This window comes from Coffea arabica, chromosome 10c (assembly GCF_036785885.1).
Source record: "Coffea arabica cultivar ET-39 chromosome 10c, Coffea Arabica ET-39 HiFi, whole genome shotgun sequence".
Taxonomy (NCBI): Eukaryota; Viridiplantae; Streptophyta; class Magnoliopsida; order Gentianales; family Rubiaceae; genus Coffea; species Coffea arabica.
Genome location: NC_092329.1, coordinates 29,194,315 through 29,265,020, shown reverse-complemented (window position 1 = coordinate 29,265,020; position 70,706 = coordinate 29,194,315). Strand labels below are relative to the sequence as shown.

Here is a 70,706-nt window from a genome sequence, read left to right as displayed (position 1 = left end):
CACTTATCACGGACAATGCCAGGAATCTGAACAATGGCATGGTAGATGGATTATGTGAGCAGTTCAAAATCAAACACCGCAATTCTGCCATTTATAGGCCTCAGATGAATGGAGCTGTAGAAGCCGCAAATAAGAATCTGAAGAAAATTATCCGCAAAATGACAGAAAGGTACCGCGATTGGCATGAAAAGTTGCCCTATGCATTAATGGCGTATCGGACTTCTATCCGAACATCAACTGGGGCAACGCCGTATTCACTCATGTATGGAATGGAAGCTGTATTACCAGCTGAGGTTGAAATTCCGTCGCTACGAATCCTTATGGAAGCTAAATTGGAGGAGGCCGATTGGATCAAGCAGCGCCATGAGCAATTGACTTTGATAGATGAAAAACGATTCAATGCTATCTGTCATGGTCAGTGCTATCAGAAGCGTGTGGCCCGGGCTTACAACAAAAAGTCCATCAGCCGGCATTTGAAGAAGGTGATAAAGTACTAAAGCGAATTTTGTCAATGCAAGATGAAGCTAAAGGCAAATTTGCTCCAAATTGGCAAGGGCCATTCATTGTCCAAAAGGTATTACCTGGCGGAGCTCTTATTTTGGCGGAAATGGATGGACGGGTTTTCCCTCAACCCATCAACTCAGATATGTGCAAAAAGTTTTTCATTTGATCAAGCAAATTTTCTTTAAGAAATTCATGCAAATGGCGAAATGCAAGTCAGGCCATCTTCTTTTACACTAAAAACATTTTATCTCTACTTGTCCCCTTTGAGCCATCCGAATTGACAAATTTCGTTTGATCACCCTTGAGAATTGCAAACCCCACACTGGGGCAAATTTATTTCGAAAACGAAAAAAAAGAGACGAAAAAAGAAGAAGAAAAGAGAAGAGAGAACCCTACACTGGGGCAAATTTAGTTTTAAAGAAAAATGCAAAAGTGAGGAAAAATGCAATGAAAGAATGCAAAAGAGAAAATCCAATTAAACTGGGGCAAATTTTCCTCGGTTTCATTTCAAAATGGTGCAATCTCAGTTCATTTCACACCTCTTATCAAAATCTGCTTTTAAGCCTGAACTTTTCTTGAAAACACCCCACCTGACCCCGTTACAAAAGCCCAAAGTCCTGGCTTTCGTCACTTGCTGCATTTCTACTAGAAAATTTGTTAATCAACTGGCAGGTGATGTCCGTAATGCCTTCGCCCAATTTCTCAAGGGAAGTGCATTTTACTGATGCTAGAATCTTTAATGCATATTTCTGAGTCGACTGTGGTCAAGAGATTTCGTTGTTCTTTAGGTGAAAACCCGAAAGGGCGCCTCAAAAAAAAAATAAAAAAAACAAAAAAAAAAGAGAAGAAAGAAGAAAAAAATCAATCAAAAAGGGGTGGGGGCAACCTTGGTGAAAACCCGAAAGGGCGCCAAGGTCGGTTTTTCGCAACGGATGAGCACGAGAAGGGACAGCTGGTGACCTGGTTCATTTAAACTTTTCCTCATGTTTGTGATATTTCTGCCAGTATCGAATTCCGAAACAGATATACCCCAAGTTTCGAATATAATATTGTTTGGCCAAACTTGTACAAACATTCTTTTACAAAATGTACTCTTATAAATCTCTTGGTTCCTCTCAATTATTTGTGTTCGACTGTTTGTGATTGTTTGTATTCTTTTGCATTCTCATTTTTTGCCTGACATAGGAAATTCATTCTGCATATATCATTGTTTTATATGACATTTTCATGCATCATTCTTTCACCATTGAATTCGGACGAACGATAAACCCTAAGGTTTGTTCAAAGATGGGAAATTCGGTCATCTATCGCAGTGGTTAAAAAGTAACACGACTGCTACACGGATTTGGGTGAAGTAGTAAACACGTGCTTATCAGTCTCAGAATCTGAAAGGTTTCAAAGTTGCAAGCTCGACTAAGGTGTATGCCGCAAAACTAGAGGCAAAAGCATCACAAGACTCATGTTTACACGATTCTCAAGGCTAATCGGATCAAATGATGGTGGCGAGTCCATTACCACTTTTTCTTTTCTTGCAGGAACATTGCAAACATTCTATTTCTCGCACTTAAATCAACGTCAGAACTGGCTCCCCAGTAAGCAACGGTGAAGTGATAAAGTTGTTAACGAAGTTTGAGCATAAAGAACGACATCAGTTATCGTTTCAGTCACAGAAATCAAAACTCCCTTTTGCTGCAAAAGTGTGAACTACTGTCAGGTAAAAAACTCAATTTATTGTTTAAACATCCCCAATGAAGTCCCGTTTAAATTCCTGTTCGGGTCAGTCCCGTTTAAATTCTGTTCGGGTCAGTCCCGTTTAAATTCCTGTTCGGGTCAGTCCCGTTTAAATTCTTGTTCGGGTCAGTCCCGTTTTCAGTTCTTGTTCGGGTCAGTCCCGTTTTAAATTCTGTTCGGGTCAGTCCCGTTTAAATTCCTGTTCGGGTCAGTCCCGTTTTAAATCCTGTTCGGGTCAGTCCCGTTTAAATTCTGTTCGGGTCAGTCCCGTTTAAATTCCTGTTCGGGTCAGTCCCGTTTTCAGTTTCTGTTCGGGTCAGTCCCGTTTAAATTCTGTTCGGGTCAGTCCCGTTTAAATTCCTGTTCGGGTCAGTCCCGTTTTCAGTTTTTGTTCGGGTCAGTCCCGTTTTCAGTTCTTGTTCGGGTCAGTCCCGTTTTAAATTCTGTTCGGGTCAGTCCCGTTTTAAATCCTGTTCGGGTCAGTCCCGTTTAAATTCTGTTCGGGTCAGTCCCGTTTAAATTCCTGTTCGGGTCAGTCCCGTTTAAATTCTGTTCGGGTCAGTCCCGTTTAAATTCTTGTTCGGGTCAGTCTCGTTTTAAATTCTGTTCGGGTCAGTCCCGTTTAAATTCCTATTCGGGTCAGTCCCGTTTAAATTCTGTTCGGGTCAGTCCCGTTTAAATTCTGTTCGGGTCAGTCCCGTTTAAATTCCTGTTCGGGTTAGTCCCGTTTTCAGTTTCTGTTCGGGTCAGCCCCGTTTAAATCCTGTTCGGGTCAGTCCCGTTTAAATTCCTGTTCGGGTCAGTCCCGTTTTCAGTTCTTGTTCGGGTCAGTCCCGTTTTCAATTCTGGTTCGGGTCAGTCCCGTTTTATTTTTCATGTTCGGGTCAGTCCCGTGTTATAATTCCTGTTCGTTGGAATCTTTTGCAACCCAATAACACAGGTAAGTATTTGGTGTCTACTTCTTTGTCTCAAGTTTTTTCAAAACTCAGACAAAGAGGGGCAAACTGTAGACACCAAATTTTGAATAATTGTATGTAGCATTTATTTCATGATTTTCATTTTAGATTGCTTGCATTTTAATTCGTTATTGTGTGTTTTGCACTATTAGTTGTTATGATATTTTAGTTTTATTCATTTTCGCCCTTTTAGTTGACCTATTTCATTTGCTATTTATTCTTATTTACTTTTAGTTTTAGTTTTTAGTTTTAGCTTTTAAGTTTAAGATTAGCATAGAGTTTTTTTAGAAAAAGGAAAAAAAAAGAAAAGAAAACATCAAAAATATGTTTTAGTCATTTTGTTTTTATTCAATGTTTTCTCGAAGGAAAAATGAAAATGAAAAATTTTAAAGAGGAGAAAAGAGAAAATTAAAGAAAAAGAGGAAAAAGAAGAAAAATTGAAAAAAATAGGCTTCAGTTGGATTGGAAAAATGAAAAAAAGAAGAAAGAGAAAAAGGGAAAATTTGTTCACAAAAATATGTTTATTTCTTTTAAATTCAGCTTTTTGGCATTTTATTTTATTAAGTTATTTTTTTAAAAAAAGTGAAAAATAAGAAAAGGGAAAAATGGTTTAATGCATACTGGCCAATTTTTGAAAAAAAAAGAAAAGTGAAAAGTTTGAAATTTGAAGAAAAAGTTTTTAGTGTAATAGGCATTATTTACCTTTTGATACATTTTAATTGTTTTTCAAAGAAAAGAAAAAATATATTATTATTTCAGGTTACAAGCATTTGTGTTTTGATTGCATTTTATTATTATTTTTATTTAAGTAAAGAAAAGGAAAAAAAGAAAAAAAAGAAAATGGATAAAAAATGAAGTTGTAATTTGCTGTTTAATATCAATTTCTGTTATTATAAATTTTTGTTATTATCATTTATTTCATTTTTATTGTTATTAATTTCTGTTGTTAAAAAAAAAAGAAAATTGTTGCCGCAGCATGAAAGCTGCGGACTTGCGCCGTTTGCAAAGAAATCTGGGGACGGCTCCTGAAGCTGCAAAATACAGAAAAAAGGACAGAGGTTCTTAGGGTTGAATTGGGATATAAAAACAAAAAGGGAAAGATAGCCGCAAGGGGTCGGAGGGAGAGCAACGGCGCATGAAAATCAAACAGCTAAGTGAAACTGGAAAAGGAGAGGATACGGAAGAAAGGGGAACGGCTGAAAAATCTGGGGAGAAAATAGGGAGAATTCACGGCAAAAGAAAAGGGAAGAAATAGAAATCAGGGAGGAATCGAAACTGAGAGTTGAGAGAGTTGAAACCAAAAGAGGGTAAAGAAGAACAAAAAGGGGAAAGGAGAGCAGGATAGAGTCGAGGAAGAGGGGAATGGTAGAGAATCTGTCTCCAAGGCTGCGACTTTTTCCAGTGAACGGCCGGAAGATTCGAGCTCCCAGAAATTTGGTTCTTACATCTCAACTTCATAGGCTACAAAGGTAGTCCTTTTCTGGTTTCATATCTCCAAATAAACTCAGCATTTTGTGTGTTTTTCCTTTTCCATTAAGACTTTATACATTTTCAACTTTTGGTCTGCGAGTTCACGTTAAAAAATTGCAGGTTTGGACATGGTTTGATATGATGTTTTATTTTGTTTCGATGTTCTGAGTTTTGATGGTTGGACATGGTCCGTAACTCAGCAGTTTGTTTGTCGGGAAATCAGCTTTGTTTGATAGTCATTGATCATGCCTTTTTGTCTTGGGCTATTTCTTCATGTTTGTCTTAGGCTATTTCTTCATGATTGTTCTAATGGTAAAGGTGCCAAAAAAGTTAGAATTTCAGGAAATTTTTTTTTTTTTTTTTTTTGCATATGGAAGTGTTGGAACGTGAAAACATGATGATTGATTGTTGGGATGTGGTTCGATAATAATAAAGGTTTGTGATTTGGGTTCGAAGATTACACAAAAAAAAAATGATGAAGAGTCTTGCGGCAATCTAAGGCAATTTCTTTGCAAAACAGGCTCATTGCAAACCTGCCTGTTTTCATTAAAACTCTGGTTCATTGGCTTTGTTTTCTGGTTTGTTTGAGTCAATTTTTAGCATGAATGTGAGTTATTTCTGAAGTGCTTTGAATCTGAAGTTTGACTCACAGTTGAACGGCAAACAGATTTTCATTTTGGTTGATAATTTCTGGGTAGCTAAGCTTTCTGAAATGGCTGACTTTCCTCTTTGGTTTAATGCACGTAAGTTATGTGTTTGGTTGGAGTTGAAGATGCAATATACGTGCGTGTTTGGGAAGGCTTGAAAACCTTAAATTAGAACCAAATGTTTGCTGAAATTAACCATTGAACCAGTCTTGCGCACATATGCTTAGATTTTTGGCATGGCTTTCCGTTTAATTTTTGTTGTTCTTGATTGGCTTGTTTGTGCAGTTATTTGCTTAGTGTAAAGTTGCAAACCTGGATTTGAAAGTATTTAATCAAAGCTGTGTGTATTTGGGTTCAATAAAGTTTGAAAAACGTTTGATTCTTTATTGGAAAACAGATGAGCAAGTGGCCGAAATTTCTGTGGCATTCTTATGGCTATTTTCTTTTTCATGGCTGTCCAATGAATTTTCGCGCTTAAGCTGCATGCTTAATCTTATGTAGAAGGGAAGGAAGGGGAGTTTAGGTGTTGAGTTTGTACATTTGAATCCTTAAAACGCTTGAGCTATGGTCGAATGTTTGCTGAGAATAAGTAAGTCAAAACTGCCGAACTTTCTGTCCTAGAATTTTCCAGCCGTGACACATGAAGTTTCCCTTATTTGTTCCTTGCTGCATTTTTCATCTAGCCATGAGTTTGCATTTGTAGTTCCCTTGCTGCATTTCTCAGCTTAGCCATGAGCTTGCATTAGTTGTTCCTTTGCTGCACTTTTCATCTAGCCGTGAGTTGACACATGTTGTTCCCTGGCTACAATTCTCCAGTTTAGCCATGAACTTTCATCTTGGATCCTTTGCTGCATTTTTCATAAACCCATGAGCTTGATGAGCTTTATGTGTGTGAAGTTCATGTGAATGGAGTTGTGACATAACAACAGAAATTTTGCCGTGGATGGTTTTCTTTCTTTTGTTGCAGTTCATCTCCATAACTTGCTGTTTTCTTAGCTTCTTGCAACAACACATAAGTTGGTTTTGCCCATTTCCTTTTTGCTAGCTAAATCTATTGTAGAAAAGGGTAGTGTTTGATTGGTTTTGAAGGTGTACGTTTGGCTCTAAATAGTTTGAACAACGTTTAAACATTGCTGGAATTTTGATGAGATTAGGAACATTGAATCTTCTTGGCATAAAATTTCCTAGCACTTGCATGTTTGTTCCTGCTATGTTTTGGTTTGTTTGGGGGAACCAAGTTGGGTGTTATGTTGTTTGACTCAAGGTGGGGATGTTGCTAGATAAAACTTGTCCAAACTTGGCTTTAGTTTTTTGCCAAAATCTGTTTGAAAAAAAAAATGTAAATGCAGCAATCTTTGAGTTGGTGTTGTAACAAAAGTGTAGCAGTTTTTTTGGTTTTGTAAACTTGCAAGAAATTACTTTGATTAAGTATTGTTTAAGCATGCTTTAATTGAAGTTAGTTTAATGCTTTGCTAGCTAAAGATTCATAGATGAATTTGCGGATGAGCTAGCTTAGCCTACCAAGATTTTCTTGTTGCTGCCGAAATTTCCTTGTTGTTTGCCGAAAGTTTCTTGTTTGTTGCAGAAAATTTTGTTCTTCACGTATGCATGCATGCCAATATTTCTGAATTTAGCACTTTGACCCATCAAGTTCCCTTTTATTCCACAAAGGCCCAAATATGTGTTGATTTCTTGCAATTGAGTCCTAAGGTATTTGCAATTTGAACCATTATTTGGCTTTTATTATTTTTGGGACCTTTGAAGTGCTTAAATGTTTCAATTGGATTTGGATGTTTGGTAATAGTTGCAATTGGGTCCTCGATATTTTGCTATTTTAGAAATTTGATCAATTATTCACTTTTGCTTGGGAATTATGCATTATTTGGCCATTTTAAAGTTGCAATTGAAGAAAGTTTGATGTTTTGGTGGGCTCAAATTATTTAGTTTATATCTTATCACTAAATTGGTGCATTAATCTTTTGTTTTTGATGATTTTAGCCTAAGTTAGTCTTTTCTTGGGTGACTCTAGCCAAGTTGACTTTGTTTACTTCCTTAGTATCACCAACGGGGAGGTATAATCTCTTTTACCCCTTTTGTTTCTCTCATATGTGGACTAATGTGCTAATTGAAATTTGCATGTCTACTTGCTTTCCTAGCCTCTCCTTATTTCCTTTCAGTTATTTCATTTACTTTTGATTTTTATTAATGGGGTATGTGTACACCTCTTGGCTTGTAATAGATAGGGCGTAGTAAGTAATTTGGTCCATTTTCCCTTTCCCTTTTGTTTTAGTTAGCAAATGTAATGGTTGCATGCCTATGTGTTATATGTTAAATGCTTTATTAGGATTTTGCATCTAGTCAAGCATGCTAAGTGTTATATGCTACGTGTTTATAAGTGATTCGCATGTCTACTCGCTTTTTATAGTGTAGATGAATGAAATGGATGAATGTACGTCACCACACTAGTCCAACGCTAGTTGTGGCTTCTTTTATCGTTTCCACTAGTCCAACGCTAGTCGGAATTCATAGGATGGGCTAGTCCAATGCTAGACCCAATAGGTTCTTTTTTCCTTTTTCATTAAGTGCATGATCACCACATATCACGCATTTTTCCTTAGTTTATCATTTGGCATGTTCCTCAAACCCTTTCCCCTTCACTTTAGGACTTGCATTTCATGCTAGTTAGGGTTCATTTGCGTGAAAATCCCCTTCCGATAAGGGAAACGAGCGAGTGTGGCTTCAAATAGCCTTAGCACGCTAGTTTTTCCTTCTAGTCAAAGGGAAAATTAAAATCATAAAACTAGAGGTCATCCCCGTACCCGACTTGATGCATTCCTCTAAGTTCATACATTTTCATTTTCTCATTATTCTCCTCATTAAATTTTTTTAATCCATATGCCATATTCACACACCTATTCACTTCTTTATTTTTCACCTCACACATTGCACCTATCTTTTTACTTATATATATTTACTATTTTTGTTCACTTGCACACGAGCACTTATATTTTCATTCATTTGCACACAAACACTTTCAAATTGCACACATGCCCTTCTCTACACTTTGCACACTTACACTCTTATTTGAGTCCTCATTTGCATCATTCACGATTTTTTATGAGGTCTTTCTTATTGGCCTTCACAATTCATGTGAATGGGACCACAAGCCTCATAAGAGACATTTCTTAGATTTAGGATTGCATTTCTCATTCATTAGTCTTTGTCCAAATTGCAAATACATACTTTGGGTAGAAAAATTTAGGAAAATAAGGGTTAAATCACGCAACTAGCCTTGGCTAGGTCGAAGGGGTGGCTTGGATTTTTATCCTTGCCTTCCCCTTCGTCAAATGTGACTCCCGAACCTTTTTCTTTGTTTGCGTGGACTAGGAGTCGTTCAAAAGGGTTTCTTACTTTTTTCCTTAAAAAATTCACTTTTTGGGTGACTTGGTACACCCTAACTCTATACCAAGTGGCGACTCCATTTTTCATATAAAAAACCCTTTTTGAACTATTTTTCTTGGGTCAAATCGTCGCATTTTCAAAAGTCCCATTTAGACCCATTTTTATTTTTATCAAAAAATTCACTTTTTCCAAACCAATAAAATCACAAAAACAATCATTTTATTTTTCCAAAAAAAATGGGGCGCGACAGGGATCACTCAAGCCACCGACCGAAGGTTTTGGGATTGATGACCCTTAACTTTTTAGTCTGAAGGCTTGGGAGCCTGAAACCTTATCGAGTCTAGATGCATTAGTAAGCCAAATCTCATGCATCCATATTAGAAATTACCTATGATAGAGTCAACCTATCCAATTAGGAACACTAAGCACGAGGGGAGGGATTTCACCCCTCTTTCTTTGCTTTATTTACTTTTCATTCTTGTATCATTTATTGTCACATGTGTTATATGTTACTTGTTGAACTAACCTCTCCTTGTTTTCCCTTTTTCTGCATACACAAACTTTAGAAATAAGAGTCCTAACATGGTACTCGTTTAAGATAAGACCGCCTCTTATATCAAGCATGTTTAAATTTTAGTCAATTGCATATGCATATGTATTGCACATCATTTTAGGCTTACCCCGGCATTTAAAGGGGGCACTTTTAGGTCACATTTCAATTATGTCATTGTATATTTAATATGTTTTAATAAATTGTCATCATGCATTAACCATAGAGGGAATGCCGCATAGGGAATCCCACGGTAGGAATAAGTCACCTTTTGTCTCGGATATGTAATCCAATGAGACTTGCATGTTTATGATTTTGTATTGCCTAAGGGGTAAAATCCCGAGGTAAGGTACTAAGAGTGAAATTCCTCCTCAGATGGCTCCGTGCAGAATGCTGAACCAGATACCTCGGGAACTAACGGACTGGAAAAATGATATGACACATGAGGTGAAAAGACTGTTCAAATATGTGGGATATTTACCGAGTCTTCTAAGCATAACCCCAAATGTTGCAATCATTCAAGCTCTACTTGGGTACTGGGATCCAGAAGGTTCTGTTTTTCGATTCGGTGAATGTGAACTAACACCAACTTTAGAAGAAATAGAAGGATTATTGCAGATACCTGGAAAAGGTTATCCTATGATATATCCAACTAATGGAACAAGGGAACAGTTTTATAGGTTTTTGGGATTAAGGCAGGCTAGTATGAACCAACATCCGGATGCGAGATCGTGCCCGTTAGAGTTTCTGTATGAACGATTTGGAGAAAGAGGGTCCTATGAACAGTACCGAACCGATTTTTTTATAAGTAAGGAGCAATGGGTAGAGAAGCGAGTGCAAGCGTTTGGATTAGCTTTGATCAATTTGTTGTTGTTCCCGCAAAAGCATGGAAAGATCACATTTTTCACTATCAACATGGTTCAGAGCCTATTTTCAGGGATTAATGGAATGACCCCTACCTTGGTGCCTGTAATCATTGCCGACATCTTCACGGCCGCTACTGAATGTCAAAAGAAGAGAGGTTTCTTTTATGGGTCAAATTTGATACTCCAAATGTGGGCAATGGAGCATCTAGCGAAGAGAATGCTCAATCCTTTGGGATCTTGTCTCCCCGCAGAGAATTGGATCGAATCACACCGAGAAAGGGTCAAAAAGTATTATCGAATTGCATCTCCGACTCAGTTTATTCAAGAGTTCGATAACCTGGCACCTGAGAAAATACAATGGGTTTTGGATTGGACAAAAGTTAGGGATCCGGCTTTCACGACTACCCAACACAGTTTTATCCCCCTAGCAGGCACCAATGGATTGGTCGCATATGTTCCGCAACGAGTCATGAGGCAATTCGGGTATCCGCAAAGAATTCCGATGATACAAGGGATTGAAAATATCAGACTCAACACAGTTGCTGAAAGTCGGAGCATGGTATTGGAAGCTTGGGGAAATCTTCTTAGTTTAGAGAACTTGCACTTGGATCAAGTCAACAAATTGGAACCTAAGATCATTTCAGAATATAATGAGTGGATCAAACTGACAGTCGAACAAGCAAGAGAGAAAGCACAGTCTGCTTCCGCTAGCCCTGAAGAACAGATAGACAAGCTAAAGAAAGAGCTCGAGGATTATCAATTACAACTTATAGTGGCCGACCATGCCCTGGAAGACGCCCGAGCACAATTAAAGTGGGAGACAAGAAAAATTGAAAAGTTGGAGAGAGCCCTGGATGCATTTGACAAAATTCGAGAAGGAATTCGGAAGCTTAGTATAGGAAGTTCTAGGGAGTCTCAACGTACTAGTTTAGCAAGGCATGAGGATTTTGTAAAAATGGTCAGTCGAACCATCAATGAAGCTGTACAAAATGATTGAACTTGTCAGTGGTTAATGAGAATTTCTACTTGAATTTCTACATTCACTTACAGGTTTGAAATTGGAATTTTACCCCGAAGGTATTGCATCATGTTAGGCCGACCCTTGGCACAAAAAGGGCTCCCCATAGGACATGCATCCGAATTATTTAAATATCTACTAACTCATGTTTTTTTTTTCCTTTCTTTTTTTCTTTTTTCTTGAATAAATTACAACAATTTGACAGAAAATCCAACCCTAAATGAGTTTCTTTTCCCCCCTATCAGGTATTTTTCACAATTGCTATCCAAAGAAGCCCCATCATCACCAGATCCCGAAGTAGAGCCTTGAGACAGTCTGTAAACATGAGTTCAGCGCCTGAAGCTTCGGAAAGATCTGCTATGGTTACATCACCGGACTTCACAGCATTAGGAGCTCAGTTAAATGAGGTACTTGGCAAGTTCAATGAGTTAAGTGCTGAAATGGCCGCACAAAGGCGTGTAATTGATCAGCTGGTCGCTAGCAACAATAGTGGTGGGGTCCCAAACGACCAAGAACCTATCGATAATCACCCACCTGCACAAGACTATCAACCACCCCACACATCCAATACCCAAACTCCTTTCTTTCCTCCTTGCGCTAACCCACTTGAAAATACCTTCACCCGACTAAATTCAGACTTTTCCTATATGCATCCGAATTATGTATTGGTGAACCCAACCAGTAGTCAAATCCCTCAAACCCATCCACAAACCAATCTGAACATTCCCCCCAACCCTCAGGGACCCCACCACCATACTGCAGAGCCTTTTGTACTGGATACTGGATCTCAAGGGAAGGCGGCGATGGAAGAACAACCTACACCCATTGATAAAGATTTGTTAAGAAGGTTGGACCGATTCGATGATTTTATGAGAAAGAATCAAGGGTTGAGCAGGCATGGTGGTTTGGACTATGATGAATTATGTCTTTTCCCAGATATTCAGCTACCGTTGGGATTCAAAACCCCTAAATTCAGCAAGTATGATGGAACTGGAAATCCTAAGATGCACCTCAATATGTTTGCCAACAAGTTAGGTAAACCTGTGGATGATGAGAGTTTGCCTATGCGTCTATTTCCGGAAAGTTTGGAGGGAGATGCTCTAGATTGGTATTCAAATTTGAAGTCTGAAGAGGTCAAAACCTGGTTGGATCTATCAACTGCTTTTGTGAAGCAGTATGAATTTAACTGTGAGTTGGCACCAACACGAACCACACTGGAGGGTACGAAAAGAAAGCCGTCGGAAGATCACAAGACCTACGCAAAACGATGGAGAAAGTTAGCTGCCAAAGTGGAGCCTCCTATGACTGAGGAGGAGATTGTTCGTACTTTCATCAAGGCTCACGATCCACCCTATTTTGAAGAGATCTTTCGCATGACTGGAAGTCCATTTGCTGCTATCATTAACAAATTGGAGGAGTATGATGAATTTGTCAAAGCAGGAAAGATTGTTAATGTGTCTGCATTAAAGTTGCAATTAGATGCTCTACAAAATCAAAGCAACAATGGGAAAAAACCCCCATTCAAGAAGAAAGAAGGAGAAACTGCTTTTATATGGGATCAGGGCCCGTCTTTCAGACCCAGAAACCATCCCACCTATTCTTTTCCTTACCCGTATTACACCAATCCTCAACCAGTCTACCACACCACTACCCAATTCCATCATTCTCGACCAAATCATTTGAATACCTCGCCCTTACCTCCAACTCCACAACCTGTTTTTCAAAATCACTCTCGTCCCATTTACCATTCCAGACCAACCCTGCAAAACAATAACCCTTCTCAAAATCCTTTGCAAACCAGTGGAATTCAAACTCAGAGGCAATTTCGAACCTTCACCAACTTGGGCCGACCTATTGATCAGTTGTATGAGCAATTAAAAGCAGCTGGAAAAATTGGCACTGTTCCTCCCAAAATCTATCCTAGAGGTCCTCCTGCCGGTTATGATCCGCATGTAATCTGTGCTTATCATTCTGGAAGTCCAGGTCATACCACTGGCAATTGTTGGGCTTTAAAACATAAAATTCAGGACATGATTGACTCTGGAGACATCCTTCTCAGAAGAAAGGGAGAGCAGGGACCAAATGTTAGTAAGAATCCTCTTCCTGAGCATGGGAGCACTGTGGGGGTTATCATTGCTGATGAAGATTTTGTCGACCCCAGTCAGTACATTGTAGATGAAACTGAAGTAGTTGGCGTGATGGAGACTGACCATGCGGAGATAAGGAAACTACTATCTGTTAAAGAGTCAATAACTAAGGATAGTGCTGAGGAAAAATTAAAATCTTTTGTGTTTGAGAAAGATGAGCCGTTTATGGTAGAAGGAGGGCCTTCCGAGGTTGACAATTCTGAGGTTCCTTTTATTTTGGATCTTCCTTCTTTTGAATGGGATATATCAGAGCCTGCCATTCTCGAATTTCCAGAGCAAATGCCTGTCAATAACTTGCAAGAGGCACCATGGAACTACGAGGAGCCCAGTCTGTTAATTGGGGGTAAAGATTGGTTGAAGGAAGATATATCTACTATTACTAGATCTGGGAAAATTGTGGGAAACTCCGATATTGATGTTCAATCCAGGGCCAAAGTTAAATCTCCAACACCCAAGCCTCGTGTGTCTGAAAATGAAGCTGTAGATTTTCTGAAAATGCTGAAAAGAAGCGAGTACAAAATAGTGGAGCAGTTGGATAGGATGCCTGCTCAGATTTCTTTTCTGAATCTTCTCTTGACTTCCGAGCTGCACAGAGAAGCATTGCTCAAAATTCTGAACGAAGCTCAAGTCCCTAAAGATATTCCGGTGGATAAATTTTCTAACATTGTGGGGAATGTACTTGCCGCTAATCATATTACCTTCTCCGATGATGATCTGACTGCAGAAGGGATCGGGCATAACAGAGCTTTGTATATATCGGTCCGTTGCAATGGAAAGCTGTTGCCGAGGGTTTTAGTGGATAATGGGTCAGCGTTGAATATCTGTCCATGGAACACTCTCACCAAGCTTGGATTTCTTGATATTAAACTCCGTCCATCTGCAACTGTGGTTCGAGGATTTGATGGTTCAAGGAGGGAATCTATGGGTGAAGCAGATCTCGTATTGGAGATAGGCCCTGCTCAATTCCAAGTTACTTGCCAAGTCATGGATTTCTCCAGTGTTTACAACATTTTACTTGGAAGACCTTGGATACATGCTTCCAATTCAGTGCCATCTTCTCTGCATCAAATGTTGAGGTTTATTACGAATGATCAACTCATTACTGTATTTGCTGAGGATGACTGTACCATGATCATTGATGCAAAATTCAAAGGTGAAGACAGAAAAGGGACTCCAATTTCATCTCATCATGTTGCTGACATAGTCTCTGTAGGATGGGCATCTAGGGATAAGTCGTTCACTCAATCAGATTTGCCAGAGGCCAGTATTATGATGGCTAGGGAGATGATCCGAGGCGGATACGAAATAGGAAAAGGTCTTGGGAGGGAATTGCAAGGAATTTTGGAGCCAATAGAGATCCCGACGCAGAAGGATACATTTGGACTGGGATTTCATCCAACTGCTAAGGATAGAAAGGAAATGCAAGCTCGGAAACAAGCCGAAAAGAAGGGCAAGCAAACTGCCTTATATATCCCTCCGCTATATCACATTTTTCCTCGTCCATCGGAGGTGATTATGCCTGAAACGAAGAATCCTGTGGAGGAGATTGAAGTGGACCTGTCTCAGCTATTTGTCGGGGCTACTTGTGAGGAGGAGCCATCAGAGAATGCAGAATTTTTGCCAATTACCGAAGGAGCTATTCAGAACTGGACTGCTGATTATCTTCCCTCTCGAAGGGAATTTCGGTAAATTTAAGGGGATTGTCTTTTGTCTAGATCACATCCAGATAGGACAGTAGTCTGGATCTTTTGTTAAAAGAAATTGCTTTCATCTTTTAAACCTTTATTCTTGTTTCAGTTAATATAACTTGCTTTGTTCAAGAAAATTGCTGAAACGAAAATAAAGGTTTGGGTTAAATATGTCTTTAAATAGCAATCATGTCTGTATATTTATCTTTTTGTGAAGTCACGATGCTTTTTGAATTTAATGAAATGAAAGGCTTCTCCAGTATTTGCTATTTGTTTATTACTTATGTTCTATTCTATTTTCAGATGGCCACAAATAAAATCTTTTGACCCTTTGGATGTCACCATTTTGGAATTCGATGGCTGCAATCTCGATATCTCTCATGAACTTGAAATCATGCAATCTGAAATTCAAAGCGAGAGCGATATTGAGGAAGAATTTGAGTCTATTTCAAGGGATTTAAAACAGTATGAAGAGAAACCCAAACCCAACTTAGAAGAAACAGAAATCATCAATATTGGCACTGAAGACGGAGGTTAAAGAAGTTAAAGTCAGCATTCATTTGAATAGGAAACAAAAGGAGGAAATGATTGAATTCTTAATGCTTTTTCAAGATGTGTTCGCATGGTCATACGATGATATGCCAGGGATCTCTACAGACATAGTGGTTCACAGGTTGCCAACCGATCCAAATTTTTTACCTGTAAAGCAGAAGCCACGTAAATTCAAACCAGAAATGAGTCTCCAAATAAAGGAACAAATTGTGAAGCAGCTCAATGCTAAGATAATCATGGTGTCTCATTATCCCATCTGGTTGTCGAATCCTGTGCCAGTGCCTAAGAAATCTGGGGAGGTGCGAGTATGTGTTGATTACAGAGATCTGAATAAGGCCAGTCCGAAAGACGATTTTCCTTTGCCAAACATTCATATTCTTTTGGACAATACTGCTGGACACGAAATTGAATCTTTTGGTGATTGTTTTGCTGGGTATCATCAAATTTTAATGGCAGAAGAAGACAGAGAGAAAACCTCTTTTATCACCCCATGGGGAACTTTTTGTTATAGAGTGATGCCTTTCGGGTTGAAGAATGCTGGAGCCACTTATCAGAGGACCATGACTACCCTGTTTCATGACATGATTCACAAAGAGATGGAGGTCTATGTGGATGATATCATAATTAAATCCAAGAAGGTTGAGAACCATTTGGTTGATTTAAAGAAGCTGTTTGAAAGATTGAGGAAGTATAATTTGAAGTTGAACCCTGCAAAATGTGCTTTTGGAGCTCCGGCTGGTAAATTATTGGGTTTTATTGTCAGCAAGAAGGGTATAGAGATAGATCCTGCGAAAATAAAAGCAATTCGAGATATGCCCATTCCAAAAAGTCAAAAAGATGTGAAGAGTTTTCTTGGAAAGATCAATTTCATTGGCCGATTCATTGCACAGTTAACCTCTACCTGTGAGCCTTTGTTCAAACTGTTGAAAAAGAATGCGCCGATGGATTGGAATGAAGATTGTCAGCAAGCTTTTGATAAGATTAAGAATTATTTGTTAAATCCTCCGGTCTTAGTGCCACCTCAGCCAGGGAGACCTCTGATTATGTATTTGTCTGTTCTTGATGAGGCTGTTGGATGTGTTCTGGGACAGCACGACGAGTCTGGGAGAAAGGAACAAGCCATCTACTATCTGAGTAAGAAATTTACAGCATATGAGGCCAACTATTCTTTCCTTGAAAGAAGTTGTTGTGCTTTAGCATGGGCAGCTCAGAAGTTGAGACATTATTTGCTCGGTTATACCACTTACCTGATTTCCCGTTCCGATCCTCTGAAATACCTGTTGGAAAAGTCGATGCCCACGGGACGTATGGCTAAGTGGCAAATGATCCTTTCCGAATTCGATATTGTCTTCACAACACAAAAGGCAGTCAAGGGTCAAGTTATAGCAGATCATTTGGCAGAAAATCCAAGAGATGATGATTACCAACCATTGCATACCTACTTTCCTGATGAAGAAATTCTATTCGTTGGAGCAGTTGAGAACATGAGTGAGCAGCATCCTGGATGGAGGTTATTTTTCGATGGTGCATCAAACTCTTTTGGAGCTGGAATTGGAGCAGTTTTAGTGTCGCCTGAAGGGAAACATTATCCTGCTACTGCCAAATTACAGTTTCCGTGTACTAACAACATGGCTGAGTATGAAGCTTGTATTTTTGGATTGAAAATGGCATTGGACATGGAGATCAAAGATCTGATAGCATTCAGTGATTCCGATTTACTTGTGCACCAGACGCTTAAACAGTGGGTAACTCGGGATTCAAAAATTATGTTGTATCATTGTAACTTGCTTAGTTTGGCTAGCAAATTCAGGAATTTGGAACTCAGACATATTCCCCGCACTCGTAATGCCTTTGCTGATGCTTTAGCTACTCTGTCTTCGATGATCCAACATCCAGATGAGCTGGTGATTGAACCTATACATATCCAACTTCAGAATAGGCCAGCGCATTGTCTGGTTACAGAAAGGGTCACTGATAGTCGCTCCTGGTACAAGGATATTAAGGAATTCATGAAAACGGGATCTTACCCTCCTGATACTGATTCTGTTGCAAAAAGTTTCTTACGCAGGATGTCAGCAAGATTTTTCTTGAATGGAGAAGTGCTGTATAAGAAAACATCTGATTTGGGCCTTTTGAGATGCATCAATGAAGAGGAAGCCGATTATATGATGAAAGAAGTGCATAGTGGGGTTTGTGGGCCACACATGAATGGGCATCTAATAGCTAAGAAGATCATGAGAACAGGATATTTTTGGCTTACCATGGAGCATGACTGTGTAGATTTTGTTAGAAAGTGTGTTAAGTGTCAAATGCATGGTGATGTTATACGTGCTCCTCCTACAGAATTGCATAGTATGACTGCTCCATGGCCATGTTCGATCTGGGGAATGGATGTAATCGGAACTATTGATCCTCCTGCTTCAAATGGGCATCGATTCATTTTAGTGGCAATTGAATATTTCACCAAGTGGGTTGAGGCCGCGTCCTATAAGCACGTGATTAAGAAAGTGGTGTCGGATTTCTTGAGAAATAATATCATCTGTCGTTTTGGGGTACCAGAGACGCTGATCACTGATAATGCCAAAAACCTCAACAATGATATGGTGGATGGATTATGTGAACAGTTCAAGATCAGACATCGAAATTCTGCTATTTATAGGCCTCAGATGAATGGAGCCGTTGAAGCCGCAAATAAAAATTTGAAAAAGATTATCCGTAAGATGACTGAAGCACACCGGGATTGGCATGAGAAGCTGCCTTATGCACTAATGGCATACAGAACTACCATCAGAACTTCTACTGGTGCAACTCCTTACTCTCTTATGTATGGAATGGAAGCAGTCCTGCCTGCAGAAGTTGAAATTCCTTCCTTGCGCATTCTGATGGAAGCTCAGATAAAAGAAGCTGAATGGGTCAGAGAACGTCAGGAGCAGTTGTCTCTGATTGATGAAAAGAGGTTGAATGCCGTGTGTCATGGACAATGTTATCAGCGACGAATGGCTCGGGCTTACAACAAAAAAGTCAAGCCCCGCTTATTTGAAGTTGGAGATAAGGTTTTGAAACGGATTCTTCCAATGCAAGATGAGGCTAAAGGGAAGTTTGCTCCCAATTGGCAAGGACCATTCATTATTAAAAAAGTGCTATCCGGAGGAGCGCTTATTCTTATGGAAATGGACGGTCAAGTTTTTCCCTAACCAATCAATGCAGACATGTGCAAAAAGTTTTTCATTTGAAGAAAAAAAAAAAACACTGCAAGAGACGGATTTCAGGCATACTTCCTCTCATTTTTCCATTTCGATATTCTACCCCTAATTTTTCTTCTTTCCTTTTGACTTTTCATAACCATTTTCCTTTTCGCTTGGTTGTCCCTTAAGATCACTAACCCCATACTGGGGCAATTCGTTTCTTAAAAAAAGAGAAAAAAAATAAAAAAAATAAAAAAAAAGAGAGAGAAAATAGAGATTCTGTCAGAATTAAACTGGGGCAAATTTTATCTCTTTCTCACCCTAGATCGGGGTAAGTTTTGAAAGAATGCTATCTCAAATGATTGCAAACCCATCATATGATCCGCTGTCAAGCCTTTCAAGCCTTAACCTTTCCTTTGCTACTCTATCCGATCCTAATCACAAGAACAAAAATTGCCGAATTTCGTCTTTTGCAGTACTTTGAAAAAAAAAATTTCAACTAGCAAATGATGTAAATACAAACTTTTCTGAAACATGTCAGAGAAGATTGTCTCACTGATGCTACTCATTATCAGAGTATGACTGCAATGATACAGTTGGGATTAAACTTGTCTTGTCTATGTCTCTGGGTGAAAACCTGAAAGGGCACCTTCTAAAAAAAAAAAAAAAAAAAGAAACAAAAAAACATCAAAAACAAAAAAAAGAAAAAAAAATTGAAAATGAAAAGGGTGGGGGTAACCTTAGTGAAAACCCGAAAGGGCGCTGAGGTAGGGTTTTGGAGTACAAGAGAATCAACGGCAGAGAAGAAGATGTTGAGGTCTGAAAGCTGGTGACTATGTTGATTTGGGTCTCGTTTATACTGTTGTTCTTTTGCCGACAATGAATTCCAAAATGGATGACTACGAAAGGGTCAGATGGAACATTTTTCCTCATCAAAGGCCATCCTCTAAATACGAATCCAAATTTTGATCCTTGGGTCTGTATTCAAAAATTCAACAATTTTGTTTTACTATTCTATTTGCAATTTATTTATTCTGTATCATTACTTATTTTACATTAGCATTATTGCATAATATTTTTTTTTATTTTTAATTAATTGTTTAATGTTTCTCATTCTTTGGGTCTTATTCAAAAGACAATCCCTTATAATTTATCCCACGGAAGTCATGAAATCGAAAGTCCTGTGATAATAAAGTACTGTCAGTTGACATTCAACAGTTGCAAGGATTTTGAAGGGGATTACCGACCGAACCTAAGGGAGCGATTTGGCGATACTGAAACTCATGTTTACATGGTTCTCAAGGCGAAGGGATCACATGGTGGCGGCAGTATTTTCATTACCACTGTTTCGTTTCTTCCTTTTTTGCAGGAAATTATGTGACACAATACTGGCTTAATTAAACATGATTCACACTGAGGCAAACGGTAAAAGGACTGAGCTCCAAGTGTTGCTATACATTTCCGAAAAAGAAAAAAAATCATCATTATTCCCTTCCTTTTAAAGTTTGAAAAATCAAAAGAGTTGCAAGTCCGCCAAGTAAGTTTTCTTGGTTTATTACTACTTGAGCAACATGCATTTTAATCTTTCAGTTTGATGGTATTGAACTTGCATTTTCATTTCTTTCAGTGTTTAATTGGGCTCGGGTCAATCCCACCAATCTGTTTAAAAAAAAAAAATCAAATCAGAAGATCATATTTAAATTTCTGTTGGTGAGTCTCAGCGTCCACCACGCACCCTTCTATCTCCCCTTCTTGACAATTTAATTTTCTGCTGGAGCGTAATCGCGTCCCTCCGCGCATCTTTTTTTTTTAAAAAAAAATACAAACTTAAATTTCTGTTGGTGAGTCTCAGCGTCCACCGCGCACCCTTCCATCCCCCTTCTTGACAATTTAATTTTCTGTTGGAGCGTAATCGCGTCCCTCCGCGCATCTTTTTCTAAAAGACAAATTTAATTTGCTGTTGGTGAGTCTGAGCGTCCACCGCGCACCCTTCTATCCCCCTTCTTGACAATTTAATTTCCTGTTGGAGCGTAATCGCGTCCCTCCGCGCATCTTTTTCTAAAAGACAAATTTAATTTGCTGTTGGTGAGTCTCAGCGTCCACCGCGCACCCTTCTATCCCCCTTCTTGACAATTTAATTTCCTGTTGGAGCGTAATCGCGTCCCTCCGCGCATCTTTTTCAAAAAATACAAATTTAATTTTCCTGTTGGTGAGTCTCAGCGTCCACCGCGCACCCTTCTATCCCCCTTCTTGGAGCGTAACCGCGTCCCTCAGCGTATCTTTTTCTAGTTATGATAAGTTACCTTTCTTGACTGTTTTAGTTAATAATTGTGCTTTCTCATTCATTTTGTGTTTCATGCTTAGAAGTTCTAAGAAGCTCAAACTTTTTCAACTTTGCAAAGATCGCAGTTGGTCAATGCACTTGTTTCATTGTGGTTCACTTGCATTCGAACTACGTTTGACCTGATTCCCATGGTGGGATACGTAGGCAACTCTACATGAGTTCGGTCACATGTTTTGCAATTTCATTACATCTTTTGTTCACTAATTTCAGCCAAGTGTTGCTTTTCTTTATTTTAGCTCAGGTGCTGTTAGAAGAAACAGGTAAGTAATTTGATGTCTACGTCTTTGTCTTGAGTTTCTTCAAAACTCTAGACAAAGAGGGGCAAGTTGTAGACACCAAATTTTTATTAAATGTTAATATTCTCTTGAATTTTTTCTATGTAATAATTTATTTATTTTCTTACATTTTTATGTGCATTTTTCTTATTTTTGGTTTGTTTAAAAAAAACAAAAAAAAAGAAAAATGACAAAAACAAAACAAAACAAAAAAAAAAAGAAGAAAGAAAAAAAAGAAAATCTCTCTGCCATATCCCCTTTTTTTGGCTCGTTACACACAACATACAAAAACACGATCCCTCATTTCACTCTCTGGGAGGGGGGACTGACAAGACAAAAAAACGGCACTTTGGGGCTCAAAAATAGATACATCTCTCGGCTCTCTGACAGAACAAGAAGGAGGGAAAACACCCCAATACTTCACTGGGCTCTCCCTCTCACGATACAAGACACACCAAAACACTCCACTCTTTCTCAATTCCAAAAAAAAAAAAAAAAAACTCTCGGCTCTCTCTTAGCTCTCAATTGGGAAAAGAAACAAAAAGGGGGACAAAAGAAGAAAAAGGCTCTCGGCTCTTTCTCTGGTCTCAACCGAAAAGAACAAAAAAGGAAGCATTCTTCACTTTCTCCCTCTCTGGGCTTGGAACGCAGAAGAGAAACACGGAAGAAGAAGAAACTTTCGCTTGGCCTTTCCTCTTTTCCAGTGTTTTTCCAACACACCCACAGGCATCAGAAAAACTTCAGCCAAGGCAATTTCACTTTCATTGAGGTATTTTTCAGTTTTTTTAAGGCATATGAGATACATTTTGGTTTTAATTTATCTTGCTTTTGCTGGTTTTTATTGTTGTTGTTGTATTGCTGAAATTTGGGAAATGGCATGAACTAGATTGAGGAAAAGGAAATGTTTTTTATGTATGCATGTTAACTGTTTGAAAAAATGCCAAAAAGAATTTTAGGGACTGTTTTGATTTAATGCATCCTTTTGTTGTAGTTTACTTGTCAAACTAAGATTATAGTTGTATTGTAGAGGTTATAAGGAGTATTGTAATATTTTTTTTTTTATGATTTTTGGTGAAAGATTTGGGTGTTTTAAAAAATAAAAACTGGACTGTATTTTGACATTTTGGCCACTTTCAGATCATCTTTTGTAAAAACTAACTCCGGAAATGGAACCTATGCGAAAAATCGAGTGAGGGGGTGTATTTTGGTGAATTTTTGTGATCGGAAAAATGGCCGGCGACCGGCGGTGGCGGCGCCGGCAGCCGCCATGTCAGCCATGGTTGGCGGTGGCGAGGAGCTTCAGCCGGCCAGCCAAGGAAAAGAAGAACCGGAAGGATAGAAGAAGAAGGAAAAAAAAAGAAGAAAGAGAAAAGAAAAGAAAAGAAAAGAAAGAAAAAGGGTTTGGGCTAGTGTTTTATTTTTTAGGTGGGCCTGTGGTTATTTTTGTTAGGTTTTAGGGATGGGCTTTGGTTTATTTTTTCTTTTGGGTTTCGGATGGGCTAGGAGGCTGGAGCCCATGTATTTCTGGGTCGGGTTTGAGTGATAAAATGACGGGCTGGCCTGCTCGTTTCTATGGATTTTCGGTTGGGCTTAGGTAGTTTTCGGCCCAAAGAAATAAATAATGGCCCAATGGCCTTTTTCTCCCCAATCAGAAATCGAATTTTGCACTTTAGCCCCTGATCTCTGGAGTAGTTCACTTCGGCCCAGAATATTTTAAATTCCTTTCACTTAGGTACTTAATTTAATTTCACTTTGGTCATTGAATTTTATCTTTCATTTAATTTTGACCCCTAAACTTTGGAAAAATATAATTTCTGTCCCCAAAAGTTTTCAATCTTTGCAATTCAGTCCCTGATGAATTTTGACTCTCTTTATTATGATTGTTTCTTTTCTTTAATAGCTAATTATGTCACTTTTGAATATATTTAACTTGCAATTTTTAGATGTTCTTAAATTTTCTTTGCGTTTGACATGTTAATGTGAATTTAGTGTTTTAACATTGTTATTATTTTCAATTAAAGTGGTGTCATGATTCTTTTGTTCATTGTGAGTATAAATAGGACAATTTGACTCCATTTAGTCACCACTTCAAACGGGAGGTACCCCTATTTTTATTATTTCAATGTCAATTACGTGCTCTTATGTGCTCCTATGTGTTCTTATGTGTTTATATATTTTTATATGTTTTATTTATTGCATTTAAATGTTTATTTAAATTTTCTTATATTATATTTGTTTAGTTAATTTTTATAATGATTCAAGAGGCATTTAAATACCTCGAAAATGTAATAGATAGGATAATTAGATTTGTTTTATTATATTTTTCCCTTCTAGATTGTAGTTAGGCGCTCCCCGATGTAATAGATAGGTTGCGTGTTTATGTGGCTTATGTGTTATGTGTTTTATCCGCTTTTCTTAGGATTTTGGCATCTAGATATTATGTTTACGTGTTATGTGCTACGTGCTCTTATGTGTTTATTTGTTTTAATTTATGTTTTATTTGTTTCACTATGAATTGTTAATGTATGACGTCACCACACTAGTCCAACGCTAGTTGTGGTTTCTCCCTCCGCTTACTTGCTAGTCCAACGCTAGTAAGGATTTTTAGAAATGGGCTAGTCCAACGCTAGACCCTTTAGGTCATCTTGCGCTAGATTCATCTTTGTATGCTATTCACCACATTTTCATGCATATCTTCATTTTTAGGATCTTTTCTCATTTGCATGATATTCCCTATTATATTATCCCCTACCCGCTATAGGTGCTAATCATGTCATTTAGAATTGCATCTCATTTAAATTAGTTCGTTTGCTTGTTCATGTTAGGATAATTATTTTCAAACATGGGAAATGGGTGATTATAACTTTTTAGTTTAAATATCCCATTAATTCTTGTATAAGAAAATTTTATCACGAGTTTTCGTATCCCGTACTCATTATGTTGCATTCCTATTCTTTGGTCACTTATACATATATATATAATTTAACTTTCTTTTTTTTTCATCATTTGCATATTCGTGATACTTTCAAGGAATCATTTTGGCCTTCGCAACTAATGCGATTGGTTCAATTAAACCCTTGAATGAACATTTTGTTCCTTTCGATATTTTTTATAAATTTAGATTTGCATCCATGTAGAAAACATCCAAATGTGATAAAATTAAGGGTTAAATTAGGAAAATTTTGACTAAACCTCGCAACTAGCTTAGACTAGGTTGAAAGGGTACCTTAGGTTTGAGTTAATCGAACATTTGCCTTCCCTTTCTTCAACCGTGACTCCCGAATCCATTTTCTCTTGTTTTTAAAGACCTGGAGTTGTCAAAAAGGGTTTTGATTTATTTTATTTTTGTCAAAAAATATTTTTTGGGTGATTTGGTACACCAAAACTCCATACCAAGTGGCGACTCCTATATTTTTCTTAAAAACCCTTTTGACTAAATTTTGGACCCAAATCGTCGCATTTTTCAAAGTCCCATTCTAGGTCCTTTTTCATTTATTATTAATAAATCACATTTTTTTTATAAACACTTTCTTTTCCATCGCGAAAAAATGGGGCGCGACACTGAGCCTCGACGAGAGTTGGGCAGGCAGTCCGCTGATACCCTAGGATTCGCCCTAGGGAGAGGTGGGGCTGTCACAATAGTTCACCACCTTTTTTTAATCTCTATATGTGGTTTTTCAATGAAAATTCATTTTTGCCCTCAATCAAATGCTTGTGTTTGCCACGCTCTTTGACCACTAATGGCGTTCACGATTCTGTCAATGATTTTCCTCAATTGGGAAGTATTTATAAGTTTAGGGATTTAAATGTCCCATTTTGAAGTTTAGGGACTAAAGTAGGTTATTGTCCAAATTTTGGGGGAACAAAGTGGAATTAATCCAATTTGAAAGTACATTTACTTATGTTTCAGATTCTGAAATAGGGTAAATAAGTATACTAAATTAAATAAATGATGATAAATATAAAACCAAACCCATTCCTGTATGTCACAGCCACTCCAAAAAATGAGCTGACTGTCCAAATTCCCCGTCACCTAGGGCTGTCAACGGTTCGGGTCTGGACCCGGACCCGGCCCGGACCTGCCAATATTTGCCGGGTACGGGCAGGCATATATTTCCGGGACCCGGACCCGGACCCGTTTAACCTAATAGATTTGCGGGCCGGATACGGAATATGCCGTTCCGACCGGTATAGGACCCGAACCCGTTTTTTAATTAATTAATAATTAAAAATATATACCCAATTTTGTTCAACCCTAAATCCCTAATAGTCTAATACCCACGTAAGTCGTAACCCACCGCCGCCGCACTCTCTTTTCCTTTGCTCCTTACCCAGCCCCAGGGACCATTTTTCTCCTCTGCCTCCCAACTCCTGAGTCGCGCACTCGCGCCTCCACCACCACCACTCACCACTGACCAGATCTGCAATTTTTCAGGAAATTGACTGAAGTTTGAGTCTGACCGAAAAGGACTAAACGTCTAAACCGAACGTCATCTAATTTCTAAACCTAATCGTCTAATCTTCAATCTACTCTTCACAGTTCACTCCACTACTCCAGTCTTCGGCTCTTCGCCTCCTTGCCATCTTCAGTCTTCCTGGAGTTCCTGCTCGGCTGCCGCCGCTGCTTTTGCCGACTGCTCGGCTTCTCAGTCAACTACTCCAGTCTTTGGCGTCTTCAGTCTTCCTGCTTGGCTGCTCTTGCAGACTTGCCGATTTGCCGTCGGTGCTCAGCACGAAGTTCTATCTTAACAAGTAAACTTGATCCCTTCGGCCCTCTGTTTATATGTATCATCAATTTCTTTTTCGGCCCTCTGTATATATGTCTCATCAATTTCTTTTTTTTTTAAATTTTGTTAGTATATTTCTGATCTTGCTGTACTTATTTTTTTGGGTTTTTTGAAATTTTTAAATACTACCCAAAAAATAAGTTGCCAGATTATCTTGACGGGAAAATGTTGGAATTTATGGAGGAAAATAGCGGTGGAATTTTTATTAGTTGGGTAGTTTTGTTCTCTGTTTCAGTTTACTAGAATAATCTCGAGACTAGCTATTCAGTTTTGTTCTTTGTTCTCTGTTTCAGTTTCTTTGTTCTCTGGAGCCTGGAGTACAAAGGTTATGTCATTGGATCATTGGATGATTGCACGCATGATTACTTATTTGTTGACCATGATCAGGGTTTATCTTGCTTGATCATGAGGATGTGACAAACTTTATTCAAATAAGAAGTCGATCTTGATGGGGCCTAATAAGGTTGCTGATTTAGTGATCTTGTTGAGCTAAGTTAATCATCTAAAGCAAATGATTAGGTACATAACATTCTACAAAAATAAGACTTGATACCACCAAAGATTAATCTAGCCATAAATTACTTAGGCACTGTATCGTGGATATGATTAATGTGCATGAACCCCCATTTAATTGGCTGCCATCTACTGCTGATAATATGCTTAAGACCTGGGAATTTCCTTCGTATACATATGTTTGTACGAGAGAAATTAGTGGGATATCTTACATCTTGTCATGTAATGGTGGAATTTTATATCAGAATGCAGATCTGGAATTTTATTCCTCAGAATTGGTCTGAGCTTACATTTCAAAGAATGAAGGGATAGAAACACTTTTCGGATCATTTGTCATCTTCTCGGATTGTCAATTAACAAATATAAGAGAAAGGAATTTGTTTCCCCTCTATTAAAACTGCAATTTGGTGTTATCATCAATGGCTTGCTAATGATAAGACTTCGCGTTGAGCTTTGCTGCAATTTATGTGTTATAGTCCTATAAAAACATAATAACAAGGCCAGTTAATATCTTAATGAGCTTTACTCTTCTGATATGGCTGGAATGTTAATAAACTCAAGAATCTGGTGCATCATAAATTCCTGGACAGTACATCTTATACTCGTGCTAAAAGTTTTGCATTCTGCTGTTTAGATTTTTTGCATTCACTGGATTTTGAATGCAACATTCTAAGGAATTTGTCTTGTACCATGTTTATCTAATAAATTATGTTATTCACTAATTGCAGGATGTCATCTTTGCCGAGTAATCCAACAGGACCAAGTAGCACAGCTGATGAGAATGAGGTTGCCATTTTGGATTCGGAAGAGGAGGAGGTGAAGGAAGATGATTCGTGTAAGAAACCTAGGGAAAAGAAATTAACATCTAAGGTATGGTTTGATATGGATAGAGTTAAGACTGCTACTGGTATTGTTGCCGTATGTAAGCATTGTAAAAAAAAAATGGCCGGGGATAGCTCATGCGGGACAAGCCATTTGAAAAAACACATAGATAATTGCATTGCTAGAAGACATAGGAGTGGGGGGCAGCAAGTACTTCAGTTGGCTAAAAATGCTTTGGATGATAAAGTTAAAGCTCAAACTTTCAAGTTTGATCAAGAGAGAAGTAGAATGGATTTGGCTAGAGCTATAATAAAACACAACTATCCTTTTAACATAGTTGAGCATGAGTACTTTGAGATTTTTCTGAATAATTTGGAGCCAAATTTTAAGCTGATTTCTCGAAATACAGCCAGGGCAGATGTGATTAGTGTTTATAAAGAAGAAAAGGCAAAATTGTATAAGTATTTGGATGATTTTGATGGTAAGATAAGTCTAACTACTGATCTTTGGACATCAGATCACCAAAATTTTGCCTATGCCTGTTTGACAGCTCATTATGTCAATGAACATTGGGAATTGAAGAAGAAAATTATTGCTTTTAAATCTGTTCCATATCCTCATGATGGTGAAACATTATTTAGATTTATTTCTGATATCATCTTGGAATGGAACATTGATAAGAAGCTGATCTCTGTTGTTGTTGATAATGCATCTTCAAATGATTCAATGGTTAAATGTTTGAAATCATGGCTGTTGGATAAGTCATTGCTCAATTTAGGAGGTGATCTTTTTCATGTTCGATGTAGTGCACATATTCTTAATTTGATTGTGCAAGATGGGTTAGCTATTGTTGGAAAATTGCTTCATAAGATTCGAGAGACCTTAAAGTACTTGAAAAGGTCTACTTCTTCTTATCAAAAGTTTGAGAATGCAATTAATCAATGCATGCTGAAAAATAAAAAAAAAGTGGGTATGGATGTTCAAAATAGATGGAATTCTACATTCTTGATGCTTGAGACTGCTTTGCCTTTGAAGGAAGCTTTTTGTCGTTTAGAACAAATGGACAGAAATTACAAGCTCAATCCTTCAGAAAATGATTGGAAAGTGGCTAGTGTTGTTCATGGTTGTTTGAAAAAATTTTATGAAGCCACATGTCATTTTAGTGGTTCTAATTTTCCCACAGCAAATGTTTTCTTTCCTGATATATGTAATATTCGTATTAAGATGAGGCGATGGGAAGTTAGTGAGCATGATTTTATTCGAGAAATGGCTATTCCAATGAAAGCAAAATTTGAGAAATATTGGGAAGAATGTTCTTTGGTGCTAGCTATTGCTGTGGTGCTTGATCCTAGATTTAAGTTGGCTTTAGTAGAGTATTATTACAATGAACTTTATGGAGAATGTGGTGAAAGATATGTGGATAGAGTTCGTAATGCTATTGCTGACTTGTTTGTTGAATATGGAGGTGACCTTGCTCCTTTTTTGAGTTATGTTGGAGATAATATAGGAGAAGAGACTTCTAGTTGTGGTAACAAAAATATAGACGTAGAAGATGATGATGATGAGTTGTCTGATTTTGACAAATGGTATCAGCAATCATGTTCTTCTACTATTCTTGCTAGCCAAAAATCTGAATTGCAATCATACTTGGACGAGCCTGTATTTCCAAGAAAAGATGATTTTGACATACTAGGCTGGTGGAAGGCAAACAGTCCAAAATTTCCTATTCTTAGCAAGATGGCTCGTGATATTCTTGCAATTCCAGCTACTACTGTGGCATCGGAATCAGCATTTAGCGTTGGCGGAAGGGTAATTGATGAGACCCGTGCTGCTTTGCTTCCTGATGTGGTCGAAGCTTTGATAACAACTAGAGATTGGTTACCTTTGAAAAAGAAAAGAAGTAAGTCCTTCATGTTTATGTTTCTTTTGTTGTTTTTTCTTTTTAAATCCATATTACAAGTTTGTTTGGTTGAGTTACTCTAGAAAGACTAATCTACTTTCTTTCTTTTTGTTTTCTTAGAAGTATTTGGAGAAGATTTGGGTGATTCTTCTAAAGTTCCCAAGTTAGGGTGATGTATTTGAGTAAGGCCAATTTGATTTCTTTCTTACCTAATTTTTTTTTTGTATTAGTTAGTAATTTGTTTACAAATATGTTGTATCCTTGTTTTTGTTGCAGAAAATTGTGAAACATGAGAGCCATGAAGACTATTGTAATCTACAGGACTTCATTAGTTGGTTGATGTATTTGATATTTATGTTTGATTGGACTTTTTAGAAATTGTAATTTGTTGGATGTCATATTGGCTTTGTTGCTAATATTGGTTTTGTTGAAATTGTAATTTGTTGGATGTTGGACTTTTTAAATCCTTGTGTTTGTTGGATTAGATTATATGAAATAGTTTGCTACATGCTGTTTTCTTCTTGTTGGCTGAAATCTGTTAAGTGTTCAACTCTTGAGCTGTGGTGAGGAGTTACTTGAACAGGTTTTAACGGGTCTGATTGCCGGGTAGACCCGGCCCGAATTCGGGACCCGTCGGGTACGGGTCCGGTGACAGATTAGAAGACCCGTCGGATATTCGGACCGAATCCGGAACTAATCTGGTATAACGGGTCCGGGTCCGGATATATGCATTCCGGCCCGGACCCGGCCCGTTGACAGGCCTACCGTCACCTTCGACTATTCCTGCAAAAACTCGACCTTGGTTAGAAAAGAAGCCATCAGTTTTTACTTTGATGGCTTCTCAAATTCAAGCCAACAATCTCTATCATCGTCGCCATTTTCTTGTTACTTTGTCAAATGCTGATTACCCTTTCGTTACTTGCACTAGCTTATCAATTTCAGCTGCAAAGCCAAGAACCAAACCAAAACTGAAACCTCAGAAGCTCAGTATTTGTAGTTCCCTTCTATCATCGTCATCTTCAGTTTCTGATAAAAACCCACCTGATGCTTGTGAAGAAACTAATGAGGCAGATGCCAGAACTTCAGATTCACAGTCAATTCAGAAGGAGAAAAGGATGAAGAAGAAGAGGGTTTTTTTCTTGGATGTGAATGCTCTTTGTTACCAAGGGAACACTCGCAGTTTACACTCTTTTGCTCATTGGATTTTCCTTTTCTTCTCCCAAGTCAGCCTCTCTGATCCTGTCATTGCTGTAATTTCTATCTCCTTCTCCGTTTCTCTCTGTTTCTTGATGAAGATTAATTCCATATGCATGAATTAATGAATAAATTTGAGTAGGATAATGGAACTTATTTGTGTGTAAATGAGTTCTTTTCATCATTTAGGTTAAAGTAATGCAGTTTATCGAGTCATGGAAAATGGTGGAAATGAAGGAATTTGGAGCCGTGGGAATGTCCCGTTGAAATCAAAATACTACCCGTTAATGTTGCTTCGATGAACTGAATGCCTTAATTGAGAATTTAATTAGAGCTCATTTGATGATTTCCATAATTTTGGTTTTCGGATTTCGTGTTGATTGTAAGGTGAGGGGAATTGTCTACTGAGAGTACGAGGTTAAATGGTGCTTCAGACTGGTCTACGTTCTATTCAGCCTTCTCTTCCTTGCACTATATTTGGAACTTTTGGAGAGAGGAAAAGAGAACTTCTATGAGGCTGGTGAAAATCAGAAAACGAAATAAGAAACTAAAAAAGTTAATGGTTTTTAGGATTCGGGAAATTGGAGGAGCTGACTTTACCATAATACAAATATTTGGGAAGGAAAGAACCGCTTCCTGATTTTACATGTTAAACCTATTTTTGGTTCAAAATAATTGTTTCTATAAGGGGGAACTCCTCTATTATATATGTGTCATTAAGTAGCATTTCTCTTAAAAAAACAAAAGTAGCATTTATCTTTTGTTTTGTTTTCACCCTACATGTGCAGAGAATAAAAAATTGAGCCCTGTAGTTGAAGATGTTCCATTTGTTTTCTTTCTCTTGCTTGATGCAGAACTCCGGAATAAGCAATTTGCATGCTAATCCCCTAACAAACTGCTCATTCACCTGCTGATGAGAAAGAAATGGAGTTCCTACCAATAAACTTCTGACCACATAATTTAGTGGTGTTACCTCTCTCTCTCTCTCTCTCTCTCTCTCTCTCTCGGTTTAATGTTTTTCAGAACTTACTCATGGTAGAAGCTCCAGGGACATATTTCTTAAAGTTAACTTTTCAAAAGTGGGACTGTTTAATGCTGTTGAATGATTTTAGTTTTAATTTGGTATTCATTTTGTTAACTCCATTGATTGAAATTTTTAACAGTTTAGATATCATGAAGTGTATTTATTAGGTTCGTTTCAGCTTCACATGATAGAGTACTCTGTCTGGTTGTTTGCCTGGGAAGTTATCTCTGAGGGACAATGGTTGGAATTTTTGCATAAAAGCAATCAGTTTTTCTTGGAAAGCAATTTGTTAGGAATTACAACAGACAAAATTTAGGCTTTGTGTGGAAAGCAGGAGGCTGTTTGAGGAATGTTGTGTGGAAGGGACAGAGAGCTGGCACTTTGCCATTCGATTTTCTTTCACCTGTTTTCAGTGACCTAGTATTCAGTATTATCTTTGTTGTTTGTTACAAAAGTAGAAAAAATGAAACAGATGGGTTTTTTCTGAGGTCAATCAAGAATTGCAGGTTACTTTTCCTTATTTTGTAAATAATGCCTTGCTTTGTCGTGTTGACATACTCAACTGGTGAAATTGTGGGGGTTTCACCAACCATGATGACATAAACATGGGAATCATGGTCATTCAGCTTACTCTACTTTCTGTTAATGTGGAAATACTGATTTAGTTGCCATGGCATGTAACATGACAATATTCATGCTTAAGAATTGTAATAGTTTTAGCTTTTAATACAGATGTTAAATTTAGGACATGATTTATTTCAAAGGGACAGCACTCAGGGTTATAGTCTGTGTTGCATTGAACATTTTTTCATCTCTCAAGGGTGGAAAGGATGGAGTGGTTGGTGAAGGAGGGTGGAGGTGGCAGTTGAGATTCTCTGTAAATTTTCATATGATTTACCTCCTGAAATTGTGATTCTAGCTTTTGAGAAAAAAAAGTTGCTGTGAACATTGACTCGTCTCTGGTCCTTGAATGAATTTCTTTGCAGGTTGTGGATGGAGAAAGAGGAAATGAGTACCGTAAACAGATCTTGCCTTCGTATAAGGCAAATAGAAGGATATTTTCACAGCATTTTTCTTCATTAGGAAGATTTCCAAGGAATAGAATTGGGAGATCACATAAGCTCGTCTTGAATGTTCTTCACGGTTGCAATGTGCCTGTCAGTTGATCTTCTGATTCTTTCGGACTCCTTGAATTTAAATATCTGAATTTTTAGTCACTTCAGAAAGAGGATATTTGTTTTCAGCATTTGAGGAGTGTGCATTGTTGAACAATTTACTCTTCTAAAACTTAAGCGGTTATACAAGACAGTATTTATCATATCATTAACCTAACATAAAGGTTTTGTACCTAAATTTGAATGTCTATTTCACCTTGTTAATATTCCTTTTGATACTCAAATTCAGTAATCCGATCCAAAATACTATAGATTTATTTAAGAAAAGTATGATCCTTGTGATTTCAGGGAAACAGAACCTTTAACTTACTGATGAAAAACTTGAAAATTAAAAGATTTTTCCTGAAAGAAAATGATCATCCCAAGCTCCTTGCTTGGGAATAAAATGGAAGAACGGAGAATAATACCTTCCACCCTGGGATTCCATATCAGCATTCTGCTCTTCAGTCTGATGCTTTTCCACGTGCTTTCTCCAGGTCAAAGAATGGAAAAGAATTAGATGCCTTCCTGAGCTCTTGGCTCATAGATTGTATCGATAACATTAGAAATATGTTCTTCCATGTTACCATGTCTCACTTTTGCTGATTAAATATCTTTAGATACACACATGTATGCATATCCAGGACCATGATCATTTGTATTTTTGATGATCTGAAGATTTTATACTTCACAATCTAACCACCAGCTGTGCCCATCCCATCCATCTTGCTACTATATTGATTGACAGCAAGATGGAACTATAGAGTTGGTTAACTGATGCTTTGGTCACCTGCCCGTATTTATGCTTTTGCTTGTCTGGGTTTCATATTTCCACTCCACACCTATTTTGATCAGATGATTTTGCAGAATATGGTGTGCCTTAAAAATAAGTCCTTCCAACTTATGAACTTCTGAGACCTATCCGTTCAGCCACATTGACAGCCAAATATCATGAGTTCTGCAATATTGTTTTGTTGCCTATTATTAGATCTTTAACACCTCCAGGCAGTGATAATTTCCTTTATTTATAGAATCTTGACAAGGCTCAGATCAGTTAAATTGCTGCGTCTGCGCTGAGTACTTAGGTTCGTTTAGACATGATATGCAGGTTGTGAAAATTGAGGCTCATGAAGCTGATGATGTTATAGCCACCCTAGTAGAACAAGTTATATCAAGAGGATACCAAGCTGTTGTTGCCTCTCCTGACAAAGATTTCAGGCAACTGTTATCACAAGATGTACAAATTGTACTGCCCATGCCAAAGTGCAATAGATGGTCATTTTATACCCTAAACCACTACATAGCCCAGTACACTTGTGATCCGCAATCTGATTTAAGTCTGAGTAAGTTTTTAATTTTTTTTTGGTTCTCTTGCAAATGCTACTCTTCCATAGGTTCTGTATTGCTGGAGCTTAGGTACTGTCTCTTGCAGTTTGATTCTCGCATCATGTCTTACTCTGGGAACAAAAGCAGGTTGTATCTTTCAAACAGTGGCAAATCAAAGCTATACCTCCTCTTTTTTTTTTTTTTTTTTGTGCAGTAAGCTTCTGTACTTTAACGCAATTCAGAATGAAATATATGCACCGCAAGAGTCTCATTTTTACCTTCAACTTGGTAAACTGTAACTAATTCAGAACCCATTTTCTTATTCAATCAGTAATATATACACTGAAATCATTCCCAAAGCACTTTCTTTTTCCCAAATGCAGGATGTGAGTTTTTTAATGTATCCTATAATTGATAGTTTTTACACTATTTTTTCATGATTAATGTGCTTTTTGTTCTGAATCTAGTGCTAACTCTGTATGCTGGAGTTTTACATCCCCTGTTGTAATTTTTTCGATTCCCTTTCTGATGCTTCTTTAGTGACAAATCTGTCTGTAATGCTTATTGGAAAGCATGTTGAAACATTGGTCTAACTAAACATGGAGATAATAATACTGATCCAGATGTAACAAATGATGATTTTGAGGCTTATGAAGGAAACAGTCTAATTTTGTTGGCGTACTCCTTTCCACAGAGGAGCTTGCTGGTTCTAATTAACCAAATACTTTCACCTTTTGTCTTTTCCTGTTTTGGGAAGTTTGCATGTCATAATCGACTCTTTAACTGATTGATTTCAACAAAAAAAAAACTTGGAAAGGCATCAAACTTGTAATTACTATTCAAGTAAAATTATAAAAGGAAGCATATATGTTTTATTTGACTGTATCATGACAACTTTTTACTTCTGTTTTCCAAACTTATCTCAGTCATATGACCACCCATATTCTGGTCATTATTCATAAGTACCTAATGGATAAACAAAAAGTTATTTTATGTTGAGAAATGAACAGATATTATTAGAGTTGAGCCTCTTCCACAAACAGTATTTCAGTGATCCAGGATATGCAGAACATTACTTGATCATGAAAATACTATTTCTGGAAGAGATTCAACTATTTTTCGTTTTATTTCTCAGCCCAAAGCATGAAGATTTGTTCCTTGACATGTAATGCTTCATCATTTCTTTTTAGTTTTCATTATTTATTTATTTTTAATTGTAACTTCCTGAAGCTACTGTTACACAGGATGCTTCTTGGGTGATGAAGTTGATGGTGTTCCTGGAATTCAACATTTTGTTCCAGGTTTTGGTCGAAAGACTGCTTTAAAGCTCTTGAAAAAGCATGGGTCTCTTGAAAATCTACTAAGTGCTGCAGCTGTAAGAACTGTAGGCAGAGCATATGCCCAAGATGCCCTTATGAAGTATGCTGATCATTTAAGAAAAAACTATCAAGTCCTTTCCCTGAAGAGGTTGCTTGTTTTACTTTTTTGTTTTCAATTATACTCCTTTAGGAATGACTAAGCCCTCTCCCTTCTCCAATCCTGATGTCCTTTCAGTTTATTATTGTTGTCAACTTTAAAACATGGTGCACCTGAATTGTTTTATTTCAGGGATGTTGATGTACAAATCGAGGACAAGTGGCTTTCTGGGAGAAATTGTTGTAATGATTTGGTTGTATTATCCAACTTTATCAACTTATTGAGGGATACTGAGAATCATGATGGGCAAAGTAAATATGATCCAAATGGTTAAGCTTTGAAGTGACTCTTCTGAAGTCTTTAAAAGGTTGGACCATTCCCCTCCTACTACTTGTTTGAGATTCTTCTGTACCCTAAATTAATTTAAATCTTCCATTGCAAAGTTTAAATTTTCCTAGCTCTTATAAGGTAAAATTTTGTCATCCTTCCAGTTTTATTTAGTAAATGCTGATGCTTCTGCTGCTCATAGTTAAGATTATGGGTTGTTGTGTATTCTTAATAGTCAGCTATACTAATTATCTAGTGAGAGTTTTTTGCAGGTGTCATTTGAAGAATCTAATGATAGATTAAACTGATATACTTCTCTAAATGGATCTGTATATGGTTTTGGATCTGCAAGTGTACATATCATTTTAAATCAATTATATTTTTTCTGAACCAAAGAACATCAGTATACATCTGAACCTTCATTTCCATTGTTCTCTGTAGGATCAAAGAGGTGGAATAGAAAGACCGTTATCTATATGCATAGAGGCATGAAAGAGAAATATGCAGTTTATTTGAAGGCAATTGATTTAGAAATCGTATTGTTCTGTTATCAGAAAGAGGAGATTTTTTGGGGGGGGGGGGGGGGGGGGGGGGGGGGGGGCGGGGAGGGAGGGGAGGTGGTTGGGGATGGGGAGCATAGGGTGATATAGCCAGCTTTTGCAATGAATTAACCTAGCTTTAAAGCAGAATAGGTCTTTAAGTATGAATAAAGAGACTGTTGTGCTGTGGTAAGAACATTTCCTATTAAGATTACAAAATAAAATCATGGAACTCTAGCAGCAATCTTTTGATTTATAGATCTTCAATAGTTTGGGAAACTTATGAGGGGAATTAAGAATGAAATATATCGGCCATAAGCAATTGTAAGCTTTTGATTTGAATATTATATTTTCATTAACAATTACATAATAATTATACTAGCTAGCTTCTCCAATTGTTAATTATGACAAATCTGCTCAGCCTTTTTGGTTCTCTACGGACATCTTTTGACTTGTAGCCTCTGCTAATTATCTCACGTTACATTTTTTCTTATGCTTATATTGCAGATGTAAATTTTGTTTCTTCATTTTGTAGAATACCTTTTTTTTTTGTTTATCTTCTTGTAAAACAAAGACGTCACAATCAAAAGAGCTGTCAGTAGCAGATGCGTAAAGTATTAGTGTAATGTGAGGCTCAATTTTATTCATTGATGTTGCTGGTGGTGACATTTTAAGGTATGCCGTCAGCTCTCAGCAGGGGTAATCTCAAGAAATGGTATCATGTCCTGACCCAAGGACAGTAGTTGATTTCAGCAGCATTTGCACCTCAAGGTGAACTTGATCTATGTAGCACACTGTAAGTTCTCATCTCCAATCTTGCTCTCCTGGGGTTATGACTCTGTTTAGTTGTGTAAAATGGTAATTTCATGTCTTTTTCCCCCTTTTTCAGGAAGGATGTATTTCTAGTACTTTAGGCCTACTAGAAGATAATGGAGATTAGATAAATAAACTGCTTGGTGGCTGTTAATGAAACAGTCATTTCATAAACTGTTGCAGTAATCTATGAAGATTTGCTGTTTGCATACCAGTACTTTTTTTTTTTTTTTTGGATAAGTGGGAGGTCTTGAATCTAGAACCATCTACTTACAATCCCTTCACCCTTACCATCCAACCCAACCCTCCTCACCTTGCACACCAATATTGTTTAATCCTTGGGCTGATAAATTATGTGGAACATAGTTGTCGAAATCGCGATCCGGATCGTACGATCGTACGATCCGGATAATCAAAATCGATCCGGATCGTATTCAGAGTCGCAAATCATATTAATCTATGCAGGATCGCGTAGGATCGTAGTAGGATTGGTAGGATCGTATAGGATCGTACGATCCTACAATTTTTTGTAAATTTGTGAACTACGAGGCTCCATTTTGCAAGTAAATGAAAATATTTGTGGTATATTTGTAATTTATCAAAGAATTGCAACCTTTAATTGCAATTAAGAGCTTTTGGTAGGATCTTACGATCCTACGATCCGATTCCGTGAAACTAAAATCGATCCTACGTAGGATCCTGATTTTACAAACCTTGATGTGGAATACTGGAATAGGGTGGTAAACAAATTTTGGAGATCCCCATGAAGCTATTTCTGTTTCGTGTGGTGTTTTGGTCAATTTTGTATTCTAAAACTGCAGCTTCTTCAGTGTCTACAACAGGCAGTATGTACGAGTTACTCGACTTATTATCATGTGTTCACTCTATTCTGACATTCTTTTAAGTATCAGCAGTTGTTCAAATTCCTGAACCATGTTGACTACGGAATATTTATAAGGAAATTTTCGTCATGGTGATAAAGAAACAAATGAAGTATTCAATGCAACTGACAGTCCACGATGCTGTAATGGTGAATACCTTTAGGACGACCTTATCTGAGACAACGTGCTATTGAACTGGTAGCTTAGTTGTTGGATGCTTACTTCATTATAGGTGGTAACAAGTTCCATATCTAAATATCTTTCCCCAATATATTGAACCAAAAAAAGAAAGGGAAATTTGCCAAATTGGTCATTTACACTTTCAAAAAAAAAATTTTTAATCCCTCACATTTAAAATCAATCATAATAGTCCATCGAATATAAAAAAATCCACCCAATTGATCACAAATCTCATTTTCGCTTACTTCTCTCGTCAAAAAGCGCACATCTCTTTCACGTGCCCATAATTTTAAAGGCAAAAATGAAAATATATTTCATTTTCTCTTTTTTTATATAAGAAGGAAATGTAAGCCACCAAACCTTTTTTTCCCCTTCCCTCCATTTCTTCAACTACCAAAAAGCTAATTGTAAGTTACAACCCTCTAATCAAAGAAGCAAATGTCAATATGGTCACCTACGAGTAGTAGAAGAAGAGCAAGAAAAGACATTTAAGAAAAATACACTGAAAATAATCAATGATCAATGTTATTGTGACAAAGAGCTCATGATTATGACTTCTTGGAAACCTACAAATTTAGGAAGGAGATTCTATGGGTGTCGAAACTATGAAGTAAGCCTAAGCACATTTCATTTTGGTTGTCTTGAAAAAAATTGGTTTTTAATATGAGGTGAAAATTGATTCTTAATACCTGATGTTCTTGCAATTTAGGTGAATTGTGCTTATCATTATTTCAAGTGGCATGATTCCTCAATGTGCAGTAGATCAATATCAATAATACCTACCTTGTTAAAGACTATCAATCGGCTGGAAACTGAGCAAAAAAAAGAATTTGAAAAGAAAATTTATTTTGGGCTACTTTGCTTGTTTCTTGGATGTGCATTTTACTGATTATGTTGAACAAGAGTTTAACTGTAGTCTAAAGAGGAAATGAAGCATATAAGGTAAAAGTAATATGATCTTTGCACTTTCGTCGCTTACACAGTTGTTTGTGTGATATTGAAGAATGAAGAAGTTAAAATTTTCCTTATTTAATTGAGGTTTATATTTAGGATTTTGATAGTTGATGTGTTTCTTATAAGAAAATGAAATATGTTTTCATTCTTAAAAGGAAACAATGTATTTTTTACAAGCACATGAGAGAGGTGTGCACTTTTTAGATAGAAAAGTGAGCAACAATGAGTTTGGGACCAATTAAGAGGACATTTCTATATTTGAGGAACTATTGTAATTGATTTTAAATGTGAGGGACCAAAAATTTTTTTATTTAAATGTGAGGGATCAATTTGGTAAATTTCACAAAAAGAATTTATTAACAAAATTTGGTGATCAGATGCCTCATTTCTTCCACTTTTGACGACATTTAAGGTACTAATGTTTGAACATAACAAAGAAAAGTTGATCATAGTACAAGTATATATGATAAATTCTAGTTATAGTTCACTATTTGATTATAACAACATCTCTTCGTAGAGAAGTCTATATTCCCTCAGTTCCAATTTGTTTTTCGTGTTTCGAGAATCCAACATTTTAATAATAGTGCTTTAATTGTGATTTTTGTACTTCTCTTTCTAATCTTATCCTTACAAATTTAAATTTTGAATTTGAATGATGACATGTATATGATTAAATGAAGAGACTAAATTAGAAGAAAAAACCTACAAGGTAATTTGAATTTTTTTTGTCATCATAAATATTTTAGAAAATCTTAAAGTGGAAAGTATGACACCTTTAATGGAATGAAGGGAGTAATACGTATGAATAAAAATCTATGGCCCATTATACTGAATACTTTCAACCGTTTTGTTTTTTTTTTTTGTTTTTTGGGTACAAATAATAATAATATTAAAAATCTATTAGTAAGAGTTTATATACAGAGCCAGCTAAAGGCCCCCAAAATCCATAGATAGTGAAAAATGGGTTTACATGGAAAAGACAAAAAATCTTTATTAGTTTCAACATCTATTTTTGCAAAAAAGTCAGCGCGTTGGTTTGCTTCCTGGTAGATGTGTCTATTAGAGGTGCCTTTGTGTCACGGGTTGCTTTTCCTATAAGCCAACACGCCGTGCGGTACTAGCGATCGTTCAACATTTAAACTATGAACAGTTAGTTAGGTTAGCCTAAACACTAAGTGCGCAGAAATGTGCAGAAACTAGAGTCGTGAGCAAAGAAAAAAAGTATCGGAGGCAAAGGAAAGTTTGTATTACACTTGTGAACACTTACACAAGATTGATTACAAATGAGGGACTTGACCCTATTTATAGGCAAGTTAAGAAACTATACAACTCTCTAGAGAATTCTAGAGACTTGCACAAAGAGTAGTACTTTTTTTGTGTAGGCCCTCGATCTAGTACCTATACTCTGTGCAAGTCTGTAAAATTCTCTAGAGAGTTGTATAGGTTCTTGACTTGTTTATAAATAGGGTCAAACCCCTCATTTGTAACCAACCATATGTAAGTGTTCACAAGTGTAATACAAACTTTCCTTTGCCTCCGATACTTTCTTTCTTTACTCACGACTCTAGTTTTCGCACATTTTCACGCACTTAGTGTTTAGGTTGAATTAGCTAATTGTTCATAATTTAAATTTTGAATGATCGCTAGTATATCGTACGTTGTGTTGACTTGTAGGAAAATAAACAACCGTGACACTTGGAAGCTGTCCAAGAGGGCCTGCAATCAAAAATTACAGCGGAAAGGTTGTGATTTTGAGAAGTGATGATTAATGATCAAATCCACAATTACTTCGGCATCCAACTCAATATGCAGGTGGGTGACAGTTGAGTGATTTACTAAATAGCCCATCTCTTTCAATCATTTTATACGTGACTTGTTTTGCAAATGACTTTCTTGGCCTGATTTGCTAAATTAAGCCCACCTCTTTCAATCATTTTGTACGTTACTTGTTTTGCAAATGATTTTCTTGGCCTGATTTATTCCAGGTCTACCATTGGGATTTGATTGTTTCTTTTTTTTGGTTATGAATAATTTTGAATGCCAAAAAAGGTCCGACTTTTAGGGTCCGTTTGGTTGGACTGAAAATATTTTCCCTAGGAAAATATTTTCAGTCGAAGTCATTTTCCTGGAAAATCACTTCCTTCCCCATAATTTTCCAGTGTTTGGTTATTAAGTGAAAATATTTTCCAAATTCCTTTTTTCATAATTTTCCGGCGTTTGGTTTGTCACTGAAAATATTTTCTGATATATTTGTTGATATGTTGCAAATATTTTTTTTACTCTCAAAACATTTATTTCGTTACAAGTTAATTTTAGTTTCTATCCATTGTAATCAAATTATCATTTCTATAAAATATCTATTCATATTATACCATGAATTCTTAAATGGAATTATTAATGGAATCTTGGATTTATTCATAATTTGTTAATTCTTGCTGCCGACCAATGGAGCTTTCGATTAGCAAAGTCCAAGGTCAATTACCAATAAACCACCTTAATATGTACAGCAGCTCAGTACAGAGACAGAGACTGCTGGTGCTAGGCCAAAAATTTAGCTTCATGCAGCCTTGTGCAAATGTCAATCTACAAAGAGGAGTTCTAGCAGAATAGCACTTTCGCCCTCATTTTCCTCTGTTACACGGATTCTATGCTTTCTATCATGGAAATCCCGGCACATATACACTTGTTCTTGAAATCTGCAACAGAAAATGTGAAAATAGGTCCTACGAACAATAGAAGTTCAAAACGAATCGAATTGAGCCAGGAAGAATCGAAGCGAATGGGCATTACCAGTAGATACTCCACAGCCAAGCAGGCATGCTCTACTGGCTGGAAGTGCAGGATCTACTTTTGTAACGTGAGTGATGTCCACCACAGTGTACTCACTGAAACCTGATGTGTAGCCAAAGTGGTAAATTGTCTCTCCTTTGGTATCAGAAAATCGGCTAGTCCCATCTCTAATATAAGGAGACAATTCGAATCTCAATTTGGAGCATTGGTTGCTTTTGATGGATGTGCAATCAGGACATTCTCCGCAGTAAGCCAAGAATGATGGAATGACAGTGTCTCCCACCTTTACATCCTCGATTCCCTCTCCAACGCTCTCCACAACCCTAAATTAAACAGAATCAAACATGATCAGAAATTGACTAAAATGCTTTGAGCAAAGTCATGACCTTGTTAGTACTTGTAGCATGAATGAAAATACTCACCCAACAGTTTCATGACCAAAAATTCTTGGATAATATCCATGCGGTTCCTTCAAACAGAACAAACGAGTTTGTCAGAATTTGATCAAAGTACAGATTCATGTGCAAAGTTATGCTGATCTGCGTGTGATTAGAGGACATGAGATTCATACTTTGAGCCTCCAGAAATGGATGTCACTGAAGCAGAGGGCGGAGCACAAGACTCGAACGCGAAGCTCACGGGCTTTTGGAGGGGCAACTATTATTTCCTCTATCACTAATGGCTCCCCTGCTTTCCTGGCAACGGCAGCTGCATCCAACAATCAAAGTAATTACACATCTTCTGGCAGATTTCAAGAACAAGTGTATATGTGCCGGGATTTCCATGATAGAAAGCATAGAATCCGTGTAACAGAGGAAAATCCGTGCCGGGATTTTTGCCTATAACTTTTGTCTATTGTCTCTTTACAGCAGGAGTAATGACTCTTCTGCAGATCCAACCGTCCTAAGGACATTGGTAGAAAAGCTACAACTAACTGGAATATCAGACCTTACTCAAGAGTCACTGACTTGGGAAGATGCCCTGCTTGTGTTTCATTTCGTTTGAGGAAAGATTTCAGTATATTAAGACATAAGTATTTCCACGGTTATATTCCCTTTTCAATCAAGCAGCTGCAGTAAGAATCAGCCCGTGGCTTCACAAACTCAATGAATTCACTAAAACTTTTACAAATGGTCTAAAACCCCGAAAAATCAGCAGCCAAATTAATTCATTAGCATCAATCAAATCAGATTTAACCCTAATCAGGTAAGAACAAACTAAAACAAAAGCAACCCACAAAAATTCATTCAAATGGAACTTCAAGAATCTACACCAGTAATTCTAGACAATTTTTCAAAGGAAAAGGGAGGAAAAAACAACTAACAAGAGATCATACCTCTGGAAATACTTGAGGAATCTTCACCCTTGTTGGAAATGCTATTGTAGGAACGGGAATCAGATTGTGCTTATGCCGTCAAACAAGCTTCTGAGGCTGCATAAGCAAACGCATCCACAATGGCGGGCACAGCTCACAAACAAAAAGCTGACTGAAGAGAGAGAGAGAGAGAGATGGTTACCGGCCGCAATGGCAAAGTCTAGTTCCGATGACTAGAGAAATGGACCACACAAACTCACACTCACACAAACGCATCCACACATGACCGTCGATATTGGCAGCTTTTAAAGGAAAAAAAATGAGAGAGAGAGAGAGAGAGAGAGGGAGATGACCTGTTACCTCCGAAATTGGGTCTTTGTCGGAGTTGGAGATGCCGCCTGCGAAGAAGGAGGGATTTGTTTGCTGATGAGATGTCGCCGGCGGCTTTTGGTTGGACTGAAAGCTTTTATTTGCCGGAGATGAGGAGATGTCGCTGCGAAAAAGAAGACTGCATTTTAGGAAGGAAAATAACTTCACAAAGACAGATGAGGAAGTTATTTTCCTCCTCTGGATGTAATTTATTTTCCATCGGAAATTATTTTCCCAAAATAATTGACAACCAAACAAAAGAAAATATGGAAAATGTTTTCCGGAAAACCTTTTCCTTCCAAACAAACAGACCCTTAGTTCTGTCTTTTTCATGGACATGATTATTGCACTTTTACTCTCAAACATCTAGTAAGTCAACTTTGTTCCAACTAGTTAACTACGTTGTGTATCACTCCTTGATTAAAACAAAATACGTGGAATCCCAAAATTGCAAAGATATTATACAATTTCAGCAAGGGTTATTGTAGTAAGCCCCCTAAACATAATCATTTAAGCACTTTACCTTTCAAATTTACCGCAAAAAGTAACTGCTTGATAAATGGCGAAGTATTCTAAAGTTAGCAATTGCATTCTATTAGTACTCTTTGTAATAAGCTCCCAAGGAACTTTTATAGTGAATTTATCTCTGAATTCATTTTAAAAATTTTGTTTTTCTTTTTTCCTTCTCTCTCTCTCTCTCTCTCTCTCTCTCTCGTAATATCCTTATTGTTCTCCATTCTCTCTTACCATTAATAAAAATTATATTATTGTTTTTAAATGAGTAATCACAAATTTTATTGTTATGCATTTGTTTAAATAATATAATTTCTAAATGAAAGATGCTTTGTAAGACAAGTAAGATATAATTTATTATATTGTAAAGTTTAGTTTCCTTAACTTTCTTTGGCTTAATCTTTAATTTTGTGGGATGTTGATTATTTGTTAATTTTCATCATGAAATAATTTATCGCAAACTCCAACACTAATTTGTTGTAGGATGCAGTTGGTTTGTTGCTTGCATTACAAAGTATACATAATCTAGAAATAAAAAATGTTTCTATATGAACATAAAACTTGGAGCTTGTGATTAGTCAATTATTAATAGTGATACAAAAGAAATAAAAGAGAAAAATGAGAGGAACAAAGAAAAATAAAATAGTTAAAACACTGGGGTAAATTACCTATAAAATTCTTTAATGGGCACTGTGTAACTAAGTTCCTAGTTTTGGTGGTAAATTGCAAACTAAAGTTTTGGGTTATCACATCTCTCTAAAGTTGCTTGCCTTCTTTTTATTTTCTTCTCACCTCACGATATGATGGAATAGAAATTTTTTCCTAGCAAGATTACGACAATTCTGATCGAGAATTGCCAGACGGATTTGAGAACGAAGATTTTGACTCCCACTGGATGTCGTTTAAAAGCCCTTCCAGCAAGGTATAGTTGGAAACAAAATGATTTGTTTTTTTGTTATTCCACTGAAAAATTGACTATTCTTCTCCATATTCATTGTTCCTTTTTGTTTTTGTTTTGATTTTATCGTAGTTTTAGATGACAATGAAGGAGAGGATTTTGCTGGTGAATTGAAAATTGTACCCTTCGTATTTTGTGCAACATCTGTTCCTTCTTATTTAAGTTTTATACATCTTCTGGCAAAATTTTCCTGTTTAGTCCACACTTTTCCTCTCTCCTAGGTGATTGATCGATTTTGGATGCTAGCATATGCAGACCCAACAAATTGGTTGAGATTTTATTAGGGTTGCGGTGGTGGTATCCTGCAAGAGAGTAGATGAAAAATAGCAGCCAAGAGGTTAGACCATCATGTTTCTTGAAAATTGCCTGATTATATTGCTTTAATTTATTTATCTTTCATTTGATTTGATTGTCAATATTTTGTTGAAAAATATGTGGGAAATGACTTAGACCCTATATGTGAAACATAGTAGTATGTCGGCATTTATGTGAAAAGTAGTTAATTTAGGAATGCATATAAGGTGTTTGGTGAAATGTCAAAAAGAAATTTGCATGATATGATTGATGCTTGTACGGGGTTAGAAAACACCAAACAACTTGATTAAAACCACAGTTGACGAATTTCAGTTATCAATTTTTTAAATTAATTTTTATTATATCTCCTCATTCCTATGTTTTAGATACTTCCAACACCGGATTCATAGACATTTACGATGCAAATTTTTAAAGATTCTAAGCAATGCAAAGTAAAGATTTTAGTACGTTGGTCTCAAAGTTATCGTTGTGTTCATGGTACTATTAGAATCCTTTGTTTTTTTTTTTAATGTTTGAATACATGAATTTGATTCTAGCAATTCCCACCGCCATGCAAAGAATTAGCTTTGATACGTCTATTTGCTCAAAATACATCGTTGAGATCGATAAGATTTAATACAAAAAGGATTCGGCATGATATATATTCTAACACTGGAAAGCATTATTGTTTCTTTAAAAGTAGCAGTAAAATCACCCTTGCTTTGGGCGCCTGATGAATCATGAATTGGTCGGAGCCTACCTGAATCTAATTGTACCTACATATCACTGATCAATGACAAAAAACAATCTTGAACTATATTTGTGAACTTTGAAATTTCCCTGGTTTGAAAAACCAGCCAAACAATGTATTTCAATTGAGAATGTAAATTCAAACCTGATAGGATCATCCTATGGCCTATTGCAATCAGATTCACCGCATGGATGCAATAAGGAGTTAATGGATAGTAATTGGTTTCAGATCATTCCTCCTGGTCAGGTAATGTATAGCTTGCTTTTATTTTTGTGTGAAGACATGAAATATAATTGTGCTGTATTTGCATTTGTATAGGCATTAATGTGGGCATGCAATCCTTCATTAATCCAAAGTCATGTACGAAACACTTGCTTGTTAGGAGACGAAAATATTCAGGTACATTTTTCCTTCTTCACGCCTAAGTTTTATGTCACTTATTTGCTATGATTATGTGTTGCTGTGGCCTTTTTTTTAATACAAATCTTGTGATGGTTTTGTAGTGAATGAACCAAATTTCAGCCAAGACCATTAAGGAATTTTATTCTTGAGAGGGTACAAATTTTTTTGTTCGTCTTTGCTAAAAAATTTTAGGATGATTTAAGTTTCTTCGAAGGTAGTTTAATGTGTTTTGATTGTAAATCTGAACATAATCTCCTTAGTTTGCAATTTCTGGTGTTTACTTGTTTTATGTGAATAATTTCAGCTTTCTTGGAAAAAAGTTTGGTGAATGATGGCGTTTAATTTCAAGAATTGGCATTTCAGAACATTCAATTTTTCTAAGTTTCAATTGGAAGTTAACCCTTGTTTGTGGCAGTCTCGAGAAGTTAAACCTTGTACAAAAGGTTTAAGATCCAGTAATCCTGTGTACTTGAAGATCTTTATGGTTTATAACATATCAGATTTTTCAAGAACCACATCACCATTAGAAAACATATGCTAGGAAAGTCAATCATGTCAGAGGTAAGCTCAAATCAGCATTGTTGATGGGAGTTCTGCTCATAATTGTTGAAGTATGTTATTTTCTTTTCAAAACTGTTATGCTTGCTTACTAAATAACACAATTATGAGCACTTGCTGTTTATGATTAAAAGGCATTTTGATGTATTGCACGAAAAAAGTGATGTATTGCACGGAAATGATATCAAGATGCAGAGAAAAACTTAAAATGAAGTAAATTCCTTGATCAAATTCTGATACTTCCATATTTTCCATCATTTTACTCACTTCAGATATTGTTAGCATCCAAGTGCTCTTGGGTTTGTAAAACAGAAATTTCAATTCAAACTGAAGCTTTTGATAGTGATATCAGAGCCCTTTTGTCATGCAACATCAGCAGAATGTGCGCAATCAAATTTATCCTCAGCCTCTTTACACATTCAAAAGGGGATGCCCCAATTGTATCCAAAAGCCATCTTCTATCGTTAGACATGAAATTCTATGACATTTATCGACATTCCACTCAGAACCAAGTTTCACTTTATTAAAGCTGTTAACAATCCCTCTCCAAGTGTCCTAAAATCAGAATTATTTACCCAAAAAAATAAAGGCAGAGAGAGAGTCACCCTTGTCTATATCCCCTTTTAGGTTCAAGTATTTATTTACTTCCCCATTTAAAGTGCTGCTAATAAAGTGGATGTGATACATTTCATAACAACATCAACAAAAGGTAGAAGGAAAACCAAAGTGGATCAAACGAACGGTGCTTAAGCCAAAACCAATTGAAGTTAAACTTATCATAAGCCTTTTGTAAATTAATCTTCATATGTTCATTTTCTAATACTCCTATGCAAAAGTTCCTGAGTAACGCAATGCTATCGTTGGTTTCTCTTTTAGGAAGAAAGCTACTTTGGACAGGTCCAATAGTGGAAGAGAGCAGAGGCTTAATCCTATTAATAATAACTGCAGAGGCCCCGTCCCAGGCCTAGACACGTGGCAGCCCAGATATGGCCGAGCAGGGCCTCGACCTCAGGCCCCTAGCAACTGTCCTGGGCCGTATCGTCACTAGGGCTCCAGAAGGGCCAGGGGACCATCCCACAGAGGTCGGAGGAGATCCCCCTCGGCGCGGGATAAGGGCTATCCCGGGCAAGTCCCGAAACGTACGGAGGTCGGACTCCCGAACAAGTATAAATGGTAATGGCCATCACCTACACAAGGTACGCATACTATTGGCACATTACTCTCGGCTGCTTAATTCCCGAAAACCTCATCCACCGGAGAACTAACTTGACCGTCGGAGTGCCCTCGGGGACAACCTCGGGGCCCCCTGTTAGATCACCCTATTGTCTGTCTTGCAGGCTTGGGATTACCTCTACCCATCAGCACACTGAGCTCATCAGTTCAGCTCGATCCGGGGAAGCTCAGCGCTTCTTCAGTTGGCGCCGTCTGTGGGAACTCTAAGGTAATCAAGACTGTGTTGATGGCGAGAACGCGATCCAGGCGAACGATAGAGAACACCGACCCTGGAGCCGGCGAAGGATCCCAGCGAATGGAGGCCGAGGCGGCAAGGGGAGCCGGGGGCTCAGCCCTCTCAGGGGAGCGGAGGCAGCAGATTTTCCAGTTCGTGACGGAGAACCTCCCCATGCTAGAAGACATTATCCGGCAGGCGAAGGAGGGAGAGGGGGCTGGAGGCGCGCAGACCTCCAAGGCGAAGGCGAAGAAGAAGGAATCACCTCCCGACCCCTCGGAGGATGAGTCGCGGGACTAGCCCCCTAGAAGGAAGCGGCCGCGGACTCCCCCTCGTCCACGGGCCTCGGTGGTCGGAAACAGTGAGAGTATAGTTGTCAAAATCGCGATCCGGATCGTAGGATCGTACGATCCTACGATCCGGATAACCAAAATCGATCCGGATCGTATGCAGAGTCGCAAATCATATTAATTTTTGCAGGATCGCATAGAATCGTAGCAGGATCGTGTAGGATCGTGTAGGATCGTAGGATCGGTAGGATCGTACGATCCTACAATTTTTTTTGTAAATTTGTGAAATACGAAGCTCCATTTTGCAAATAAATGAAAATATTTGTGGTATATTTGTAATTTATCAAAGAATTGCAACCTTTAATTGCAATTAAGAGCTTTTGGTAGGATCTTACGATTCTACGATCCGATCCTATGATCCGATCCTGTGAAACTAAAATCGATCCTACGTAGGATCCCGATTTTACAAACCTTGAGTGAGAGATACTCCCGTGACCGGTCCGCGGGGAGTCGTCCAAGAGACCCCTCCCCCCGAAAACCCACGCGGAACGGGCATGAGCGTTCTCCTGCTCGGTCTGTTAAGAGCCGACCTCGCGACCCTCCTCAGTGGAAACCTGCCCGGAACGAACTCGAACAGATCCTGCGGCCACAATTGTACGAGGACAACTACACGACATCGCCCTTCCCCCGGGAGATAGAGGATTACCCCCTACCCCGGAGGTTCAAGATCCCGAGCATTGAGATGTATGACGCTTCAACCGACCCGGAAGACCACCTCTCGATCTTCCTGACGCACATGCGTCTGCAAACAGCCGCGGATGAGATCCGCTGCAAAACCTTCCCCATGTTCTTAAAGGGGAAGGCCCGGCTCTGGTTCCAAGGTCTGGCACCAGGGTCTATCCGGAATTTCCATGAACTGGCCAGACAATTCGTAGCCCAGTTCGTTTCCTTGAAAACTTACTCAAAGAATGCGACTCACCTAATGGCTATCAGGCAGAGGCCCGACGAGTCCCTGAGGAATTTCATGACCCGTTTCAACGCGGAGAGTTTACAAGTCAGGGACAAAGACGAAAAGGTGGTCATGGCCGCCTTCATGAATGGGCTCAGGGTAGAGGAGCTCTTCTACAAGCTGGCCGAGAAGTCTCCTGGAAATCTGGAGGAGCTCCTGACCAGGGCGCACGGGGTCGCTAATGCGGAGGAGGCAGGCCGCCTGAAAAAAGAGTCAGATCGGGAGTTCGGAAATCGGAGAGGGCGGGGAAACCCCCCCGAGAACAAGAATGGTCCGGCCAAGAAAAACGTCTTTGACCGGCTCTCGAGGGAGAAAGCCCCTGTTCCGCCGCCACTCCCGGAGAAAAAGATACACCCCCTTGACTCGGTCTAGGGCCCAGATCTTGGATGTTATGGAAGCGGAATGCCTGGGAGGTCGTCCGCCCAAGATGGGAACACCCCGGAACAAAAGGAACCAGGACCGGTACTGCGCTTTTCATCGCGACGTTGGGCACGACACGGAGGGGTGCTGGGCCCTGCAGAAGGAGATCGAAGATCTGATCCAGCGAGGCTTCTTGGGGTGATTCGTGCGGCAAGGTCGCCCCGGCCAGGAGTCCGGGCACGCCTACTATGGTGATCGGGGACGGGGGCCAGCGGCGCGACCGCCCTGAGCGACGTGACGCCCTCCGGGGCCACTCCCCCGACTAGGACACACAGAACCTGACTGGAGTGATAAACACCATCGCCGGGGGCCCCACAGGGGGAGACAGTCACACAGCTCGGAAGAACAGGCGACCTCCCCCTGAGGGGGATGACTCTCTGAAACGGCTGCGCATGGATGAGAAGATCACTTTTGGACCAAGGGATGCAGTCCCCCTAGCATCTGGGAACCACGAAGCCATCGTGATAGACATTGTTACCAACAACTACCGGGTGAAAAAGGTATATGTCGACCAGGAAAGTGCGGTCGACATCATGTTCTATCGGGTGTTCAAGGAGTTCGGCTTGGAGGACAGACAGCTGACCCCTGTTCGGACACCTCTGGTGGGTTTCACCGGATCCCTTATCAACCCGGAGGGAATGATCACCCTGATGATCACGGTAGAACAGACTCCCAAATGCCGGACCGTCCTTGTCAACTTCGTGGTAGTCAAGCAACAATCCCTGTACAACGTGTTCCGGGGTCGGCCTGCCTTGAACGCTCTCCGAGCTATCCCCTCAACGCTCCACCTCAGCGTCAAGCTCCCCACTCCGGGAGGGATAGCCGAGGTACGCGGTGATCCAGAGGTGGTCAGAGCTTGCTACTTGGCCATGCTTCAAGGACGGGAGAAGGTGGTCGCCCAGACGACCTGCCTGGAGCCCTACATTCCAGGGGGGAAGCCCGACAGCTGGACACCCAGGACGAGATCGAGGAGTTCCCCTTGAGGGAGGACCGACCCGACCAGGTGGTCCGCATCGGCTCGCTGCTACCCCTTGAGGAAAAGGAGGGTTTAAAGGCCCTGTTAAGGGAATACTCCCAGATCTTCGCATGGACGGTTGAGGACATGCCTGGGATTTCGACCAACCTGGCCGTCCACCACCTCAACGTGGATCCTCGCTTCAAACCGGTGAAGCAAAAGAAGAGGAGTTTCGCCTCAGAAAGGAATGAGGTGATCAAGAAAGAGGTCGGAAAACTGCTGGAGTCTAAGATCATCCTGGAGGTCTACTACCCGACCTGATTGGCCAAGTCGGTATTGGTTAAGAAGGAGGACCAGACCTGGAGGATGTGCGTGGATTTCACGGATCTCAACAAAGCTTGCCCAAAGGACTGCTTTCCTCTGCCGAGAATCGACCGGTTAGTAGATTCTACTGTGGGTTTTGATGTCTTGTGTTTTCTGGATGCCTTCAAGGGGTACCACCAGATAGAGATGGCTGAGGAGAACCGGGAAAAGACCTCCTTCATCACCGAGGAAGGAACCTACTGCTACCGAACTATGCCGTTTGGCCTGAAGAACGCGGGAGCCACCTACCAGCGTCTGGTCAACAAACTATTCCAGAATCAGATCGACAGGAGCATGGAAGTCTACGTAGATGACATGATCGTCAAGAGCTGAACTGATCAGCAGCTCATCCCCGACTTGAGGGAGATCCTGGGCATCCTGCGGAAGAGCCGGATGCGACTGAACCCGAAGAAGTGTACCTTTGGGGTTAAGTCGGGGAGGTTCTTGGGATTCTTGGTGTCTCGAGAAGGGATCCGGGCCAACCCGGATAAGCTCCAGGCTATCATAGACATGGCCCCCCCGAGGAGCGTAAAAGAGGTCCAACGGCTCACAGGAAGGATGGCCGCCCTGAACAGATTCCTCTCGCGTTCCACGGTCCGGGGGCTGCCCTTCTTCCGAATCTTGAAAGCTCCCAAGGACTTTCAATGGACTGCAGAGTGCCAGAAAACCTTCGCCAACTTGAAGGCCTACCTGGCTGAGTTGCCCACTCTGACCGCCCCGGAGTAGGGGGAGACCTTGTTCCTATACCTGTCCGGTTGCAACGAGGCCGTCAGCGTAGTTTTGGTGCGGGAGGACGGGGAGACTCAGAGCCGGTATACTACGTCAGCCGTACTTTGCAAGGGCCGGAAACACGGTACACGCCGGCAGAGAAACTGGTCCTCGCCTTGGTGCATGTGGCCCGTAAGCTCCGACCTTACTTCCAGGCCCACAGCATCATCATCATGATGGATCAGCCCCTACGGCAGATACTTACCAAGCCCGAGGTCTCGGGCAGAATGACCAAGTGGGCCGTTGAATTGGCCGATCACGACATCGGCTATCAGCCTCGCACTGCTATCAAGGCTCAGGTCTTGGCGGACTTCCTTGCTGAGGGGGCTAGCCTGGCCATCACCGGGCAGAGCTCTCCGCCCAGTGGGGCGCGGTCGGGAGAGCCTTGGATCCTGTTCGTGGATGGGGTCTCGAGTAAGGAAGGAAGCGGAGCTGGCCTGCTGCTCATCTCGCCTACCAGGGAGGAGCTGACCTACGCCCTCCGATTTGACTTCCCCGCATCCAACAATGAATCCGAGTACGAGGCCCTGCTTATAGGATTGTGAATAGGCCATCATATGGGTATAACCGCGATCAAAGTTCGGAGCGACTCCCAACTCGCCGTCCTCCAAGTTCGCGGGGAATACGAAACCAAGGAGGGTGTCATGAAGAAATACCTGGCCAAGGTACGGGAGGCAGTAGCCATGTTCGATACTTTTGAAATCGAGCGGGTGTCGAAATCCCAGAACAAGTGCGCGGACGCCCTGTCAAAGTTGGCGTCCTCCTCATTTGCCCATCTGAGCAAGAAAGTCTTGGTAGAGGTGGTCAAGCAAAAGAGCATTGATCAGATCCAGGTCTTGGCCATAGACAGCTCGCCCACCTGGATGACCCCCTGATGAACTTCCTCAGCTCGGGTGTCCTGCCCGAAGACAAAACGGAAGCTCGCCGACTCCAGCTCAAGGCTGCTAAGTACGCCTACGCTGGGGGGACCCTCTACCGGAGGTCGTATCTGTCCCCCTGGCTAAAGTGCGTGACTCCAGAGGAGGGCAATTACGTCCTTCGTGAAGTTTACGAGGGCTTATGTGCGGCCCATGTGGGGTCCCGAGTATTGGCCAAAAAGTGCCTTCTCCTGGGCTACTATTGGCCCTCGGTGTTCCAGGATGCCGCGGCCCTAGTTCAGAAGTGCCGAGCTTGCCAGGTGCACGCCCCACTGCACCATCAGCCAGCCCGAGAAATGGTCCCCATCCATAGCCTCTGGCCCTTCGCCCAGTGGTGGATAGATCTCGTGGGTCCTTTCCCTCGAGCCCCGGGGAGATATGAGCACCTCGTAGTGGCCGTCGACTATTTCACGAAGTGGATGGAAGCGGAGCCTCTGGCCACTATCTCTGGGAGGGCAATTCAAAAGTTCTTCTGAAAAAACATAGTCTGCCGCTTCGGGATTCCGCATGTCTTGATATCCGACAACGTGCGCCAGTTCGCCGAAAACCTTCAAGAGTTGGTGCGCCGAGCTCGGGATCAACTAGCACTTCACATCGGTCGGCCACCCCCAAGCCAACGGCCAGGTGGAAAATGCTAACCGAACCATTTTGCAGAGACAAAATCAGGTTGGAACTAGCCCAGTCTAACTGGCTCGAGGAAATTCCTAGTGTCCTCTGGGCTTACCGCACTACGCCTATGACGGCCACCCATGAGACCCCATTCTCCTTGACTTATGGGGTAGAGGCGGTGGTGCCTGCAGAGGTTGTACTCCCCTCGCCTCGAACATAGAATTTCGTCGCGTCGGCCAATGAAGAGGAGCTACGGTGCAGCTTAGACATGTTGGAGGTTAAGCGTGAGGAGGCGGCGATACGAATGGCTAAGTACAAAAGCCAGCTCGCTCGCTATTACAACGCAAAAGTAAGGAACATGCAGTATCGGCCGGGAGATCTTGTCTTGAGAAAGAACTCGGTCAGCAGGGCTCATGGCTCCAACAAACTCGACCAAAATTGGGAAGGACCATACAAGGTCCTAGAAACGAGCCGAGCTGGTTACTGCAAGCTCGCGAAAATGGATGGGTCCGAGGTACCCCGTACTTGGCTCTTCTCGAATCTGCGACTGTTCGTGGGGTAGGTTAGGTCGGGGTGTTTGGCTGTTTGTTCTTTGGAATCCGAATTTCAATTTTATCATTCAATAAATGTTCGACTCTCAAGTTTCAAATTCATTGTGATTGTTTGCTTTTTAAGTTCGAATCCTACACTAGCACACTCAGCGCTCCCACACTAAATGTCCTAGTGGGGGGCTGGGGGCATGAATGGGTAATGGATTGAACGCCTTAAATAGTTTTTGAGTGCTCGGCCCCTAGAGGTCGGCACGGGTGAATGCCTTCAAAAGTGTGAGAGTGCTCGACCCCAAGAGGTCGGCGCGACTGAGAACTTTGAAATTTGAAAGTTCAGCGCTCGACCCAAGAGGTCGGCGTGAATGCCTTTGAAGTATGGTGCTCGGCCCCAAGAGGTCGGCACGACTTTGAGACCTTAGAACAGGAAAGTCCGATGATGCTTGCCCCCAAGAGGTCGGCGCGACTGAGAACTTTGAAATTTGAAAGTTCAGTGCTCGGCCCAAGAGGTCGGCGTGAATGCCTTTGAAGTATGGTGCTCGGCCCCAAGAGGTCGGCACGACTTTGAGACCTTAGAACAGGAAAGTCCGATGATTCTCGCCCCCAAGAGGTCGGTACGACTTGAGGCTTTAAAACCTGCAAGCCCGACGCTCGGCCCCAAGAGGTCGGCGCGGGGCGAACTACTTTGGGTTTGTTAGAATTCGGGGGTTCGACGCTCGACAAAGGAGGTCGGCATGAACGCCTTTAAGCTCGGACGTTGGACCCGAGAGGTCGGCAGGAATATCCTTAAAGTTTGGTGCTCAGTCCCAGGAGGCTGGCACGTCACCTGGATGGGCCTATTCGGTGCGCGACCCGGGAGGTCGGCACATAATTCCGGTAGCCTGATTGCCTTTGACGATTTGGCTGTTAGATTAAAAAGGGGATATATTTGGTGCTCGACTCGGGAGGTCGGCACATGGCTTTGGTTGTTAAAGTTATGCGCGGGCAAGAATTGCAAGGTAGTTCCCTTCGAGTTTTACATATGCATTCAAAACCTATCTATTACAAAGTTTCCAAATCAGTAGTTTCCTTCGAGTTTTATACATGCATTCAAAGTCTATCTATTACAAAGTTTCTAAATCGGTAGTTTCCTGCGAGTTTTACATATGTATCCGAAACCTATCTATTACAAGGCCTACCGAGCTATAAAAGAAGGACAGCTCGGCCCCCTATTCTTCTTGCTGGGGACCTGCTTGGGGCGGGGGTTGAAGGTACACCTTAAACATGTTGAGAGGCGTATGGCGAGGGCTATTCCAGGTAGCCGCCCTGGGGCAGGGGACCTATCCATCTCGGATGGACTTCCAATAGCATTTTCAACTGGAGTATGGTCACATCCTTATAAGAAAATGGAAAAGGTTTCTGGAGTGGTCGCCACCCAAGGCTACCGGCTCCTTCCCGGGAGCTATGCCGGAAGCTTCATCCTCCTCCAGGGGAACCTCCGCCAGGTCGGCTCCCACATCACTCCTGCTCGTTAGCTCCTTCAGGGCATGCCCCTTGCAATACCCGTCAAAGAGCCAGTCTACCTTCTCCTCGACTTTAGGGTTGTACTCCTTGAAAGCGGCCAAGTCGAAGCCAGGCAGGCCGAACTCTTTGACCTTATCCAGGGCTCGCGTGAAGCCGATCTGGAGGATGGGCTCGTTGAGGAGGGCGACGTCCTCGGTAAACTGTTCGGAGGAGATGAACTCCCGAACAGCCTTCTTCCGCTCCCGGCTGACGGTGCCGGAGAGCTCGATGGCATGGTCTTCCTTCAGCTTGGCCACGCCGGCCTTCTCTTGGTCGAGCTCCGACCTAGCGGAGGCGAGTTGGACCTGGGCCGTTTCCAGCCCTTTCTCGGCCTTGCCCAACTTGGCCTTAAGGGAGTCCACCTCCTTAAGGGCCTGGGTAAGCCTCTGCTCTGTCTCCCGATTCTTCTTTTGTAATTTCTCCAAATCGGGAGACAGCTCGGAGAGGCGGGTCGCCAGGGCAACACCGGCGGCGTTGGCCTGAGAAGGAAAGAAAGCAGGTCAGCGCGTCACGCTATCCAGCCAAAACGCAGAGGCACAACTGGCCCAAGGGCTAGAAAACTTACTTGACCTTGGCGATGTAATACGCGTCCTGGAGCTCGGAGGGGATTGCAAGCTCCATCCACCTCCTGTCGCGTGGGAGGACAGAGCCAGCAAGCAGCTCGCGGGCCACCTCGGGAAACTGGATCCGGTCGTTGATAGAGAGCTCCCAGGACGGGCAGAAGTGGCGAGGGTCGTGCATAATGGGGGCCTGACCCGGTTTCAAGGGGGCTATGTGGCGGAAGTGCCACAAGCTCGGGGGAGGCGACTCCCGAGCTTGCTCCTCAGCGGAGCCAACGCCCAGGTGGACTGGACCCCCTGATGTCAGTGCGGGGAGGGGCTGTGCTGGAACCAGCGCGAGCTTCTTTCCGAGCTGGGAGAGCTCGTCCCCTCGTCTACCCAGCCGCTTTCTTCTTGTTATTGGCGGCCTTCTTGGAGGGGGAGGAGGTGTTCTGCGCTTCCTTCTGTGGGACTTGGCCGCCTCCCGGGGTCGGATCCGCCCCAGGGGCCTCCTTGGCCGCTTCTGGCTGAGGAGTGGAGGTAGCTTCCTCTGTGGATGCGCCCAGCAGCTTGGAAAGCCTTCTCACTGGGAAGAACATCGCCAGGTCAGCCAAAACAGGTCAGTAGGAAAAAACATATTACATATATGCAAATGCAACGAGCTACAGGGACAGAGTCAGCGTTACAGGCGTCGAGGTCAATAGGGGAGGCCACCATCTCGCCTTGGGACCCGGACAACGTCCCCATCAGCTCGGCTGCAGAGATCTGCTTGGTGGAGAACTTGGTGGCATGGAGTTTCACCTTAGAGCTCACCAGCTGGATGAGGGTCTCTGAGTCCAGGTCCTCCGGGTAGGGATCGGTTTTGACCTCCCCGACCTTCCACACAGTGGCGTCAAAGCCGATGGATTTAACAAAGAAGAAATCCCCTTTCCAACTCTTGATGGAAGAGGGGAACGCGTAGAACAGGTCTTGGGTGCCCTTATCTCCCCGACCTTGGTTTCCGGTCCGACGGGAGAAGTAGTACCACCCAACAAGGGAGGTCTTGAGAATGTAGGTAGCTCGGAAACGGGAGAGAGAGTAAGGGATGGAGCAGATCTGACAGTAGATCAGCAATCCTATGATGATCCTGATCGAGTTAGGGTGAACCTGGGTGATCCTGAACCCCCAATAACTCAAGATCTCAGCCAGGGCTGAAGGGATGGGTAGTCGGAGACCCCCGATCAGCTGCTCCTTGTAGATGGCTACAAAGCCAGAGGGAGGCCGGCTGGCACTGTCGTTGGGCCCGGCAGCCCTTGGCTCGAAGGCTGGAGGGATGGAGAAAGACCTGACCAGTTCGGCCACCGCCTCGGGCGAGATGGTGACCTCTTTGTGGTCGGGGTGACCGAAGTTGAGCTCGGCATTATCCTCCTGCTCGGGGGCAGGAGTCCCCTCGGAAGAGTCCCTATCCTCCCCAGCTCCCCCCTGGGCTCCATCGGGGGAATCGTGCGGGGACTTGGGGGAGGGAACGGACGTGGCCTGTTGCTCGATGAAGGCGTCAAGCTCGACCGCCTCCTCCAGGGCTCGAGCAGAAGGGGAGTGAGTGGAAGGAGAGCTCATGATGGCTATGGGCTCGAGGAGGTCGGGATTGGAAGTGGAAGAAGAAGAAAGAGGAGGACGTGAAGATGAAGATGAGGATGCAGATGGGGAGGCGGACGAAAAAATGACAATCTGGGAGGTTCTACGCCGGAAAGGGATCTGAGATGCGGTGGAAGTGACGCCGGAATGATCCGACATAAAAAGCAGAGAGGGCCTAAGGAAGAGGAAAAGTGAAGGAGGAAAGGGAAAGACTTACTGATGACCGAAGTAGGAAGGATGAAGGAGTCGCCGAAATCTGGGCGTAAGAGAGCCGGAAGTCTTGTTGCTGGAAACTAAAAATACGCGAAGACAGGAGAAAATGGCAAATAGAGTCGGGTGAAGTCTGCTGACTCCCATTTATAGAGGGTGAAATTAGGGGAAAACGGTTGCTTGAATTTGAACCGTCCCATGTGAACGCATTTAATGATGGAACGGAGACCGAAAGGACGCGACAACTGAAAGGACGTGGGCGCGGCTTTTCTATGGCAGCACTGTACTGGAGGTGATCTTGGCAGAGTAGTGTGCGGCGCTGGCCTCCCACATGGCAGGGGTAGATTAGGTCTGCCTGACAGCCCTATCTAAACTAGGGGGCTAGTGTAGAGGCCCCGTCCCGAGCCTAGACACGTGGCAGCCCAGGTATGGCCGAGCAGGGCCTCGACCTCAGGCCCCTGGCAACTGTCCTGGGCCGTATCGTCACTAGGGCTCCAGAAGGGCTAGGGGACCATCCCGCAGAGGTCGGAAGAGATCCCCCTCGGCGCGGGATAAGGGCTATCCCGGGCAAGTCCCGAAACGTACGGAGGTCGGACTCCCGAACAAGTATAAATGGTAATGGCCATCACCTACACAAGGTACGCATACTATTGGCACATTACTCTCGGCTGCTTAATTCCCGAAAACCTCATCCACCGGAGAACTAACTTGACCGTCGGAGTGCCCTCGGGGACAACCTCGGGGCCCCCTGTTAGATCACCCTATTGTCTGTCTTGCAGGCTTGGGATCAACTCTACCCATCAGCATACCGAGCTCATCAGTTCAGCTCGGTCCGGGGAAACTCAGCGCTTCTTCAATAACTTTAATGGTTAGTCTATAAAGCACGTTACATCAGGCATTGGTCTACATTGGGTGACATTTTCAGAGGACTTCAACTTCAGGAACTAAGAGAAGCAAAGTTAATTCAAAAGGCTCATGCATGGTTCTCCTTCAGATTTAACCTCATTAACAAGCGCATAATTGAAGCTAATTATTTTTCTTATGAACAAGGATGAATTCAAACAAAAAGCTCAAAAAGAGACGTACAGTTACAAAATGGAAAAAAAAATGCTGAATAATAAAAAAAATGATAAACACCAATTGTATTTATGATAAAAAAAATGATAAACTCCAATTGTATTTATGATAAACTCCAATTGTATAAAAAAAATGATAACCTCATTAGTATTTATGAAATTGTATTTTACATTTGTAGAAAAATAATATGCATTTTATATCTACTAACGGATAAATTACCGATGTTTTGAACAAATCAAACCTAAACTCATGGTGTGATATGTATATAGTTATTTATACTTATGCCATCATCCTTTCTTCCCATTTGCTTTTTAATAGTGCAAATTTCTTTTGATTATATTTATGAGTGGCAATTTCCGACACCACTTAAAAACATGACATGAATGTAATACGAAATTAATGGGTTCGGATTGAAGTTTCGCAGGTTCGGGTCAAAATCGGGTCGAGTCCAATGAACCCGAAAAGAAAACGAGTCGAATTCGAGTGAATCCGTGGGTGACCCGATACCCTGATACAACCCGATAACCTGTTTACGAATTAAAAATTATTTTATCTATCTAACTAAGTTATTCTTTTTTTCCAAAGGCATTAATCACTTAATCCTAAATGAATTTATTTAACTTGTGTGAAGTTGAAATTATTATATTTGGACAAATAATGTATTGTATTATTTTTTACTTTTATACTGTTTTAATTTATTTTACATTTGGTTTAGGATAAAACACTTTTACAGTGTTTTTATTTATTTTAGATTTGGTTTGGGATTATTTATTTAAATTTTTATTACTTGATTATGTAATTAGTCTTGTGCGAAATTGATTTTATTAGAAATTACAGTGATAAATTAGTAAATTGAAATTAAGTTTCGGGTCATTCGGGTCATCCCGTCAACCCGACAACCTGAAATTTTCAGATTCGGGTCAGATATCTTGACCCGTCTCGGGTTGGCAGATCAGCAGATTTTCTGTTATATTCGGGTCTCAACCCGACCCGCCAATCTAATTTATACCCGATTGCCACCCCTAATTATATTGGTAAAAAAATAACATATTTTACAAATTATTCCGATTTATTTAGAAAATGTTACTAATTTCATTAGAAATTATGAAATGTAATCATGGTTTATTAATTTTTTACTAAATATAAATACTGCATACAAAAGGAAAAGATATTTGACTTTGTTTTACTTTGATTAGAAAAACTTGTGGTAGTAATAATGAATAGTAACAGGGGTGCAAATTTCAAATCAACAACCAACGTACACTTAATTACGGTAATTTTTTAGTTGATCAGACTAATATATGCCATAAAGTAGTAAGATTTGATCATTTATAAATTGACAATTTTAGCAGTTTATATACCATTCACCTATAAAAATTATTATTATTATAAAATGACATTTTGTAATAATTTACATACTATTTGCCAATTAAAAGCAATTTCGATAAAAAATGTGCATATAAATCCATATTGTAAATGATACAAAATATATTTGAAACTCACGAAATTTAATATATGGGTAAATTTACTATAATTTTCAAAGATTATGCCACATTAGTACAATTTTAACTTTTATACTTGTGACCTAGAAAATAAATTTATTAAAACACATAACATTTATAAATGATACATACATTTATTAAAATGCCTAAACACATAATATTTATGAATGATACATACAATCATATATTATACATTTACGTTACCAACAATTACTAACTATAATATTAAGTTTCAATCATTAATAAAAAAATCTTAGCATTATTTTAAATGAACTTTCTAATACTTGTTTCATAAAAGTTTCTTTAAATAAAAGAGTAAATTTATGCCACAAACTAGAAAGTTTTGACGATTAACCAAATTTACTATTCTATCAACAAGATTTACTATTAATCTATAAAAACTTATTATTACTTGAACTAAACTTACTCTCCAAAAAGTAAGTTTCGAATATAGAGTAGTAATTTATTTTTTAAAAAAAGTAACTTTCATTTTTATTTTGATTCACTTTTTGAGACATAAAAGTTACTAATTTATGAGGATAACTTACTATTTTTAATGCGAAACTTACTACCCAAATTTTTAGGTATTATCTTGTTTAGGTGACCTGTCTAACAACTAATCAAATAGTCATTAAAAGTGTTTTTACCTGTTATATTGGATAAAAATAGTTTCGTTATCGTAACTATCGTTACTTCTTCAGACTTTTCCTCTAGTAAGATCTACATATCCCCCAATCTTCATGTTTGTTCTTCTTCTAAATTTATTTAGCTTTGTTCTCTAATTATGTGTGTTGGGTTTTCTTTAAAATTTATTATTTTTTTTTAAGAAAAAAGTTTTATGAGCTTCACTTTACAGACTACAGATATCTTTATAACGATTTGGAGGTGGGGGAAATTTTCGTTCAATTTAGTGGAGAGAATGAGGTTTTGAGGCTTGAAAGGAGGAAGAAAAGGGTCATGCAAATCATTGTGGATCCCTCTTGGCAGATATCCTCCTCTGGGCAGGCACTGCCGCTACTTCCTCAATAGCAAGGGGTACGTACTAGGCGGTGATGGTGGTGAAGGAGGAAAGCAAAGGAGGTAAGGTAGCAATTGCTGTTAAGGGTTTAATCTAATAGAGTGGTGGAAGGATATCATAAACTGCAAAATGGAGTCTTAATGGGTCCAGGTGTTGGCGGCGGAGGCCGTATCAATGGAACACTGGGTGGTGGTAGCAGGCTGAAAGGGTTGATTTAGGGTTAGCGTCGTGTGAGTTAGGAAGAAACGAAGAGAAGAGATGATTATTTGCTGAGAATTCTGGTTTCTCAATGTTTAGCACAAATTCTCCATCAATCGGTCTAGCTGTGGGGTCACAGACCGGGTCTATCCAAGTTTTTGCTGTAAAACGAGCACACGAGGGGTTGGTCAAGATAAACTAACTTATCTGGAAAAGACAAACTAAACTTATCTGAAAGTGGAGTCTCTGAAGAAAAGAAAAAGAAAAACATGATCCTAAAACCACCCCAGCACTTCCACTGTTGAATCTTGATGCTTTCAAGATTGATTTGTGTATAACACCGCTGCTAAGATAGATAGACAGACACGTCGGAGAAGAAGAGAGAATGCTGACGATGGTTCAATCTACCATCTCCTCACCCTTGCAGCATTTACCACCAATTCTAACCGCAACCCACAAATGTAACAGTAATTTTCAGCTCTCAGCTTCAGTTCCTCAGTGGCCAAGTACAAGTACAACTCTCAATGTCAGATTGAAGCCTCCAAAGGAGCTCCTCTCTTTTCAGGTTATTAAACACTCCTTTATTTGGATCTTAGGTTTGTATATACTTTTTTTTTTTTTTTATTTACTTCGGGCTGATTTTGTATATGTAGCCTTGAATTTGTTGGTAATGATTTTCCTATTTTCTATAGTTTCATTAATAAGATTAATGCTTTCTTCTGGATAGTGGGTTGTTTTACTTTTCTATTTGAGTGCCAAATTCATGCAATTTCTGAATTTTATGGTGATTTTTTATTTTTTGACACAGAAGTTACACTTGGTGGAGTTATCTTAGATATTAAATTTTTTGCATGCATCAATTCCTGCTCCATTGGTTTCAAGAATTTAGTAATTAATTACTAGAGCATTGGATTTTGGCTCTTAGTCTTAGGTAGAATGCGCCAGAACCTTTATCTTCTTGTATATTCTGAATGGGAGATTGAAGACCAAATGTATCCGATTTTTAGTAATCTTCATATATGGTGTAATTAGCTATTGTTAGAAATGGCGAGACCAAGTATTAAAAGTAGGTTTTTCAAGTCAGTTAATTGGTGTGCGATGCTTGCTATTAAGAGCCTATATTTGTACTTGTATGTCTGAAGTGATGAAAGCCACACAATTAGTTTTGGTTGGCAAAAGATCAAGTTATACAAAATGGAACACGCTTTTGCAGTTCTGTTCATTTTTATCATTTTGAGTTGGAAGTTCTATGGTGTATAGTTTATGTACTTGACTGTGATATATTCAGCAGTCCAAGCAAATTGCATGCTGCCTAATTGATTACAAACAGAGCTCAAAAAATTTCTGACTTATGCCGTGGGAGACAGATCTCGTATGAATAATGTTCCTTGTAAATTTAATTTGTGCCAAATGTGAAAACCCCCCGCCTCCCCTTCCTTACTAGTTTTTTTTTGGGGGGGGGGATGGGGGTGTGGAGGGAGGGAGGGGTGTGGGTGTGTGCTTGCTCTGCAGGAACTAATGGTTCACAGTGTAGTCATGCCTGTTTGTAAAACAGCTTCTGAGTTTCTCTATCATTTTGATGGCCACAGATACTCGGAAGGGAAGTGAGAAGCTTTTCATTCTTGCCATTACAAAGACTAGATGGTAGCTCCTTTTTTCCTGTCTCATAACTTATTTCAGAGTATATCTGTTATTATGACACACTTTCCAATCATAAAGCAAAATATGCAAGGGGCATTGTGTGTGCATTGGCAGAATGATAAGAAACTTCCAACCATATTTTGGTTCAGATCCCGCTTGTCAACCTATGCACTTGACAGTGCCATTCTGAGCAATTAACTGGAGCTTAAATTACTTTTGGAGCCTTCCTCTGAACATTTTACTATTGAATATCTGTGTTAATGCAATCATGGACTAGATGTTTGGGTTAGAATTTTTTAAACATAAATTCACTTTCCAGTTATGTTATATGGTTAGTACCAAACAGGCTTTAATTTTGGCAAGAAGACTCTAAGGAATAAGACCTTTTCTTGTTGCTCCGCAAATTGCTGCAATTTTTCCAATATAAGAGTCATTGCAGACAGTTTGTCTGACACGTAAAGTTTTCTGGACCTGAAGATGCTAACTTCATATTGCCAGCACCAAGTCATCTAGTCGAACCTGGCTGAAGTTTTAGGTTACTGGCATTACGCTTATTAAGAAATAAGAGAAGCGAAGAGTACTTTAGAGGATTATTGAGGGTAGCAGATACATAGGAGAAAAGTGTTAATGTTTACTTTGTTATCTAACCCATTGAAGAGTGCATAAAACATCTGTATTGCAATAAACCTAGTTATAGTAAATGTCAAAAGCAAACAGACTAGTTTTGTGTTCTTTATTCTTCTTCATCTACGTTTGGTTCTTATTAAATGGATTAATTAACTAATTTTAAAACAAATATAATGCTCGTCAAACTTGAGATCAAGATTTCCTTGAAACACAGTTATCATAAGCATTGATAGTCTGATATTTTTTGAAAGATTGATGATTTGTTCCATAAATTGAAGCTTGATTTCTTCCATAAATGGAAGCTCTACTGTTATCTTTCATTTTTTCAATGTAACATAATTTAAAGTACTCACCTCTCAGTATTCAGTGAAAATCCACATGTCATTCGGCACTGAAAACAAAAGTAATAATGCTGTGGACAAAAGGAGCTCTGGATTTCCTTGAAACACGGCGAGCATAAGCATCAATATCATGAGATTTTCTCCTTTGAAAGATTGATAATTTATTACATAAATTGAAGCTTACTATATTATCTTCCAGTGGTTTTATCTCAATATAAGGTAAGTTAAAGTTCTCACCTCTCAGTATCCAATGGAAATGCTCATGTCAGTCACCATTGGAAAAAACTAATAATATGAGAAAAAGGTGCTCTAGAATATATCGTGATGCTCAAGATGAATGTCTAAAGAATGATGAGCAGACATGCCAGTGTAAGGTGGAGAATATTGTGGACATTTGCTCTGAATTATGAAAATAAGTGACATCAAACATGACCTTTTCCATTTTTAACTGGCTCATACTTTTTGAGTTTAAACAACTCCAAGGTTTTATTCCCTTTTGGTATCTGTTTAAACATTAACAGTTATTGATCTATGCTTTGAACTAATAAATTGCACACTTGAGTTGGAATTCCCTCTATAGAGAATTGAAGCCTATTTACCTCTCTTTGGATTGTAATTTCCATGGAAATGTCAACTTTAATTGTCAGTCCAACTGTTGGCACAGAAATCAATAATTGAACTGAAGCATAGTTAAAAGGGAATAGCTAATGGTAAATTTCCAATATACAGTTGATGTCTTGTCATTGTTTTAGGTCATTCCCTTTGGACTTGACTACAATTTACTCTGGATTAGAGTAGACTCTAATCACCATCGATTTGTCAGGGTATCAGTTGTAGGAAACAGGCTTATAATTCAGTTCTTGTACTTTAGTAAGCAGTTAATATTTAAGCAAGGATTCTAAGACAATAAGCAATTACTCTTTGCAAGGATTAGTTTGTGTTTATTAGTTTGAGAGGCTACAGGTAGGTAGGTATACAAGTTAGTGTAACACATATTTGTAAGGAGAATCTTATACATGGAGAAGAGTAAGATTCATGCTCTTGGAATCTGGAAATCAGAAGCACGTCCTTGGTAGATGAACTGAGTTATAAACCTTGAAACTTCAAATCATCTTTCTTAGTAAAAGCTTTTACAGATTTAATATGTGGCTGAAGAATGAATAAAAACATCATGGTCGTTTTTCAAGAAAATTCAACAATGGCAACTTTAACTAGCAGTAGAAGAAGCCTTACCAGGCTATTGCAAAAATTGAGACTATTTTTTTCTAATAATCACCATGCATCTCCATTTGGATATTTTCCTTGAGGCTTCTTGAAGTAAGTTTACAATAGTTGCTAGTAGACAATGACGTTTGATGCTCTATTGGTAAAAAATTGTACTAAAAAAAAAATTTTCTTTTTACTTCTATGTTTTCTGTTTCCCTATTGATGTATTGAGTCAGTTGTCTAGTAAAGAAGTTATCTATCTGCCACGTTTATCTTGCTGCAGAATTCTCAAGTTACCTACCACATAGTGAAGATTTAACTATTGTGGATAGACAATCAATTTACACAGCGGAGCTCTCTTATGGAGCAATATCATGGTTGGTGTCTGAACAAGCTGCATTGGCAAGTGAAAATGTCAGAATGAATGCAGTTTTTGAGATTGGGGAATTGTTTGAATTAGGAATTCAGCTCACCTACTTGCTTCTGCTACTGGTGTTGATTGGGGTTGGAAGCTTTTTCGTAATCCGTCAAGTACTTGTCCGAAGAGAGCTTGATCTTTCTGCAAAAGAATTGCAAGTAAGCAGTTTTAATAGATCTTTTTAAGCTTGTTATCTCAAACTTTAGTATGCAAGATGTCTTGGAGGAATAACTTCAGAGAAATTTGTCAAACATGTAGCAGTCATTATCCAACAAGGAAATCCCCTCCAATTATATCTTCTATATAACTATGAGTGATGGGTAAACACCATTTCATAAAGTCTGTTTCCATAGGATTCAAGGTTTGTTGTTAATTAAACTGTGTAAGAGGCCTTTGAACTCTATCCCTATCTAATACTAAAGAATTCTGCATTTGTCAAAACTAAAGAAATTAAGTAAACCTCCATCTAATGAATGCTTGATTTAGTAAAGTAGATAAGAGTAAGCTAGTTAACCAGATGATGGTATATCGGATCCAATAAGTATCTGAAGACTATATGATACATTGATTTCAGCATAGAGTGTTCATGTCAAGAAGTTTCAATCTGAGTTCAATTGCAATACTAAAAGGGAAATGATAAGTGATCCTAATTTTGCATAGACAAAATAGAATAACATTGAAAAATGGAATAAAACTATGAGATATCCCAGAGACTAAAGGTAGTTGTGTTGTGCTATACGGCTTGAACAAATATCTCTGCAGAAAAAAGTTAAAATATGTGAATACTGTGAAATATGTTTATCGAAATTTTTTTAGTTGAATTAAATTAATGCTTCAATCCTAAAGAAAAAGATAAATGCCACTTCAATCCCTGTCAACCAGTAAAGATGGTTTTTGTGGAAAGTGATACATGCTGGACAAAGTCAGTAGGCTCCTTCGCCATGGATTGAACCTTTTCTTCAATTGCTGACTTGTGCAGTGTTCTACAGCAGCTAGTTTCTATTTCACTCAATATACCACACTTTTTTTTAATCCATATACAGCTGGTTTCTAATGCTAGAATGCTTATTACTCTGACAAATCTTTTTAATCCATTGACTGTTAGCCCTATGGTGTCCATTGGTGTTGAATTACCAGTTAACCTAAAAGCTTAAAATGTTAGGAAGGTGTGTAATTTCCAGGACCAAATGCTTAAATCATATAGTCTAGGTTACCAGCTAGGTTCTTGTCAATGAACCAATTATTTGGAATAGGTGGTTCTGCGAACTCTACCTAAAAACTTTGCATACTTTGACAACATCTTGAGGTGTCACGAAATCTAAAAGCTCAAGCTAATAGAGGGGAGACTAAATCATAATCGCATCTAACACTTTCACAATCCATTTGTTGATAATGTCTTTTCTCAACTGGCGTATCTTGTTATTTTGAACTCACTGCACTGATTTCTTGGTTATTTTCCCTAACCTGTCAACTAAAGAAATACTTAAATACTTAATTCAATCTTACTCTGCATAACTTAAAAATTTTTCTTGATATAGTTTAAATTCACTTTGATATAGTCTAAATACAATTTGCAATTCACTAATTGTGCCGTCCAGTGGTACACTATGGATAATTATAGGAACTCTTCCCCTTTTTACCTCTCTCTCTCTCTCTCTCATGCTAGTTTATAAATTTCAGGAACAGGTTAGAAGTGGAGATGCTAGTGCAACGGAGTTTTTTGAACTCGGAGCAGTGATGCTGAGAAGAAAATTTTATCCAGCAGCTACTAAGTACCTGCTTCAGGCAATTGAGAGATGGGATGGTGACGATCAGGATCTTGCTCAAGTAAGATAAGTTCTTTTAGTTTCCAGTTTTCCAAGAATACATAACTGCTTTTCCAACATTTCCATAACCAACTGGTTGAAACGTTTTGGTCCCTCATCTTAAGAGATCAGTGTTACTATTTCTGTGTTAATTCCATCTTAAAATTCCACTGTTTGTTGCACAATAAGCAATGAGTGATAGTCAGATAATGTTCCCCATCGTCCCCAAGAAAAGTTTCCAGAATGAAGAGATTAACAAAAAGAGGTTGAATCTACAGATAAACAATTCAAAAGGGTCACCCAAAAAAAAAATTTATGGCTGAGACAGCTAGTTTAATGTGAAAGACCCTAGTTTGACTAATTTAATTACTTCGTTCATGTCTGAAACAGCTAAACTAATAATTTAGGACTGGCTTCAGAAAGTGAAAAGTGCTGTAAACTTTTGTGGAATCGAAGTAGCTGATAAATAGATGAGACTATTACCAGCACATTCTAGTACCTCATATCACTGGTCTTGGATACATTTCAATAGATTTTGTATTAGAATTTTGTAACTGGTCATTGTGGCAAGAATATGAAATGATCCTAATTGGTGGAGGTCGCTGACTAATTTAAGATGGACAATTGTTGAGGCATTACAGGATTTTAATTCCATTTCTCCTTATTATCATTGTTAAAATTTAGTTTCTTGTGACTTGGTTTTTCATAGCTTACCTCTGTTTGTCGAGAGTTTAGAAAATCCTTCAGGATCTTTCCTTAATCTTTTCATCTGAGGTTGACATTGAGTCATCCTAAATTGCTTGTGCTGTAACTATAAGGGCATTATCCTCCATGTGAAAGTAAATGTGGAAATGCCTTGATTTGATAAAATTGACTGATTAAACTAAAATTACAAAATGAAATCAAATTCATGTTCTGTTCATGACTTCTCATGAACATTCTCTCGCATGCTTTCACAATTATTCTTTTTTCCCCCAACTATTAACAGGTTTATAACGCCCTTGGTGTTAGTTACATCCGTGATGAAAAATTAGAGAAGGGAATAGCCCAGTTTGAAAATGCTGTAAAACTTCAACCAGGCTATGTCACTGCCTGGAACAACCTTGGTGATGCCTATGAGAAGAAGAAAGACTTCAAGTCTTCCCTTAAAGCATATGAAGAAGTTCTCCTTTTTGATCCTAACAACAAAATTGCACGTCCTAAGCGAGATGCCTTGAAGGAAAAAGTGAAAGTGTACAAAGGAGTTCCTGTGAAATCCAAGAAGAGTTGATTATTATTATGTTCATCCTTAGGAACTTTGTCGTTATTTGTCTGAACTTTAGCGGTTTAATAGTTGCTCCGGCCAAAATTTTGAAACATTAATAGCTGGATTTTCAAAACAGATCCTATGCCGTGGTATCAACTATCAATGAACCATGATGAGTTTAATTGTCCTTGAGGTATGATCTTGAATGAGCCATCTTGCTCTACTGAGGGTTTACGGAAAAGATGAGTACATTGTTCGTCTTATCACAGATTGACATGTGTGCAATTCATTGGCAATTGATCAGCTATTAATCGAGCTACAGCACATTATCCTACGAAAAGAAGTAAGATTATCATATCAGGCTTACAAGTTTACAAAAATTGTTAAAATTGGGTTTAGCATAGGGCCTACCAAGTAAAACTCTGAAATTTATTTTCCCCTCTTCTCTACTGCATTTTAGAGTTGTTCAACTCAAGGCGGAGGTTGAACCCTTGTATATTCTCATCGGTAAATCTTTGCTTAATACCTGCAAACTTTTTTATCTGTTTCATAATCTTTGTTAGGTGTCAAAACTGAAAGCCTAGGCATTGAATATGCTCTTGAAGTGCAATTGCAAATGAAATTCTCAACTTCAATTTCTTTTGTACCTCGCTATCAATCTTTCTTATCAAGCAAATGGAATTCTCAATTTCAATTTCTTTCGAACCACGCTTTCAATCTTTCTTATCAAGCATGAGGAACTAAATGCCAGATGTTACAAGACGATGGGCTTCAAACGAAAAATCTGATTGGTAATATCTTGAATGTCGGTTTAATTTATACATAGCAAAAGGGGAAGAAGAATTGTTTGAATAAAGTGATTTATTTAGTTGAGGCATGATGGATGAATACTCAAAATGACTCCCTTCAAATGGCTTAACTCCCAAATGACTCCCTTCAAATGGCTTAACTCTAAGCCTGAACTGCGTAGTGAAGGATGTACACCAGAAACTTTTTTCTTTTTTTGGTTCTTGACAAACAGAAAGCATAGGAAAGAAGAAAAAGGAGGTGGAGAATGTGTGACAGGCCTTCACTTATTGATGGGATCATTTTGATCCCTTATTGATCAAGTAGGGTCATACTAAGACTGAGACAGTTAATGCAACATGATCTTAACTCCACTGACTATTTTAATTCCACTGACTACCTATTTTGTAATGAGAAGCAGCTTTCGTGCTTTGTTTATATTTTAGAAAAGTAATTTTTCAGGTAAATACTCATGTCTTAGCTGAAATTTGTCGTAGC

General features: G+C 39.4%; 5 protein-coding genes and 1 long non-coding RNA gene across 7 annotated transcripts; 5 read left to right on the top strand and 1 right to left on the bottom strand.

Annotated features, from left to right (window-relative positions):
• The first annotated feature begins 11,467 nt into the window (after positions 1–11,467).
• LOC113714038 (uncharacterized) lies at positions 11,468–18,725 on the top strand. The gene is made up of 4 exons (XM_072068716.1): positions 11,468–14,976; positions 15,283–15,512; positions 15,625–15,836; positions 16,170–18,725. Exons 1-4 carry the CDS (start codon positions 11,468–11,470, stop codon positions 18,723–18,725), a joined length of 6,507 nt encoding a protein of 2,168 aa, XP_071924817.1.
• A 7,303-nt stretch (positions 18,726–26,028) lies between these two features.
• LOC140016289 (uncharacterized) lies at positions 26,029–26,582 on the top strand. The gene is made up of 2 exons (XR_011822666.1): positions 26,029–26,087; positions 26,416–26,582. It is a non-coding gene; the product is annotated as an uncharacterized lncRNA (long non-coding RNA).
• Positions 26,583–30,113: 3,531 nt separating this feature from the next.
• LOC113715104 (uncharacterized) lies at positions 30,114–37,364 on the top strand. Of its 2 annotated transcripts, XR_011822465.1 has the most exons (7): positions 30,114–30,607; positions 32,562–32,732; positions 33,838–34,072; positions 35,300–35,522; positions 35,664–35,838; positions 37,013–37,133; positions 37,227–37,364. XR_011822465.1 is itself a non-coding variant. In XM_072069357.1 (6 exons), exons 1-5 carry the CDS (start codon positions 30,191–30,193, stop codon positions 35,803–35,805), a joined length of 1,188 nt encoding a protein of 395 aa, XP_071925458.1. In that variant the 5' UTR covers positions 30,114–30,190; the 3' UTR covers positions 35,806–35,838; positions 37,013–37,135. The 2 variants fall into 2 exon arrangements, 1 of the variants encoding a protein (XP_071925458.1); XM_072069357.1 differs by lacking the exon at positions 37,227–37,364 and having other exon boundaries at positions 37,013–37,135.
• Positions 37,365–41,553: 4,189 nt separating this feature from the next.
• On the bottom strand, positions 41,554–44,230 carry LOC113713724 (alcohol dehydrogenase-like 7). The gene is made up of 8 exons (XM_072068714.1): positions 44,163–44,230; positions 43,631–43,778; positions 43,473–43,503; positions 43,292–43,360; positions 42,527–42,663; positions 42,378–42,424; positions 41,956–42,278; positions 41,554–41,861 (listed from the first exon to the last, which is right to left on the bottom strand). The coding sequence occupies exons 1-8, from the start codon at positions 44,228–44,230 to the stop codon at positions 41,800–41,802; spliced, it is 885 nt and encodes a 294-aa protein (XP_071924815.1). The 3' UTR covers positions 41,554–41,799.
• A 9,011-nt stretch (positions 44,231–53,241) lies between these two features.
• On the top strand, positions 53,242–53,760 carry LOC140015885 (uncharacterized). Its single transcript, XM_072068713.1, has one exon. It carries the CDS (start codon positions 53,242–53,244, stop codon positions 53,758–53,760), a length of 519 nt encoding a protein of 172 aa, XP_071924814.1.
• Positions 53,761–61,719: 7,959 nt separating this feature from the next.
• On the top strand, positions 61,720–69,614 carry LOC113714739 (tetratricopeptide repeat domain-containing protein PYG7, chloroplastic-like). The gene is made up of 5 exons (XM_027238778.2): positions 61,720–62,703; positions 63,728–63,782; positions 66,237–66,529; positions 68,052–68,198; positions 69,165–69,614. Exons 1-5 carry the CDS (start codon positions 62,524–62,526, stop codon positions 69,444–69,446), a joined length of 957 nt encoding a protein of 318 aa, XP_027094579.1. The 5' UTR covers positions 61,720–62,523; the 3' UTR covers positions 69,447–69,614.
• Positions 69,615–70,706: the final 1,092 nt, after the last annotated feature.

Coding starts and splice junctions, on each gene's coding strand:
- LOC113714038 (XM_072068716.1), top strand. CDS start 11,468: ATGAGTTCAGCGCCTGAAGCTTCGGAAAGATCTGCTATGGTTACATCA. Junction 15,513..15,624: donor TATTGGCACTGAAGACGGAG/GTTAAAGAAGTT, acceptor ATGATATGCCAG/GGATCTCTACAGACATAGTG. Junction 15,837..16,169: donor AGAAATCTGGGGAGGTGCGA/GTATGTGTTGAT, acceptor AAATCCAAGAAG/GTTGAGAACCATTTGGTTGA.
- LOC113715104 (XM_072069357.1), top strand. CDS start 30,191: ATGGCTTCTCAAATTCAAGCCAACAATCTCTATCATCGTCGCCATTTT. Junction 30,608..32,561: donor TCTCTGATCCTGTCATTGCT/GTAATTTCTATC, acceptor ATTTCTTTGCAG/GTTGTGGATGGAGAAAGAGG. Junction 35,523..35,663: donor CAAGTCCTTTCCCTGAAGAG/GTTGCTTGTTTT, acceptor GTTTTATTTCAG/GGATGTTGATGTACAAATCG.
- LOC113713724 (XM_072068714.1), bottom strand. CDS start 44,230: ATGCAATTGCTAACTTTAGAATACTTCGCCATTTATCAAGCAGTTACT. Junction 42,279..42,377: donor TTTGGTCATGAAACTGTTGG/GTGAGTATTTTC, acceptor TGTTTAATTTAG/GGTTGTGGAGAGCGTTGGAG. Junction 41,862..41,955: donor TGGCTGTGGAGTATCTACTG/GTAATGCCCATT, acceptor TTTCTGTTGCAG/ATTTCAAGAACAAGTGTATA.
- LOC140015885 (XM_072068713.1), top strand. CDS start 53,242: ATGAACTTCCTCAGCTCGGGTGTCCTGCCCGAAGACAAAACGGAAGCT.
- LOC113714739 (XM_027238778.2), top strand. CDS start 62,524: ATGCTGACGATGGTTCAATCTACCATCTCCTCACCCTTGCAGCATTTA. Junction 63,783..66,236: donor GCCATTACAAAGACTAGATG/GTAGCTCCTTTT, acceptor ATCTTGCTGCAG/AATTCTCAAGTTACCTACCA. Junction 66,530..68,051: donor TTTCTGCAAAAGAATTGCAA/GTAAGCAGTTTT, acceptor TATAAATTTCAG/GAACAGGTTAGAAGTGGAGA.